Here is a 54,518-nt window from a genome sequence, read left to right as displayed (position 1 = left end):
CTTTCGCATTAAGTAAAAGCAAAAGATGAGGTAAAAAGCATTTAATTAAAATGATATCAGACACCTATTTCTGAGGAAAATTCTTCGATAGACTTCAATAGAGAGAACTGAAGAAGGCCTAAGGACAATAACAGTTGCTTTGAATAAAGAGATACCATTATAAAAATCAAATAATCAATAAATTATTAACCTGAAGTCTCATAAATATAGGCCGTTTTTTAATATATAAGTGTAAAACACTCTGATATAACTTTCAATTCTTAAATTATGGCCTTTTTAAGAATAGATGTAATTAAGCAATGTACTAAGTTTTATGTTCTGAGGGTGGCATTTTCTTGAAGAAAAAACCCTCTTTGAAATAAATGACTTTCAACTCTATATTGTTTCATTGAAAATGACCTGTGAAATATTTTCATCAAATTATACAAGAATCTTAGGTAATTTAACTTTCTTAATTACACCTATTCAATAAGGCATTTTCAAAAATAGGCTGTCATACTTTAAATTCCAAAGAATGAATATAACAGAATAGCAAATTAAAATTGTAACCTTCTTTACAATATGTCATACATTAATAATTGTTAAAGAATTGAGATCTTAACGATCTTAAGTCTATTATGATAAGTGATAATACTTTTGACTATTAAGATTTTAAAACAGTCTTTAAATGAGAGGTAAACTTATACACCAACACATTTCAATAGCAGTCATTTTTTATTTTAAACATAAAAAATTTAAAGAATGAATCAAAAATATAATGATTATGGTACGACTCGTATGGGCTTAAAGTAAGTAATAAAAAATCAAACAATGTTAAACTACTAATAATATACGTGTAACTAATAATATATTTTAAGATTCACAACAACGATAGACAACATTCAGGCACTTTACTTTAATTTCAAATAAAGAATGCAAAAGAAAACAAATTCTTAATGCGTACGACATTAAAATTTTGTTGTCGTACAGTTATACGCATATTCACGAGGTCACTAGTGATGTACGTCCCTTTTCCACTTATCGATAGTCCGTGGCTGCATACAAGGTCGTTGACCGTTGTGTCTGGTGCAAGCGGCGCTAAAATTACATCAGCCGGCCTTGCTCGACACGGAACAATGGCGGTGCTGTGCCGTAACGCCTCGCTACAAACGTAGTCGCCGGTAATAATAACATTATTAGATAAATTACAACTGAAATGTTTTTATTTAACAAAAAGTTCGCTTGAAATTCTATTTTATACAAGCAAGTACAATACCACGTTTAAATTCCTTTATATTAAAATGTTATATTTATATTCGTTAAATTTTATGTTATTTCCTAATTTTATGCTTATTAAGTATGGTCACCCTAATGGCATTGAGAACTAACTAAATTCACAGAGTCTGTTTTTTATTTATTGTTACTTTAATAACTTATTAAAAATATAGTTCTATATAAGAATAGTAGCGTTAGCTTTCTGTACATGTATGTCATGTTAATATAAAAAAACATAAATCACAGTAAAAAAAACTACAAAACAAAACATACTTCATTTTCTTGTCGAAAATCCTGATTACAAAATATTAAAAGAAATATTTTTTTTAAATATAAATTACAGAAAGACCTGCAATTACCTGTAATTAATACTTACGTATTATATAATGTTATATGGCAAAACCCTCCTTGATAGATTGCTATATAAAATTGGAATTCCCAGAAACATTTGAGTTCTCAAAATATGTCTATAGAAATAGTTGTAGTATAGACATTTTATACCAAGAACTTCTAATAAAATATTGAGAATGTTGTCACTTATAAATTAGTGTCTTATTGAACTATTTATACTTAATATTAAAGAGTACTTCAGTAGAGACCATTATTTATTTATGTTGAGTAAAAACCTCTAGAAAGGTACTGAGTTCTTGGGGGGGGGGGGGGGGGCTTTTTATGTGGGATTCACACTAAAACCACAGCGATGTCGGTTTTCGGATCCGAGAGGTCAAGTAATATATACTAATCAATCAAGAGATATAGAGATATACAATGTTACTACATTTTACTAATTTATTTATTCCAAACAAATCGTGAAATAACTTCCAAAATTGTGAACTATTTTTTTTTTAAGTTTAAACGGAAGTTGTCAGACACTTATTAAAGTCAAATTGCTCCTTTGGTCCAATCGTATCTGGGAAAAGTATTTGTACTTTTACATTTGTACAGTAATTATATTCATGGACAAAAAAATATATTATTAAAAATAAAAAATCCAAGGTCCAACTTCAACAATAATAGACGAATATGTGAATCGTTCATTCGCTGCAATTTTTCGCGGTAGCTTTGGCTCATAGCAATGTTTCCCTGATGTGAGACGGGGCCAGCATGTTAACGCATGTATCGTCCTATACTAGGGCCTATCCTCGTACCCAGGGAATCAGTGTCAGTCCATATGTCCCTTTCCATCATCATGACTAATTCGAACAGGAACCTCGGTGGTGGCAAGAGCCGTTTTTATTGTATTATTAAGATAATTTAATTACTAAAAGTAACAGAAATATGTTATAATTTATTAACAAGCTTAAACTAAACAAAAACAAAAAATTAAAGAATATGTAAATAAATTAATAATAATAAAAATAAACTAAATCAAATAAAACTATACAGAAAAAATATAAATTTAAAAAAAAAAAAACGTCGTCCCAAAGATGTTTGGCATTGTATTCAGGATACTAGCACTATTATCTCTCTGAACTGCAAGGCTGAGTCATTGAGCTAAGTAAGCGCAAGCTCGAGGGTCACCAGAAGTATGGACTAGTTTCTTAGAAAGGTATTTTAATATTTTTTTACTATCAGACTTATGTTTTAAAACTCAGCCCCGTAATTTTATACTCATTGAATAAAAGTGTATAAAGATATACGTATCGTGGCGCTTGAGTATTTGTGCAGCTTGAACGGCTTTGCCGGCTTTAGGGGATGTGCTCTGGACAAGTGTGTGAAGATCAGCGTGTCTACGCAAGTATCATCCCACAAAACGACAAGTTGCATCTGAGGTACACTTGGACAGAAGTAACTCGTGTCTAGTCTTTGATATCCTGTGTCTGAGGAAAAGGCTTCATCAGGGCATGCAACACTACGAGCTGTCTTAGCCTCCGCAAGATACTTCAAGAAGTCGATTTCAACACGCTAGTTGCAATTATCGCATTGATTTGTATTTTTGGAAATGTAATTCAAAATAACTATGCAATACATCATTTGATACTATCGAGTTGGTCTAACGAAAGAGCACCAGATGAATAGTGTACACCTGATACTCCTTCACTAGATCTCTTCAGTGGCAGTAGTAATAGTAATAGTATGCCACTTGAGTAGCTATTAACTCGTCAATTTATTTTAATTTTTTTTTTATTTCCAAGGCTAATATTAAATAATTTCATTGTATTTAATATATTACGTATATTTTGTGCTAAAAGATTATTTGATATCTTGATCTTAATTTGATTACTACGTTATTATTAACTAACTAAATTTTACTTTTTTAAATTATTCCTCGAATGTATAGTCGAAAGTCGTCTATATTTTTATTTTATATTTGTGCATATTTAATACACTATACAAGAATAGATCTCTTATATAGTTTGTTTTTATTGTAATAAAAAAGGTTTTATAGTCACTTATAAATTATATAATATAGATAGTATGAAAAATGTTTTCGTAATAAGTTATTAGCACTTGACTGAACCTTTTTAGTTATTGCAACAGAGAATGAAGATGCATACCAAGCGTAGTATGTCGTATATAAATAAACAAAATGCCACGATCCACGATGCCAAGTCGCGTGCATATCATACTCCGCGCGATATAAAGTATATTTTTTGACGAGACAAATGAGACACGCATTCCATTGAACATCTCGTATTTAAAACATGTGGAGACTTCAGCACTAACAGTAATGGAAGACACAAGAAAACAAATTGTCTAATCTTGTGTGACTAATTAAATATAAAATAGTACCCTTGCACAAGCTCAGTACTTAAAATAAAATATTCAAATGGATTTTTTTATGTAACATTGACATTTTTAATTCTTATAAAAATAAAGATGAATTCAAATCATTTACGATAAGAATTAGACTAAATTAAATAAATTTTGATTACTATAAGATATATATATTATAGGTATCATAAATCATATTATGTACCTATGTTATTAAATTTTATTTTCAATGACATGAATCGAATGTATCCTTTAAATGTGTTCATTAACAACAATTATATAAAAGTTTCATAATATGTTTTCGCAATAAAATATATAATACAATGTGCATTATTTTGATTGTTAATCAATGAAAAAATGTAATGTTTTAAGATCGGAAGAATTCACGTAAGAATGAGTAAAACGGTCAAGGTGTCGGCCAATCAGTCCACTAAGGCCGGATTCAATTAAAATATTTCTTAGACATTCTGTAGAAGTAGGAGATGTTCTTGATTACAATCATTAGCCAGTATTCTTTGTTAATTATTAGATTTCGAATCAATTTAATTATTTACTAATGAATAACACAATGCAATCAATTATTCAACTAAGTAAACAAAGTATAAGAACAAAAACAAATATGGAGAACAACATTTCAAATTCGGTTAACATTAAAGATATAGAATATATTAAAGGAATTATATTTTAGTATTTTATATTTTAGCAATAACCTAAACGTTCTAAGCAACTGTCATAATTAATTTAGGAATTATAAATTACGAGCAATAAAACGTTTATATCAAATTATTTTTCCGGAGTTAATAATAATTCATAAGCGTGCATTGTATAATATAAGTACGCGTAATCTTATATCTAAATCATAATAGAATTAAAATAAAAACTTTAAAACTTTTTTTAAAAATACAAATTAATTTATGGACCATGCTTTTTAGTAGAATCATGTTCGCCGGCTTTGAATATAGTTATTAATAAAAGTTTAATTAGAAAACCTTTAAAATAATAAGTTTATATTAAGCCATGTACTAAAATATGTTGAGTAGTTATGAAGTTCCTATGGCACGGCAACATTATGAGACCAATTCCAATCTTTGTAACATTTTGTGTTTTGATAATGAGAAGACAGAGGACAGTATTGACATGACTTGATGGAAAGTAATGGTGATATTTATGAAGTCATTAATTCATGTAAATATTTGGTTGTATTATTTAATAAGTCTTGTTTACAAGGCTTTGTGCAAGCCCGTAAACTAAAAGTATACATTCTTATTTTGTATCGTACTTTAGTGTTATAAAATAAAATAATTTAAAAATGTTTATCTACTTGAATGTATGCATTTTTTAGAACACTACTGTACAAAAACAAAATGTTTCTTTTTGTTTATAGTATAATTAGAATATATATAATAAAAATGTAGCGTTGTGGTTGCGATTGTACTATTTCCGGCATCGATTGTTATAAACAGATATTGTGATAAATTCAAACTGAGACCGATTTGACTTCAGCTGTGATAATGTTAAAAATATTTGTAGTTAAAAATAAATATAGCCTTAAATTTCAGTTTTAAAACTCATACTTATACGACCTTTTGCATATGGATAGGTCTTTCATTCAAGTTATAATGAGTAACGGCTTGAAGTTAAGGAGTTTGTAGGTAGGTAACGCTACAAACTCCCTAACTCCTCTCCGATCTCTCCGAACTCTCAAGGCGTTTTAAAAAGATTATGTGAGTAATGGAGTATTGAAAATGAGAATAAAGGAATGGAGAGTGCACCTGCGTTGCGCGGACTTGTACCTAAACTATAACATCTCCTGCGAAGTTGTTTGGGTTTGACCACAGTGACCGAATTACGAAAAAGCGGACATTATTATTACTATTAGCATGCAGATATTATATTAAGTACTATTACATTATATTCAATTTCCCTTCCTCGTATCGTGTATCACGATACTAAGTAGATATATAAGCAGGGTCGGATTTAGAGATTTGAAGGCCCTGGGGCAACAAGCAGTGAAGCCCCCTACAATTTTGTCAGTCAAGTTTATATTCATATATTGAGTATTATATTATTATATTTATATATTATATTATATATTCATATATTGAGGAATATAAATAATTCATGACAAAGAGTTGACATTACTATATCTTCACTTATTTTATCTTGTCTCGTCAACTTAACAATAATGTAACAAAATTAAGCAAGTTTCAATAAATATAATATAATAATAAGATTAAGAAAAAATAATATTTAATCATCAAATTTCGGTCATTTAAAACTTAACCTAATACTCATTTATATTTTAAAAGAGCATGAATAACACTGGTATCATATTTTTATATATATTTTATATCATAAGGTTCATAACAAAATAATGGCCTTTATTGTACGTAATGTATGTAGATAGCAATGTAAGCAAATGCACATTTAATTGGATGTTAATGTATGGTTTCTTTTCCTTTAACAACGCCCTTACGAGATTAAATCTTCTATGTTAAAACAAAGCTAAAACTAGAGCTACCCAGAATCAAAGAGCAGAAAATATCAGTTACATCCAATAGCGTTTGAATTTAAAATAAATTATTTTCGTATTTTGGATTTACATTATTATTTCATATGAGTTTCATTTTAATTGAAACTTTGTACAATTGTCGTTGGCACTCGTGTGAAGGTTTCTGGCATAGTACCATAAAAGTACAAAAGGTGGCGCGTCAGTGTCGAACAATTGCGTAGAAAAAAAATTGACATGCATTTTGGTCTTAATCTAGTATTGTATAGGAGTATAACAAAGACTTTAAATTATTATGTAAGTTATAAAATATGATATTCACAAAACAAATGAAAATAAATTTGAAAGCAGATGCGGTATACACTTTAATTGAAGAATACAACATCTTACAATATCACATATGATATTATAAGTTGCAAACCTGCATCACTCATGGGCGATCAACAGCAACCCTCGTCTTATAACTAATTTTCTTTGTACGCCACATTTAAATTATTGAAATAATACTATTCATAATATCGTTATATCTTCATTTTATAGTGAAGTAAAGCGTAACCTTACTCTTAAAAGTTATAATATACAAGTATTATTAGATTATATCTAAAGAAGCGAAGAGGCGGATGAAGTTTTATTAAATATATATATTTATAATTGGGTTAATTGGAGCTTCATTAATTATAAACAGGTATAGATCTATTCAATAACAAGGGCGCGCCCCTCCACTTTTAATTATTTATTACAGACGTCCATTAGTATAAGTGAGTGAAGCTCGTGCTTACAAGATGTCTTAGTGTGCGTGGACGACTAAGAGTAAAGATAGCCAGCCCCGTCAAGCGCCCGGGTGGAAGCAGTGTTCAGGTCCCTTTCGCCGATGATCTCAGACATTTAGATTATATTTGTTAGGCTAATTTTTTTTAATAATTAATTTAACGCGGATGGCTTCGTGAGTGAAAAAATTGGGTTTTGTATAAGTCGATATTTAATAATATATAACAACATACTAATTAAAGACAAAAAATATAAAAGCGCGTACCACTTAGTAGGTACACGTGACAGAAGTATAACGTTAAACATATTTGATTGTAAAATGTTACGTAACTGTAACGTAACGATCTGCAGCGTTCGAAACGTTGCAATTCCGATTGCTAATTGTAAAAGGGACTAGCCAACCTGGCCTGGGTGGGTGTGGGAACCTGGGGCCTATCAGCCGGAGAGATCAATTGGCTTGTCTGGCAATTATAACATTCAAAGTTGAGGCTACAATATAATTATATAACAATTAAATAAAATACATTTTGGATACAACCAAAAAAAGACAATTAAGAAATAATCATTTTTTGTTGAATTCAACTAATAATGGAATATAATATTACAAATAGTAATGTAATATTACAAATAATCATATAAATACGAATTCAACGTCAATATATCAGGATACGAAAGTAACATTTCAAATTATGCAAAAAATATTTACAGATCCCACCGGTATAATTCTTATAGATTGACAGACAGGTAAACAAAACGTAGTAAAATCAAAAGATGTCCGTGACAGCTTCGACGTGTTACCAGGCCTACTCTCCACAGATAAATCGCTAACATACTTTTTATACTTTAACCGTATTTTGAGGGTTAGTAGAGTATTCGATTATTAAGATTATGCATAAGCAAATAATTGAAAGTAAGAAAAAAATGATTTTTGATTGACAATGTTATTACCGATTAAAGGAATTAAGCATTTTTTTTAAAAATAGTATGTAGAATTGCTTTCCAAATTGGTTTGGTCTATCTTAAACTATAAGAAACTTACTGAAATTTATTTTTATTTCACAATATTTCTAGAAATCAATTAAGGTTAGTTAAGTAGAATTCTCATGCAACACTTTCAATCACACTTAGTCCCCCATCAAGCGCAGTTCGAAAAAATCGGCAACAAATTGAGTATTGAGAATAGATACTGTTTTTTTATTACGTTGCTTCAAATATTAAACTCGTTTTTTCTTATGATCTGTACATCGAGATTTGTTCTATGATGTTTATGTACGTACCTGAGCGTAACCTCATAATATATTTACAACTATAATAAGTTTATGCACAATAACACTAATCAAATTTAATAGAAACCAGGGATATGTAATTTTGGACCTGGATATAGATACGGATATATGAATAATATTTTACCAGTATCAGATACGATTACGGATAAGAAATTCTTTTAGATTATCCGTTTTGTTTCGGTTAGTTTCAGTTGCGAAGAAGTCATTAGATTATTTAGAAATTGTAAAAGAAAAAATTACAACATATAAATCTAACTATATTATTTGATACTTCATATCACCTTAGAAAAAAACAAATAGCTTTAAAATACAATTACCCAGTTTCTTTAAGTATTACACTATCCAATAACTGTAACAATGATTATACTTAAACATTTTTTATCGGTTACGGTTACGGAGATCCATAGCATTCCTGATAGAAACAGTGACTAATATTGTAATAAACACGAGGAGTAAAACATAAATCATCAAGTTTCTGTTAGATTAGAACAACAATACTTATAATCTGTAACAAAATCCTCAAGCATTTTTACATTTATCATTTTATATGTAAATTAAAAGCTTATGTTAAGATAATAAACACACTGCTTTTACTTGTAATTCACGCACAGATAGTCCAATAAAATGGTATTAAAATTTCTAAATAATTTAGTAACAGATTTAAAAAAAAAATCGAAAGTTACAAGACTACTTAACCAACAATTAACGAATTATAGCTGCGTATACTTATTTAAATAAATTATATACGATAAATTGATTTATATAATTGCTTATCTATATAATAAATATGTAATCCTAAACTTACCCAGGCCTAGGTTTTCGTGCAAATTCACACCAAAAATACTTCATTACAATAATTTAAGATATTTCTTAATGTATTTATTTATTTCATTATTTGTTTTTTCTGTTCCGCATTTGAAAGATATTTCAATACTAATTTGAGACTTATATATAACCTTATTTAACTACCTACCTATATAAATATAAATTAATATTTGTATGTTTGTAGTCTACGTAAGGGTATCCAACGGTTAGGCAATTTAAAAACAAAAATAATTTTCGTCCATATTATTTGTCGTTCAGTATAAACGTTGTACGTAGATCCTTATTCTACCCGTGCAAATCCTAGCCGGGTAGCTATCATATTATAAAATAAAGAGATAAAATATTTGACATTACAAATATATATTTGAATCGATTTATCATATAAATAAATATAAATAAAAAGCTATTCGTTTATTCAGATAATTATATAAAAACAAGAATAATTTTAACGTTTGCTTATAGCCATGGTTAATCTCAGGGAAATACCGCGTTCAGAATGAGGAAAATCAGTGTCGAAATTAAACTGCGTCTAAAATGCTAATATTTTGTTTGTCAATTTTAATGCGTCACTGATATAAACTATGCTTATGTACTGTTTTATATTTCAAACATAATCTCGATTTTGTAAATGAAAAATATTGATAGTATTTTGTCAACAGTTTCATTAGGTACATTGCTTATAAGTTACGATGGTTAGAATCTTAATACAAATAAAATCATCAAACGATTAAAAGTAGTTTTACTAAAAATACTGTTTAAATGTTTCGTAATGAATTCGAAATCTTATGATATTCGAAATGATTTAAAAAAACTCCAAAATAAAAAGAAAAGTCGACGAATACTGTCGTTTCCTTGATTATCTAAGGTTAATGTGGAAGGAAAAAGTTACAAAAAAAAGGTAAATTAATATTTGAATACAAATTATTTCATTTTTGCCTTGACATTGTTTTGGTGCCAAATAATAGCAGTTCCGTTTGTATAGAGAAAATGTATACTAGTACGATTTAATTATGAATGATAAGAAGATTATTTGCCTACTTGGTGTCGGCCGGAATTTAAGTACTTAAGATGTTACATTTTTTTATCTTAAAAACGAGTAATTTTATTCTTATACAGATATTTACCGTACTAAGGTAATCTACACATTTGTATCCTTGATTCAAGTATCTCTAAACGGCAACACCGTATAGTCCTATTATTGTGAATGAAATTTCCAAATCTGGTTAGATAAAGAGTAAGTTTTCAATAGTTATAATGACTTAAAGTTTGAGTTTGTTATGATAAAGGTAGGAATAAAATGAGCCAGCTGATGGTAAGTGGCCACCACCGCCCATAGACTATGGCGCTGTAAGAAATATTAACCATTCCTTACATCGCCAATGCGCCACCAACCTTGGAAACTAAGACAATAAGTCCATTATGCCTGTAGTTACAAAAAAACAAAAATATAATCGATAAAAATTCTTAATTTTCCGCGATATGACAAAAAGCATTGTTTTGCTTTTATTAACATTGTTTGATATTAGAATTTTTAATGCAAATTTAACGAAGGTAAACCCCGGCGCACTAGCTAGGTAGATCAGTAGTAAATAAAATTATTAAGAAAAATATTATACTTTTTATTAATATATTTTTGCATAAATTCGAAATCAGTAATCCTTTTCTTTAGTTCACTAATTATATTTCGTATTATTTGAATTTGAGTCATTTTATATAATCAATGAGAAAACATTGCGTTAAAAGTAATATTTCTTTGACCTGGGTTGGGTTAATATTATTGACCCTATATAAATATGATATTCATGTCGTGTTATAGTTAAACTTTAATGAGTTCCACTTTGTATTAATCATTATACAATTTATTGTAACTTCGCATTAAACATACAGTTATCTAAAGAATAGAGAGAATAATTTATACTTAAAAAATGAATAATATGTAATTAAAATAAATTACTTATGGGAATCTATCAAATAAATTACTAAATCTATAATTGAAGTCTTCTGGAATTCAATGTCGCCATCAATCAATGCGAAACAAAAAACGAAAAGAAACGCGAGAAGTAAAACGATGACCTTTCAACATTTGTTATAAACAAATATAACTTATACATAGCCGCTATGTTGTTTGTGAATCCCATGGTTATAGCACTGTGAGCAATAATGCCCATCGCATACTGATCACTTGCTAGTCACGAGCTCTGAGGCCTTAGTGCATGCGTGATGAGGTTGACAGATAGTGTGGGAATGTCGTCAATTATCACATAATTGCTTTCACCTTTAAATTAGATAAAATTATCTAAACATAAAAAGCAAACAGTATCTTCTATTCCTCTGTCAAACAGTATTTTTTTATATTATTTCAATATTGTTATCCCGTATTATAAGTTAAGTTTAATAAAATTGTACGACGATAAATAAATCCTAATTTCGTTTGCTCTTATTCCATTTATTTGGGGTCACGACACTTAACAAATAGCACAAAAAAAAGGATTTGACAATCTGATATTTGGGGATGCTTCTCCAATGCTTTAGTTTTAAGCCAACATAAGGATGATTTATTAATATTTTGTATAGATTTTTAAAATTTACTTAAATAAACTCCCTTGTTCTTAGAAATATTATGTCACAAATATGCGGTTTTCATTAGGTTTATGGGGAAGAACCGAAATTGGAATGCGTTATTGTGAATAAATAAAAACAAATTAATATTTAAAGACAAAACAAATTATATAAAAAATGTAACTAAAACAATTTTCTGTCTATAGGATTGCTGTATATAAAAGTAAATGAACTTATTTACATATAAATTATGAGACGCACCTTTACCGTTAGTAATATTTACCCGCTGAGAAATTTCATTAATTTGTATCGAGGAAGGCAATTTTTGTATACTTTAAAATTAAATTAACTCACTCATTTGCAAGTTAGTACATTAAATATACAAATATTTTATTAAGTAAATTTATGGTAATTTTTATTCTTTACTTCGCGTAGTATATATGTCAGTAATCGTTTTACATTAACCTTTAGACATATGATATTATATATTTACTCACCCACAAAGTCGCGCCCGTCTACGCTAAATCTTATTGTGCGTGAGGTGACTATTGTAGACAAATCAGTATACATGTATATAATTATATAAATAATTACAATAAAAAAAAATATTAGATTATATTTGTTAATGCGCGCTGAATACTTTAACGTCGTGGGTTATTTCTGGATTTACAATAACACTAAAGATCAAAAGATATATTTTTATGATACATTTCGATAACGCTTAAAAAGTCTGAGCTGAGACGCAATGTCCGTTTAGTGTCTAATGTACTGTATTTCCACGATAAAATTGTTTACATAATTTTGATACGGGTGGGTATATATGTCACTAGTATGATTGGTATTTAGTGCAGTGAGATAAGACCGCGAAAAATGCTAATAAACGATTTGAGTGTTGCTTACCACATAACTAATAGCGAATCATCCATTCAATAATAGAAAATGTAATACAAATATTTCAACTCGTTGAAATACTTAGGTAGATTAGGTACTAATCAACATTTGAATTGAAATTGTTGCCTGCAGATTCGCTCGCATTTTAGGGGTTTGTCAGATTTTAGGTATAAAAAGTACTTCACACGAAATTTCATCAAATTCCGATCAATGATTTGACCATGAAAGAGAGACAGACAGATAGACAGAGTTTTCCCATTTATAATATTAGTCAAGATTACATACAAAAGTTCAATTAATATACTTTAATATTAAAATTACTCTTACTTACTGACTTAGACATTTTCTCAATTCAAACAGGTTTTTAATATGCTTACTTAAATGTCAATTGTCATAAAATAAAAAAAAGTCTACAGGCAAAAACAATTACTAAGTATTTGTCCTTGTAAAGAACCTTTCCGGTCTAGAACTGATACCTGATACGTATAATGCTTTAAGCCAATAAAATAAACTTGTATAATACGTACATATTTAGCAGTAAGAATATGCAAATTTCATCTAAAATTATAATAATATGTATTTTTATCCCCAATTCTTAAGTCATTATACCTTTGGTCTCACTGAAAATAACATTGATCTCTTATTTATACAAATTGATGTTGGTATTTTTATTTTATTATCATAAAAGTTGAAACAAAATATTTTATGATTTTTTTTTTAATTGAAATATTTGCTTTTTTTAACAAGGACTTTGTTGTATTTTGCCGCTAGTTAGCAATGCAGTATACATCATCTTGTATACCGTTTAAGCGAACATCCTCATAATTGGTGTACATTTAAGCATTCGTATATTTAATAACATTAGTTTACAAACTAATATTATTATTAAATTTTAACAATACATCGCATTCCCGGCATTACATAGTTTAATATAAATCAGGAAGTTAGTTCTTCACTTCAGATCCGGCATTTGACGTTCTAAATATCCTAGAACACTTATGTACGTACATAAACAAATTATTAGGTTTATGTGGGCGATAATAGTCTAGCCAATTACATGTTTTTATATGAGGAACTGCGTACTACCTGCGTTTTGGAAAAACCACTACGTATTTACGTTGAAATTAATTAAGGTTTATGTTGTTATTTTTTGAATAACATAAGAAATATCTTTTTATAACAGCTGAAAGCTTAACTGCCTCATTGGTTTAATTGCTAGCCAGAAAAGTACGGCCTTTTCTCCTGATGTCAGTTCATTAGAAATATTCGGTTTTCTGTCGAGACCTTCTCAGTAGAAGTCCGAAGTCTGGATATTGATAGTGAGTACATTGCCGTGCTTTGGATATCACGTAAAGTCCTGCGTCTGAAGTATCTACGTTCATGTCGAATCCTATCGGGTTATGAGTGAGAATAGCGAACACACCTGTATTTGCCCACACGCCTGTGTACTGTAATATTTCCTGCGGAATTGTCCATTCTCCGTCGAGAATAGTTGCTGTAACCGAAATCGGTATACTTGGTGTAATATATACGGTATACTGGTATAATATAACACCTACTTCTATATACATAAATTAGAAAATTGCGTTACATTTAATTACCCACAGTTTAAATTATTTCATAGCACAACGATATTCAAACGCGTTTCATAGTGCAGCATGCTAAGTGTTGTCTTTATTAGAATAGATAATGATCTAAACTTTTGAAGAGCAAATTTAGCCAATTTTTGAACATAAACTAGGTCACTGACCGTTTATAAATAAAATAAAAAACAGTTGTAATTAGTTACTGATGATTGGTCGTTAGCATCGTTGCTTTAATAACTGTCATTTGTGCTCTACATACTTAAATAAATTAAAAGTGACACATTAGCTGTATGTTTTTTTCTGGGAGTAAAATATTGAACAAAAAACTGTTTCTTTAGATTTATTTTCAATATATTATTGAATTAGAAAAGTATAAGCTAGTAGGCGTCTCAAGAGGCCTCTTTCCTCGTTAGGAGCTTCTACAACCTTTTACATGTATAATAAGCGGAATACACATGCGGCATATTTTCATCCGACACGCGCAAGTTTCCTCACTTTTTCCTTCACCGATGAGAACGAGATGAATTATAAACACAAGTTAAGCACATGAAAATTAATTAGTGCTTACCCGGGTTTGAATTCACAATCTTCGTTAAAATTCAGATACCTATTAAAACCAGAACATAAATTTAAACATTATTTTTTAGTAAAATATTTATTAATATTCGATGATATAAGTATATATTTAAAGAGCGAAAAGCTTTATAAGTCATATAATATATTTCTAAGACTTTATTTTATTTATTTATTTATTTGATCGTATTCTTAAAAATAGAGAAACACTTTTAAATTAAAATTATGTTTTTGAAGGACGAAATGCATAACCACTTAATTGCAAATTGAAAACGACGAGGGTTCAGTGAAAAATGCAGATAAAACAAGTTTCATAATAATCATTGATCCACACATTGGCGACCGAAGTTTGTATTTCATTAATTGAATAACATACATTTTGTTGGTTTATATTTGTTTTATCCAAATATTAATGTTAGATATAGATTATGCGACTTTTTTTTCAGTAATTGCCATTTGGTAGAGTTTAAGATAAAGCTTAAGCATGGGTACACTTTTGGTACATGTGTACACTTTTTTTTTAAATAAAAGTTTTTTTGTTAAACTTGTATTTATATTCGACCAAACGACGTAACATTATAAATACGTAATACCTACGTTACATTATCAAATATTTTATAGTACGTTATTATTAAATATTGTTTAAGGAAAAACCCAACAATAATGTTAAACTCATTTTACATATTATTTTTGACATCATAAATATAATGAGGCAATTTAAATATTCAAAGATATACCGAAAACAAAATAATGATATTGAAACAGTTGAATGATGCAAATATCAATATAATTATATTTTATTAAATTATGTACCTAGTTTACTTAACGATAAATAAGTAACTAACATCTTAGATGACAGAGCTTGTGAACTACAATTCGTTTTTCATTTCAATCTGACCATGAGCATAATGTTAGCAAAATTAAAACACTCTAAGCTTTCAGAACGACATGCCACTTTTTTATTTTAATTCGGGTTTACAATTCGTGATTAAAATGAATCTAAATTTGTATCGATTACGTAAGACAGTGTGCTTATGTATTAAACGCTATCATAGCCGTCATCGAGCCTGGCCCTCTACGTATACAATACGTTGAAATCGAAACAGAAATATTTTTTATCTAGCTAACTACGGCGTGCTTTTAAACATGGTCGTCGGACGCCGGCGCCGCTCAGTACACTCGCAACCGGCGACGAAGGCACGCGTTGCCATTTACAAACAAACTTATGACGATAATAAATAAACTTAAAATAATCTTATCATTATAGTTTTAAGAAGTGTTTATAAACATTTGGGCTTTATGTCTTTAACCCTAATAAGCTAAAAGTTGCCGAAAAACGCGGTAGTGAAACCGACGCGTTTACGCATATGCTAATAAGCCGGCATTACGGAGAATTCGAAATTTGTATTAGTGAAGATTTACGAGTTTGGCGAATTTGGCACTTAATAGTGCTATCCTCTAGGAGTGCATTGCGGGTGAGTGACATCTGAAGGCATCTAGTCACAGTTTTATTTTTAAACACCGTCAAGGCACGGGATGCGCAGACGCAACTATTTTTGGTGCACGAGACGTTCACACCTATATTTTAAACTTCAATCTCGTATTTCAAAATATTTTAAACATACAAGACGTGTAAGTGACAAACACATTTTACTTAAGATTTGTCGTAATGTTACAAGTCTCTCAAATGAAACATCTAAAATCAAAAAAAAAAATTATTAATCGACTCTACTATCTTTACATTAGAAATATACGACGCTTTTATAAAGCGCTAAATTTAAAGTTTAAAGTTATAACAGAGTTACTTTAACCGAATGTACCTAAATACGTTACATTGTGCGTAGACTTTGTGATATGTATCCAAAGAAAAACATTAATTTAAATTAATTAATATTCACTCGTAAATAATTCATAAATTCTAACAGAATCACCAAAGTTAGCCATTAAATTTACAAGTTATCGTTGTAGCCAGTATGTGAGAAAAAAATTTAGATACCTACAGTAAAAATTCGAAAATATTCCGTTTATGGACATTAAAATTTTAACATAACGCAATATTGAGATAACGCTATCAGTAAGCGTTAAAAATATTGTGACTCAACGCTAGCGAAAGAGTATTCAAATTGATTTGTCTGACCTTACCCTCGGCTGATTCATTGCCCACATAAAAATTAAATCAAATTTAAAAAAAAATGTTACTAAAGCTTTGATATTTTTTTATATAAATAGTTCAATGTAGTAAAATAAACTACATTGAACTATGTTTAACAGCTTAAAATTATAAGCTACTTAAAGCAACATTTTAATTTGATCTTGGCTTGAGTTATATTCCAATGTTGGTTTACTAATCCTATAAAAATAGTCAAAATATATAAATATTAGATACAATTGCAGAAATAAAAATAAAAATACAGTGTACAATCTATCTATCTTTACGTCATCTTTCATAGATAAACTTGGAGTCGCTCTTAGAAGTATAATGATTAAAAGCACAAGTATTCAAACAAATATTGTAACACTATGAAATAATCTTTGATGTTTCAAAGTATTTTTATTTTGTATACAAATGTTTTATAATAAATGTGAATGAATGTCAATAATGATTGATACGTATCTTGATTGGTTTTATGACCATCTGTTGGACACATTAAGCCTTGAGACAAAAAACTAGTTCTTACTCCTCAGTGAACGTGAACACTAGACATATTACGTATTGTATTATACGACCTTTCTGATTTTTTTTACGTTATTATTATCAATAAAAAAGTATCAAGGTGGTTACGGAAAGAACTCGTTAAAATTCTAAATATTAGGAGTGATATTGACAATTATTGTACAGTATTGTGTAGTAGACGCTGAACTTTATCAACAGGGTAAAAACAACGAAGTACATTACTAAATACGACCAAATGTTGGCAAATATTTGATAGAGATAACTTTAATTACGACTAAATTGAACGATTGTATTAGGAGGAAATATAATCGTTATCTATTTAAATTTTAGGACTTTTAAAATTATTCTTCTTTATTTTCCTTGTCCAATATTTGAATAGTGGAAAAAAATATGAACGCTATGAAAAAAGTATGAGAATGAGACTTAATTAATAATTCCAAGACTTAGTTATATATAGGTTAAGCATGTTTATAGTGGTTCGTGAGACTTAACCGAAGATCGAGTATTAAAATCTGGATAAGTACCGCCAAGTTTCCGTGTGCTTAATTTGTTTCTATATTTCTTCACATATTGGATGATATTGTCGTTAAAATAAACTACAAAAAGTGTTGAATGAAAATCTACCACATACGTATTTACCGTACATTGACAACAGAGCAGCGTGGTGGAATATGGTCCAAACCGTCTCCATAAATATAGACATTTGCCTAATAGCAAGACATAAACTAGCAATGTTTGTTCTTTATTTATCATATAACATATTAATTAAATAATAATACATATATTTAATTCATTTTTGGATACAATTTGAGTGTTATTCATCGGGTTATTAAATTAAATAAATTGAATTACGTAGCAAAAACCATATACATACATGACCTGTAAAATCAGCTTGATTAAACTTAAAAAGTTTATTTAAACATACAATATGTACAGTATTTCTGTTATACATAATTTAAATGATTTATTTTGACAGTGTATATTATACAAAAAAAAGATTTATTTTTGAATAACAGTACACCTTAATAATTAATTTTTCAAGTTATTTGTATGTAAGTACTGCTTATGTGTACAAAAGCCATATTTAAACACATGTTAGTCGGACCTACGAATATTTCAGCTAGCACGTGTATCTCGTCTTAAGGCTAATGGTCGGAGAATTGATGTATTTAAACTATTAAGTTATCCATTAGTCACGGGATGATGGATTTTACATGCATACCTATTAAACGACTCTAGTCATAAGTTTTGGATTTTCATTATATGAAATCCAAAACAATAATTATCTTATATTTTTATTTGTATATTTAAAAATGTTGTAATAAGTTTAGTAAAACATTTAATATTATATTATTTCAAGCGTTAAAAGATGAATCATAATTTTGATGATGAAGTTTAAAACAGTAACAATCATTGATTAATACGCCTTCTTGTTTGAAAACCATAACGATCTGAAAGTTCATACCTACTTGATTATATATCACTATTGTCTTATCTTTGTTAACAATACAGAACTTTGTAACGCATTCCTTATGACATATATCTGTATTCTCTCCGTTATAATAACTTAATAAAACAGCTTAATTTGTCCAGTTAAAATCTCCGCAAATATTAATATATTGGTAAGTAAATAACCACAATTTAGAAATATACAAACTAACAACAAACAGTGATAACGCTATATAGCCTATTCCAATGGAAGTAGGAAAAAATATAAACAAAACCTAGATTTACGTATTTCATGCGATTTACTAATAATTCAGCTATATTGTGCACTACTAAGAGTTTATGATTAATTTGTCTTTATTAATAATACAGCACAATTACACTTAACTTGTTATTTATACTTTAATTTTACTTCCAAAATTCAAATAACAGTTTCGCCATGCTTCGAAACGCCATGTTTTCGCAAATCCATGGTGAATATCATAGATTAATCAAGCTCTAAACCAATGAATCGCATCAATTTGCTGTCAAATGTTGTTTATTTGGATTTTTTCCTGTTATGGTAGGTATAGAGTATAACTTAAAATAACCAAACATAAGTTAAATGCTTATGAAGTTAATGGGGACCTTGTTATCGGACCTGCATATTCACTTCTATACAGATTGTAATGCGACCTCATTCCATAAATCCCGGCATAAATAGTGTTCAAAATCTCGTCATTTTTATTGCATTTGCTTAAAAAAACAAGCAGTAATTAACGTTCAATTAATATCTGCTAATAATGAAAGTAGGTTATTCAAATATGTTCAAAGAATGCGTCTACATTTGAATACATCTTGTTCTTTATGAGTTACAATAAGTTTTTTTTAAACGACAGAAGATCCGACTGTTAAATCTAATTTCAAATGAAAAAACCTTAGTTAGACCAATGAATAACGGAATGAATTGTGTGAAATAATGCATCTATTTTGAACTAGACTGTAGTAACACATATTCCCACATATTTTAAAATAAACAACACAACAATGTTAAGAAAAAAAATTAGTTTTGCTTTTTCTCGGAAGTGACGACCCTTTGCTCAGCGTGGGATTAAAAAGTTTTCGGCGGCTTGATTCAAAAGGACAGTTGGTCCCACACTTGGCGCCAAGATTGCAAAGGTGTGAATGGACCATTCATTTCACCATCGAATAGATAACTAATGGTTCAGTTTATTGTGATTATTAGTTTTTTTGATACTTTAAGGTTACTGTATTATTAAAAAAAATCGCTACTAAAAATCGATATTCGCTAACGTTACGTATAATCCAGAGTTGTATCTATATGAATTATAAAATAAATATAATATTATTGTAGAATATTTTCAAAGTCACGTCCAGTAAGTAAGAAAACTAAATACAGATGGATAAGTAGCTAATTATCTCTACCGAGAATGCTTGCTTTTTGTTGTTAGACACTACTTCGAAAAGTTTAAGACTGAACAAGGAAAACATAAAGAATGAAATATTAATAAATACTTATTTTTATTGGCGATGTGATCGTAAATTCAAAGTTGTATTAGTATTCACTCAAAGGACTTGCTAGTTATTGTAATCAATGTTACATACATACATAGTACAACGTTGAGATTCTAGTTTAAGGCCTATAATATTCAAAGAGTCAGTCATCGTGGTTTGTCGGTTCTCATGTCTGGTTGAAAGTCAAACATAACGAAGCTATAAATATAATTAATATGTTAGGTATTTTATTTGGTATTTTTATGTATTTTAAAGAAAAAATACTTCTTTAAAAATAACATAAAAACTAATTTAAAAAAATGAAGTCAATCGGTAAATTTTTTTCAAATTAATGACAACGCATTTATAAGTATAAAAATATTTTTTCTCTAGATATTTGCAATATTTAATTACTTATATATTTTACTCAACTACAGAATATTAATTTATAGCATCTCCCAATTAATGGAAGTGTCGCAAATATAGAATAGAATAGAATAGACGAGGAAAAGAAATTAAATTATTATATATATATTATTAAATAATTAGTTAGTTATAATTATTAATTATTAAAATATTCAGCTCAAACTTTAAAATCTGTAATAACTTTATATTGAATCGATATCACCAAACAAATAAAACAACAACGTAGACATCAATTTTACATTTTTTACATAACAATTCTAAAAATAATAAGATATAGAATATATAATTATACTTATATTTGCAATAATTCAGACTCACATTTTTAAATTGGATAACAAGTACTTAATTTTAACAATTATGAAATGATATACTGATTTAATAATTGAAATAAAAACGAAAACTTCTACTGGACGACGTTTATGTCGTATCTATAAAACATTGGTGTTTACATACACAAATATAATCAAGAATACATTGAAACACGTGACTAAATGTTAAAGAGTCGGTGGAAAATTTTACAGCAACTTCAAGAAATAAGATTATACAGACTGTATTCGGGCTGTCGATCTCACTTTAGGTACCTAAATATTTAAAGCAACTTAAATGTTTATGTTTGTTTAAAGTTTCATCAATCAAGAAATTAGGTTTGGACATTACTGCTTAAAATAGCTAATATTTTTATTTAATTATTTTTAACCGGCTAAACATATATTTACAGATAATACATTAATATAATTTACGAAAAATATAAACGCATCAATAACATAACATACCGTGTAACTGATGTTCATAATTAAGTATAAAATCTTTCGTATAGAGAGCGCATGGAAAGCCACCTCGACCACATTACATGCAATTCTGAGTTATAAATAAAACAGCGGAAATCTGGTAGGCGAGACGAAGAAAAAATGATAATTGCTTTTAAAAACTTTAATAAAAAGTGTATACGCACGGTATAAGCTTAAGAATTACAAGAGTCAGTTAGATTATATGTTTTGTAAAAACATTGTTACAATTAGTATTTAATTTTACAAATATGATATAATATACATATATAACACAAAGCTTGCCAATTCTTCTTAATTTACATAAGTAGTGTTTATTAAATATTTTTATTATTTTATTATAAAGTCTGGCTTTAAGCGTCGGCTTCGCCCGCGTGGCCGTGCCCACGTGACTGACAAAAAGAATTGCTTTGCTTTCGTTCGCCAGAAAGTGATTATGAAAATCTTTAAAATAATTGTATAAACCTTATAAGTATCGTTTTTTCAATTTAAAAATTTTGTTTATACTGGTAAGTGTTTATTTTTAAACGTTAGGCGAATTGTAACTTCCTCTTATAGAAGGAAAACTGAAATCATACCGTATTTTTAACATATTAATACTAAAATACTTCATAATCGTAATGCTAATAATAATAATCTGAATACTACTGAAAACGTAACAAAGCTATGGTTTAGAAACTACAACTGCTTATTAAGAGTTATAGAAACTACGAGTATATAAGGTTAAAACTATTAATTAATTATTTACTTTTTAATTGAAAATCATTGCAGTATTAGCAGTTCATATATATAACAGCAATTATAATTATATGATCGTATAAATTAGTACGTAGATATTATAATTATAATGATTAGCATAATAATTTTATAGCGCATCTAAACATGTTCTCGCCGCAACGTACTAGTTATGTATGTACTTTACGCAATATCAGAACAAAAATAAGTACTACATCGTAGAAACAAGAAAACGTCGAAATTATTGCATTAATGGTAAAATATTTCTGATAGTCAACTGTTTTAAATACATGTTATTGTATATAAGTAAAGCTTGACACCCAAGTGGCCAACTGTTGGCTACAAATTGATACGTTATCAGTTTTGACTGTATATCAAGACATATAACGAATCAAAGCTTATGATATAATATTCTTGATAATCGTTTTTCACTAGAAATTAAAAAAGGACGTTTTTAGGTTACATATATATGTATAATATTTAAATTTTATGACTTTTAAATTAATTCTAACAATTATTTATTATTTTTACTTCACACGTGGAAAATCTGAATCAACTATCAATATTATTTGCGATAATTTTGTTGCTACATATAAAATCAACTGATTAAAGTTGTCTTAAAGCCGGTTTTACTACTCTGATATGACAAATAATTCGGACGCATTTATTGTATATTTATGTATTAAGCTCGTTCTCTTGAATGTCTGCTCCGTGCAACGTCATCTGCGTCATTATTACTCGTCCACGAAGATCCCATTTTTATATGTCTGTCTGTATCCAGATACAAATTCTACGTCAAATTTTATAACGACCGGATCAGTAAATATTTACAAAAAGAGCTTCCGATTTATCGAGACTATCTAAGAGATGTGTTTAAAAAGGTAGGTATAATTACTGTTGCGCCACAATATGTTTACAATAAAAGGTATTATGTATTTTCACAATAATATAGATCTTTTTGATACAAACAATAACAATCATTCTATAGACACGAGGAGTAAAAATTAAATTACAACACCTACTTTCCGACTTCGTAAAGTCAATACATGCTTCCTGGCGTACTGTGATAAGGCATATTATTCAATACAAAATTATATTAATGATAAAAAAGCGCGGACTTAGTGATTAGACATCCAGGCAAGGGAAACTGTATATACATTTATTATTATTTATTTTATTGTACTTGATTGACTTAAACTCTGTAATCAAAATGGTGGAAAAGAGTAACTATGAAGTTTCTATTGCCCGTTCTTCAACAATCTACTTTACAAACCGGTGATAGCTTTACATTTAATACAATGTAACATGACCATTCAAAACTGATTTTATGAGTCTACTTAAATAAAGAACATTTTGAATTGTTTAGATTTGCTTTGCTTTAACAAACGAACTTATTGTTCTGTTATTAAATTATTCATATTATTTTGATTGTTAAAATAGAAAGATTAATTGTTAATTTATTTTATTTTAGTAGTGACTCTTATAATTAGCTAAAGATAAAACAAAAGTTAGCAACAACAATGTTCATTGAAAGATTAAACAAGTAAACCAAGTTATATGAATATATTTCATAATATTATAAACCCATATTTAATTAAAATGTTGTTTATTGTTTATCTGTTTTTGCTTTTTGTTTGCAAACACGTATCAATTACACGTAATATATTATCAGTATATTTTTCTAATATAATAACATATTGACTCTAAAGAATCGCAACAAACACCTTATTAATAAAACCTGAACTTGCTACACAAGTGTTTAAATGACATAGAACTTGAAAATTAACATACCATTATAATATAAACATAATCCTTTTTGAATAATTTAACACAGTTACATTTTTGCTATCGCTCAAATAGTTTGTTTGATTGTGCATGTGAATATAAAAAAATGTATTAATAGAAATTTTTCAACCTTATAGTAACAATATGTTAATATATTTAAAGCCCAACATCATTTAATTGGATAACTGAGTTCTTATTTTAGAAACTTTTTTAATTCTGTAATGGTCTTGATGCTGATATATCTCTAAGAAAGTTCTAGAGTCCGAATTATCGATTGTTTATAAACAAATAATTTAATGGTATGTATGTTCATTTATTTATTATGTATTATTTTTATGCGACTATATATATTTAGTTTTTTATCTTTTAATATATATTTTTTCAAATAAATCTTATAGTAAGTATAAAAACTTACATAATTTATTTTGATTATAACATCAAAAGATAGTCAAACTTGCAACTTATTTCAGACAAGTTCGAATAGATAAAATCGACGATATTTATTTCCAAGTTCAAAGAGTTCAAACAGTATCTAGTAAATGGGACCAGTAAAGAGCACAACAAGGCTTTGGAAACTTTAACTGAAAATATATTATGCTTATCACGGACTATTATACTATAAATAAAATTGTAATCAAGGATAGAATCACTCATATACTATGTCACTCCCAAATATTAGACTAAAGTATGGATCGAGTACGGATCTGCATATTAAAAAATTACACGGTAGGTATACCAGAAGGTAGGTAAATATTATTATAGGAATATTGAAAACCTTTACATTGGTACAAAAATATTTCTCATATTTTTTATTATTTATTTTGAAATTCCGGTTGGACTAATGTCTAATATGATCGTTAAATCTATTAGTGTACGGCGTTCTAAATATTTTGTACGAGCATAAGTTCGTTATTCGATTTAATTACTCCATCAAAGAAAAAAAAATCAAGACTAAAAAAATTATATGGATTACTATTATTCCATAATAATAGATTGAAAAAATATAAAGCGTATTATGCAAAAGTATTCATTTACGAACATACTTTTTTTAGCTATACTTTAAAAATTTGCTAAGCTTTTATTAAAATTCGGACATGCATAAAACGCACGTAAGTACAAAAACTACTTAAGCTCTGTCATTTCATTACTTTCATTAAATTCAAGTAAATTACTTAGCTGGGGAGGTCAGTAGGGCATTAAAAACAATTATATGTAAATAATAAATTTTGAGATATCAAGACTTTTAACTTGAAACAAATGGTTCTGTTGATGAAAAAAAAAGAAATTCGCTATTTCAACCGTAAAGCTATTAAGCTATGTTCAAAATAATCAATTATATATACATTTTTTTTTCAAATATATATTAGCACATTTGCAAACAATATACATTTAATAATTGCTTATTATTATTCCTATAATACGATTTCCTTATAACATTATTAATCGAATCAAATCGTTTCGTATATCGTGTTTTATTAAACTTTGAAAAACATGTACAGATATATACTTATAATATGTATTATAATAATTATTTTGAATAATCTTCCTTATGCTTGACCTCACGATAATAAAAGCGCGGTAAACAGCCCACTCGATCAAAAACATGATTAATATTTGCAAACAACGGACCGAGGACAGAATGATTTCACTTTAGAGATTTATTTCATCGCATAGTACTTTAAAATGTTTGACGCTCGATCATAACTTTCTTCATAACAACATTATATGTAATTGTTTCTAGTGATAACTTATACCTATAAATCTCTCACTTTGCTGTAAACATAAAGATTTTCTATTTATGTACAACCTGTAAATCCTTCGTATAAGGCGTTATAGATCAAGTTGGTTGGAGTGAGACTTATATGCCGACGTCTATCGACCGTGGTTGTCCATTGGGATATTTCAAGATACTAGATGTACTTACTTGAGTCCAGTCAAGGCGAAACCAGTGTGAAGGATAGTTTTATTTATTTTTTATGGTTATATTTGCTATCATTGTTGCGTTTGTACCGATCGTGTAACTTCTGAAAGACTTGATCGATGAGGTAACATACACCGAGGACCGGATTAAGCATGTCTTTATTCTTTTCTGTCTTCCATAAATATATTTTACAATGTTTTTTGCTATAGTAAATTATATTCAACATGCTATCGCTTTATTCAAATAGGAAAAATATTTACTAATTTTTGCTTGGGGCTTTTAGTTTATGAGGGCTGCAAGGCAGTTGCCTAATGGATGATCCGGCTCTACATAAAAATAATTATTAGTTGAATTATTAATACATTCTATACATAAGGAGCATAATAATAAATTACATATATTAATTATTATGTTTGATTTAGTGCCAAAATAGAAAAATCAAAAATATATCTATAAATAAGGTAATGAAAAAAGGTTGTTGAAGGTAGAGTTGGACTACCTTCATATTTTAATTATAATCGCTTTTGTTGATAAATTTACTATACTTACATTTTCGTAGGTGTAATCGCGATGTGTTTATAGTCGCAAATAAAAATCAACGTTAATTTCACATAAAAAGGAAAGAAAAAATATGGTGTGTATTCAATTGTGCCTGAACTAAGTTTATTTATTATTAACTTTCCCCTAAAAGCAACATTATTAGATGTTCAGGTACAATATCTTCAGGAATATAACACATACGAAAAACGAAAAAAGAATTAATTTCAAGTTAAGTAGTTTCTGAAATTGCCACAAGTATATTTAAATGGTAACAATGTGCCATTTGATGGTGAGTGGTAACCACCGCCCATAGATATTGGCACTGTAAGAAATATCAAGATTTTATGCCCCCTGTGCGTGCAATTACACTGGCTCACTCGCCCTTTAAACCGGAACACAACAATACACAGCAAATTCCCTATATGGCTCGATCAGGCGGGCTTATAGAAAGCTCTACCAATAAGCACACACGTGTATAAAACTCCTTTCTATAGTTTGAGATATTGTAATTATTTATTAAAAAGTCACACTTAATCATTATTTCATAATTTATGAATATATATTTATATTTATAATCTGTTAGAAAACCCGCCATCTTTATTTTCATTGAATGTTTATATTTTTCGGAAATAATATAACCCTAAGTTGGGTCAAAATCGATTAACAAAATGCTAGTACATACAAATAATTAATTATTGATTCGAAATATAAAGTATATAATTACTAATTAACATTCTAAAATATTAATTTAAAAAATGTTAACATTTGCTTAAACACAGATAGAAGATTCGCATTTATAATATTAAATATTCACACACAGATTTCTATTCTAATATTATAAATGAACGAAAGTAACTTTGACTGTATGTCTGTCTGTTGCTCTTTCACGACCTAGTCTTTGAACCGAATTCGATGGAACTCGCTATGAAGTAAATTTCAAGCCCAAAGGAAGGACGCGCTTCTTTTTTATGTCAAACATTTGACGACCCACCTCTAAAACACGAGCAAAGTCGCGGGCTACAAATAGTTTGATACATGTATAGATTATTATAAATAAGTATTAGTGAATTAGAATTACCTACAACTAAGTCGAAATTTCAGTAAAGCAGAATATTTCTTGTATATTATATATATCATTCGTGGTTTATTTAAATTCCTTATCGATTCTATTTACTTTGCAAATACGTAAACATTAAAATTTACTATCTTAATAACTTATACGTCAATGACCTATTTGACATTCAGTTAAACGTTGTAAATAGATCTCTGTGAAGCACACCAAAAATAGTATATTGCTAATATAACGCTGATAATAACTATTTATAAGAATGAAATAAAATAGTTAATATTGGTTTTTTATTGAATTACATTGTGTACATACGAATATTTTTTTATTTACATAATTCAAAAATATCATAAACATTAAGTTTAGGTTTTCCTCACCTTAGCTTCTGTACAGATTACTCTTACTCTGTATCAAAAATAACGCGTATTTTTCTAGTTAATATGACAGATTTATTCGTTTACTTAAAATAACTAAGCATCGTATGAAAAAGTTCGGAATATTTATTTAGTTTGATACGATATCTACGTATCACATACTTATCTAACGCAATATCACAAACCTCTAGTTTTTTTAAAGTTAAAATAAAAAACGCGCTGGCAAATGGGCCACTTTGTGGTAAGTGGTCACTACCAAATAAGCACGTAATTCCTATTTAATATATATTATAATTATAATATATGAAAACAAATAAAAGTCAGTGTGAGCCACGTCTTCCAAGAAGACGATTAGCTAGAAGTCCAGCGATGTTATGCTGATGATTGATAATTAAAAAAAAAAAAACGCACTGTAAGAATTATGTACCATACCTTTCATCGTCAATGATTGGGAACTATAATGTTATGTACTTTGTGCCTGTAAATGCCATATATAATTACAATATATTAATAAAAATATTTTGTATATCCATAACGATATTGATTATTTTGATAGAAAATAAGTAATCATTCAATTATTGTATTTAATAATCATTGTAAATGATTTTTGGGAAAGAGTAACTACTGAGTTTCTTGCCGATTCTCCTCGGTAGAATCTATGTCCCGATATTTAAATTTCATTTAATCATGTAAAGTTCCAATTCATAAGTGCTCGCAAGAGTCTACTTGAATAAAATATGTTTTGATTTTGATTTCAACAATATTAAGCCTTAATGTTCGACAATATACTATATGATGAGTAGTTGGTACCCAATAGACTTGCACACAGCCCTACCACCAAGATAGATAACCACAAATAGATAGAGATTTACTTTAATAAATAAAGTTTAAAAAAACATGTTCAATAATAAAATGTAGCTTAAGTCTTCGTGTATGTGTAATTAAAACACGTATTTTAGACGTGATGGAGGCGCGATTTCGTTCACGTTTACTTAAATATGGAGATATTTTTAGAATTACTAAATAACCTGTTACAATTCTTGGAATTAAAATTATTCCATATATTGACTCAAATCACAAATTATATATTAATATATATTATTACGTTCTATGTTTTATTATTTATGTAAAATACATGTATAGTATAATGAGAAGACAATCTTATTAATACTAATAATAATAAATATCATTTATAATTTATTTTTATGCGCACATACTAAGTTAAAACGATAGTGTGCTTTATATGCGTATGAATGCCTCATGGCTCATAGCTTTAAATTAACATTCATTTATTTAAAATGATCCTCATTTCAAAGATACTTTTTAAAAAAACAAAAAATAAACAAAATTATAAAATAAATAAATTATTATATTAAATTAAAAGTAATACGGATGATTCATATCACGTGAATTTAGAATTTGTAATCGCAACACATGCTTGCCTTTTCCATTTATTCGGGATCGGCGAAGAGTGTGTTTAATATACCCCAATAAGAAAAGGTCAACTCAATTATCCTGTTTAAGATCAAAATCACTATAATATTCAATAAACTTCACCTACGATTATATTATAAAGCTTCATATTTTATGTGTAGAGATGGTATTTGTGGATTTTCAAATTTAATACGATCGATGAAAAAGGGTTATAGCATTCTGTAGATTTCTTTTAGTAGAATTTACCTTCCTAATCAGTGGAAGCTTATCACGATCATAAAACAAAGCACAAAACCAAAGTCCTTTAAAAAAATACTTAAATGTTAATTCTTTTACGTAGAATAGAATCAAGGTAAAATATGAAAATTCTTTGAATGAAAACAATACTTTTCACGATCGTTAATAACGAAAGTTACTAGGAATATCCCATTCATTGCTATAAATTAATATAATTATATAAAAATTAAAACAAGATATACTTAAACAACCTTGGCCCTTACTCTATATATTTCATTTGAATTAGTATAGAAAAATATATGATGAAGAATACACTTTTATTGTAACAGCGAGTAAAGTTTGCTCGAGGTCATCGCTGCTAACATTATCTCGTTCACATTTCACATAAAATAATATTCTGTCTTATCTGTGGTCGCATCGTGCAGGTCACGCGGCTTACAATGTATATTGACATTTGATTTATTTCTTAGGGGTGGAGAATTCCGTTTATTCCATAGCTTTACCTAAGTACATATGTGCTGCATTACAATAAATATACATATATTGTAAATAAAATTTGGAGCCGAAATGACTGAATGAATTTTTGTCTGCTTACTCTGTCCTTATAATTTAACTCTGACAGAGACAGTAAAACTGCCTGTCTTGGATGAAGTTCTACCACGTACATATATGTATGCTCAAACATCATGGTGAAATAAGTGCCAAATTTTGTTTTTTTTTTCAGTACAGTTACAGTAAATATAACTGAAAATTTTATTATTATTAAAAAAAAACCAGTAATAAATATTATCTAAAATTACTGTATTAAAATAAGTCAATATTTTGTCAAAGTCAGTATTCATGCAATTATAATCAACAATATGAATGCTTTTACAACAAAAATATATTAATGATGAACAACTACTTATACTACATATAAAAAAAATCGAAAAGGAAAAAAGTTCTAGTCCATAAAATTAATAATATTTTGATCATAAAATTTATATTGGGCTTAATAATGGATCCTTCATTGCTTAACTTTCGGCAATAAAGGTTTGTGTTATTAAACGTTAAAATGAAATCGACGCAAACAATCCGGTTTCGGGCAGTTCACTTCGCTTTTCAATTATAATGAATAATTTGTCCGTGAAAAAACGTTAACCGTTGCGTCACGATTTAACGAGTACATTTGTATACTTGGTTTTTTGTTTAGACAAGTGAATAAATTCGACGTTTTCATCAGACTACATACAATATTTCTAATTATTTTATTTTTGTAAAAGAAAATGAAATGTGTCCATTGTATATAATACGTTTAACTTATATTAAAACTCTTTTAACCGAATCTTGAATTAATTTAAAATTTTCAATGTCTTCGATGAATAATTTAACAACGTATAATTTGAACGTAATAAGTATTTATATTAATACTATACAATATTTTTACCATTAACTTTTTTTTGGCGGGTAGGCGTTGAAAATAATAACATCACCTCTGTTTTGAAATTATAGTTTTTATTTAATTAAATAGGATATAATACGTAAAAAGTAAAAAATATGTACTGATAGTTCACAATACCATCCAGCAAATATTATCCTGTGCTAATTTGCGTTGCAAAAGCCATTGAAGAGTGTCCAATCTTTTGATCACATGTGAATTAACCTCAATGGAGTCGATTAAAGATATATTGGCCTCAATGGCTGAACAATTCAATACGACGATGAAGGACTTCCAGCAAGATCTCCAAAAAACTAATTCTCCAGTCACTCCCTCTTCTCTCGCTACGGAATTTGCCGCTTTTAAAACCTTCGTCGTCACGGCTTTGAATTCTCTCCAACGTCAGGTGGAATTATTTACATGTGAGTTTGACCGACTTGAAATGCGTTCCCGTAGGAAGATGTTGCTGTTCCACGGTGTACCTGAAGAGAGGTCGGAAGACACCTCGGCGCGGGTGACCAGTCTTGTCGCTGAACATCTTGATATCGACCAGATTACTACGACCTGCATCAAAAGATCCTATCGACTGGGTCGTAAAACGGAGGAAAAACCTCGTCCTATTGTGGTTAAGTTTTCGGATGTTTCTGTGCGAAGTAAGGTCTGGTTCGCAAAAACAAAGTTCAAGGGTACCGGTGTTACGCTGTCCGAGTTCTTGACCAAAGCCCGACATGACTTATTTTTAGCGACGAGACGGCATTTTGGAGTGAACAAGTGCTGGACGCGTGATGGAGCTATACACGTTATTGCTCCGGACGGATCGCGACATAAAATCGAAAGAATGATGGATTTCGAGAAGATTGTCGCTTTATCAAACTCAAAATCTGCCGTGCAACGTGTCGCAGCCACTGGTAAGACGTCAAATAATAAGACCCCACTTTTACGAGCTAAGAGAATGGTAAAAAAGTAGTTGTTTATTTTTACTCAAGCTTGAATTTTATAGATGTTCTTATATGATTTTGCAACCGATGTGTTTATTACCTATATGATTTGTAAACTGTATATAGTCTTTTTATTTGCTTTATATTTTGTACAATTCATATATTATTCATGTAGTTATTTTACTTTTTTATGCACCTAGTTCACTATTGTTGTAATGTGGTTGTGGTTATACTATATATTATTGATGTTTTAATTCCAGCGAATGACACAGTAGATAGGCTCCCACAGAGTATTCATACATGTAGATTATAGTAAACATTCTAAAACAAATTGTCTTTGGACAGACTTTGGATAATATTTCATTGTATTCATTTATTTTTTTTTTTTTAAGTTTGTAAAGGAATTACTTCTTTTTTTTTCTTTTTTTTTAAACTTATTTTATTTTTTTTAATGTTGTTTTTAAAATGTTAATTTATCTATGTCTGGTTGTATATTTGATTCTTACTGAAAAAGTTTAAGTATTTTATTTTGCAAATGGTTTCTTGGTTTTTATTAGTACTCTAAATATTTTATTTTAAATTATTGCTCCTTTTTTTTTTTTTTTTTTGTTTTTGTTTACTGCTTTTTTTTTTTTTTTTGTTTGTTGTTGCTTGTATCATTGTGGCTTTGGTCAGCTTCTCGTAGCTGGTGGGAATGTGAATTGAGCTCAAGTTGTTTTGTTTTTATTATTATAATTATTATTTTATTAATTTACATTTTTAAATTATATAGTATTTAACATTTTTTATTATCAAACATTTACATTTACCTACATTATAAATCTATTTTTATTTATTTATTTTATATATTCTTATTTGATTTATATTATGAGTCAGAACGATGATGATTCGTCGGATACATTTTGTACTTGTAGTGAAACAGATAGTAATGACAGTTTTCTTAGTCTACCCTCACTTTGTGATGAATTAAATGCACATTTTAGCGACGCTTCAAAGCTTTTTAACTTGGTTCACATTAATGCTCAGAGTGTTCCCGCTCATTTTTCGGATATGTTGACTTCGTTTCAAAATAATAATTTGCATGCTATTTTGGTTTCTGAATCCTGGCTGAAACCATGTCACCCTTCGACATCATTCAGCTTACCGGGTTTTCGCTTGATTCGGAATGACCGTTTAGGTCGTTCTGGAGGAGGTGTTGCCATTTACTTGCGATCACACATTCCTTTTACTGTTATTGATTTATCGCAACACCAAAATAGCCCCGGAGCTGAACATCTTTTTATTGAGGTCCTATTTTCCAACACTAAGCTTCTTCTCGGCGTTTACTATAATCCTAGCCTTACCATCGATTATTTTATGTCTTTTGAACAACTTTTAGAAAAATTTGCTCCTCTGTATACACATAAAATAATAATGGGCGATTTTAATACTTGTCTTCTTAAAAATGACTTTCGAACTTCACGCTTTACTTCTATTGTACAAGCAGCTGACTTGCACATATTGCCACTGTCTGCGACCCACACATTTCCTAACTGCTTACCTTCTCTTCTCGATTTAATCCTTGTCTCTTCTGATACTCATGTCGAAAAATTCGGTCAATGTGCTGCTACTGCCTTTTCCTATCATGACCTTCTTTTCTTGTCTTACAAACTAAGACCTCCTAAAGCTAAACGTAGAATTGTTATGAGGCGTAATTTTTGTAGGGTTAACTTTGAAAGGCTTGTTGAGGATGTGTCGAATATTGACTGGTCCGGAGTGCTTAATGCTTCATCAATTGATGAGAAGTTAAATACTTTCAATATCCTCTTAACTCAACTTTATGACAAGCATGCTCCTATTCGACCAGTGCTACTGAAACATCTACCGGCACCATGGTTGACTGACGAAGTGAAATCTTTGCAAAAGAAAAGGAATATAGCCAAAGCTAATTTTAGACTTGATCCCAATGACGTAAATCGTGAGAAGTACCGGAGAGCTCGGAATCGCTGTAACAGGCTGTGTAGGGATGAACATCGACGCCATATCTATAAGTCAGTTATTGAGGAAAATGACTCAACCCGAGTTTGGAATTTCCTCAGATCACTAGGAGTTGGGAAACAACAACAAGATCTACATTCTGAAAACATAAATCTAAATTTACTAAATCAGCATTTCTCATCCTCTGTCACTATTGATAATACAACAAAATTAAATACAATTTCTCAAATTTCTTCTTCCACAACTCCTGATCTTCCCTCTTTTCGATTCAGTCAATTCACGTGTAGTGACGTTAAGAAGAATATTCTAGCCGTATCATCTAACAGTGTTGGTTCTGATTGCATTAGTCGCCAAATGGTAATTCCTATTATAGATAATTTAGTTCCTATAATAACAAATATTTTAAATTTTTCCATTGAGAGTGGCACATTTCCTTCTTGTTGGAAAGATGCTTTAATCATTCCCTTGCCAAAAAAACCCACCTCGACTTCCTTTTCCGATCTACGTCCTATATCTATTCTTCCTTTCCTCTCTAAAGTCCTTGAACGTCTAACTTATAATCAACTTAACCTTTTCCTCTGTAGATACAATCTTTTCAATCCCTTTCAATCCGGATTCCGCTCCGGCCATAGTACGACTACGGCATTAGTAAAAATCACTGATGATATTCGCATGGCTAAAGACAAGCGTCAGCTCACTGTTTTGACATTACTCGACTTCAGTAATGCTTTCAATAGTGTAGATTTTGACATCTTGCTTGCAGTATTGCGTTCTCTTAACATTTCTCCTATAACGATTGACTGGTTTCACTCTTACTTGCACGGTCGCCGGCATCGAGTGCGACTTAACGACACTTTTTCTGACTGGACTACTGTCAAAGCCGGCGTACCGCAAGGTGGCGTGATGTCTCCACTCCTATTTTCACTTTTTATTAATACTATTACTAAATATATTTTTTCTTCCTACCACCTGTATGCTGACGATCTCCAGATTTACATGCACACAAGCTTAGAAGATCTGCCTAGTACGATAGGCACCATAAATAAAGACCTCGAACGTATCAACAGATGGAGCAGAGAGTTTGGTTTGCAGGTTAATCCTTCCAAATCGCAAGCTATAATTATCGGAAGTCAACAGCTTATTTCGCGGATTAATTACTCGAATGTGCCTCAAATCATTTTTGCCGGTGTCATTATCCCTTACAGTGAAACAGTCAAGAACTTGGGTATAACATTTGATAAATTTTTGTCGTGGGATCCACAGATATGTGAAGTTAGCAGGAAAATATTTTCATCAATCGGTTCACTAAGAAGGTTGCGTAATTTTCTTCCTTTTTCAACTAAAGCTGCTCTTGCCCAGTCTCTTCTTCATCCTATCCTTGATTACGCCGATTCTTGCTATCTAGACTTAAGGGAGGATCAGCTGAATAAACTTGAGCGTCTCCAAAACCTCTGTATACGGTTCATATTTGGACTTCGCAAATATGACCACGTCTCTGAGTTTCGTGAAGGGCTCAAGTGGCTTCCCATACGTCTTCGCAGGAGTACGCACATACTATCTCTTCTATATTCTATATTATTTAGTCCTATTCTCCCTTCGTATTTAAAGGAAAACTTTGAATTTCTCTGTGACTCCCATAATAAATCGCTTCGTTCCAGTGAACGTCTCACATTGAAAATTCGCAATCACTCCACTACTTATTACAGCAAGTCTTTTTGTATTGAAGCAGCGCGCTTGTGGAATAACCTTCCGTTACACATCAGACATGCGAAATCACTTGAATCTTTTAAAAATAAAGTTAAGGAATACTATTTAAGACTTTAAGTTTGCTGTCAATTACATTATCACTAGCTATTCATGTTTGTATTCGATTGTACTCGTACATAAGTTTATGACATGCTGTCTATATATATATGTATGTATGTATGTGTATTTTTTTTTTTTTTTTTATATATGTACGTGTATATCTATATATGTATGTATGTATGTTTATTGTTATGTATGTACGTGTATATCTGTATATGTATGTATGTATGTTTTATATGTTTTGATATATATGTATTTGTGTAGTATATTTATCTTGTTTAGTGTAATAATTTGTGTATAAATATAATTTCATATAGTATTTAACTTCTGTGCTGTACACGCGCTTTCCGCTTTTTCACATTAACTCCTCCATGCTGGTTGTCTGGAAGAAATCGCTCTTAAGCGATAAGACCGCCTGTTGTACATTTCTTTATTTTTTTTAATAATGTGTTATTGAATGTAAGTTTTTCTTTTCTCTCGTGTATGTACAATAAAGAGTTATTATTATTATTATTATTATTTATAAAATAAATATTAATTACTATTCACTTTGTTTATTCTCACTCATGTATAATACATTTTTAAATATAAAATACAAAATATATAAAATATATTTAAAAATATAAAATACAGAGGCCAACCAGTGGCGGGAACAGGGTCCAAGCCACCGGTGGTCAGGGCCCCAGAGAGAGGAACTTCCTCACAATACGCGCCGTGCCGAGGAGTACTGCCTTCTGCATCAGGCCCTTGACCCAGCTGCCTAACGAGAACCTCTTAAGGTGTTGGTCGAGGCTCTTGACCATTAGGCCATTCGCTGAAACGACTATCGGCACAATAACTGCTGTATCCACATCCCACATGTCGACAACCTCGTGAGCTAAGTCAAGATATTTTATTTGCTTATCCTTCTCAGCCTTCACGAGATTCTCGTCATGAGGGATGGTGACGTCAACAATTATCGTGCGGCGCTCCGACCGATCTATCACCACTATATCAGGCTTGTTGGCGACAACAGTCCTGTCAGTGATTATAGATCGGTCCCAGTACAGTGTGATACGACCATTCTCGAGAACTGGGTCGGGCACATACCTGTAGTAGGGTACCTCTGATACCACAAGACCATATCGAAGTGCAAGTTGTTGATGGATAATCTTGGCCACTTGATTATGTCTGTGCAAATACTCTCCGTTAGCAAGACGAGAACAACCGGAAATAATATGTCTAAGGGATTCGCCCGGAGTGTGACACGCCCGACATATGTCCACCGTGCCATCCCTCATAATATACTTCCGGTAATTGTTCGTAATAATAACTTCGTCCATAATTGCACAGACAAAACCTTCGGTTTCACCGAATAAGTTGCCGAACCGTAGCCAAGATACGAACGCCATAAAGTCCACTTCGGGTCCATGAAGGGCCCGATAGAAGCGTCCGTGTAACTCCTTGCTCTTCCATACCCCCTTGCGGTTCTCAGTACTTAGTACTACAGGTTTGCGCCAGTTCTCTTTGCCTAAGGAGAGCGGAGTTAGCCCCTTGTCCATTGTAACTACATCTCGGTGCATATCTAAGTCAGTGTGGAGAAAATACTCCCTGAGTTTGTACACCTCACGGTTATGTAGGGTCTTGACATTTAAAAAGCCACGGCCACCACATCTCCATGGGATATACAATCTCATCACCGAAGACCGAGGATGATGCATCCGATATGCAGTCAGCAGGACACGTACTCTCCTATCCAAGGCGTCTAGTTCTTTTTGAGTCCACTTGAATATGCCGAAAGAGTACATCAAGACCGGCATGACCCAACCATTGAAGGCGCGAACCTTATTGCCACCCGACAAAAGACTTTTGAGTACTTTTTTCAGACGACCAAAGAAACGCTCCTGCAGTGATTGTTTCATGTCGGTCACATTGATGCCTAACGCTTCTGACACACCCAAGTATTTGTATGATTCGTTTGCGGACAGTGTTCTAAAGTTTATGGAATCTGAAAGTTGATAACAACTAAATAATTAAAAATAAAATTTTATTTATTTTTTATTATTTGTTAATTACTATTATTATTAATGATACATAATAATATTAATTAAACAGCATACGTATGTAGTTCGCTTTATTTCTTTAAACGAACCTAATGTGTATTAGATGAAATGACAACTTAAAACATTGAACTCTATTATCATTTAAACTAGGTATTCAGAGTGAAAAACAAAGAATGTCGCTTAAATAGAGTACGTGGTATCTTACTTATGTAATCACTATCCAATCTTATATACATATTCACATTTCTAGAGTACGTTAAAAATATATGTAGAGAAGATATTAATTTAGAGAAAATAATTTTCAGACGAACATTTTTTTAAGACTTTACTTTTGTAAGCATTGTAAGATATTGTTTCTTGCAGGATTTACTATGGTCCAGCGGGTAGCTACAGATGAGCGTCCATTCGAGACGCCCTCATCTGACGAAAGCGGTCTGGGTAGAAGCGACTCCCCCAGCGATGATTCGGAGCCAGAAGCGGCACTGGTATGTTCCACGTAGCAAATAATTTCATACCCATTTCTATTTAAATGTTACCCACTTATAGTATTATACAAAAAGTATTCATTATATACACAAAAAACAGGTGGTTAGCAGTTTTTAAAATATAAATTAAATACCTGGCACATATTATATTAATTACTTAAAGAAAACTCAATAAGGATACGTCATGACAAACGTCAAAACAATGAAAATTCAACACGGCCAAGTTTGAGGTACAGAGATGGGGCTTAACAATATGCCTCTCTTATTTATCTTAATTTTGATATGATAATAGATTTTAAACCTTATTTAAATATTATAGCAGTAATAATTGTTTGCTATCACATTTGTGTAGTTATTTCTAAATTTGGGAAACTCGAATCTGATACGTCAGAATCCATTAAAAAATCTGTAAGAATTCAGACCGAGAAAATTGAAAAGAAAACAAAATGCATAGAAGCCTGTACTTGCGGTGCACCTAAATAACTAACCGAAAATTTTCGAAAATGACATAAAAATACTACTTTCAAAAAGGCAAATTTCAACATAAGCAATAATTTATATATTTATATGAATATCGCTACACTCTAAGGAAACCACTAATTATGACAGTCTTAGAAAAAAAGTTGAGAAGAAAGAGACGATTACGCAAGATATCTGAAAAGTTGATTGATGCCTGCCTATTAGCTACAATTACTTTGGCATTTGCTGAAATTACTATGACTGTTTTGCTTCTGTTATTATAAATCTTCAAGATCATTAAAAGTTCATTAAAAATGGCACTACGAAGAATGTGGGGAAGAAAAAAGGAAATTTTCAAAAGAGCGATATCATTCGCCGTGGATGCTTGCCTCTGGGCCATGTTTATATTTGGAACATATTTCCTCATTACATTTTAAAACAACTTCTTATTTAACAACTTATACGAAAACAATTCAAAGTATAACAATTTTCAATTATTTAGTACACGTACGATACATGATACGCAGAAAACTGTAAAGCATCAATAACTATTAACAATGTTTTTTACTATTTTAGTATACATCCAATTATTATGTTGAAATAAATAAAAATATTTTTACATGATGTATTTCTAATATACCATTAGAAATAATAAGTTCGCCTACTACTCTACTCTTCATTATGATTGATAAGGTTTACTTATTAGCGGAGTAAAGACAACATATCGTGTATCGAAGTCTAGTCGGTCAGAAAATAATGTCACAGGAGTGATCCACAAAGGCCACGGCATGACCATTTTAATATCACAAAATAAAGTTAACAGTTTGTATGAAGTTATAGATAATTAAATGTTAACTTTTTATAATATCTGAAACCGCAACAATAATAGAGATTAGAGACTTTTATTTGTATTGAAAATAAAAACATATGTACTACTTATTATAAGCGATTCTATAATTAACCTAAATCGTTTTTCGTACTTATGTATCTCTGCATACGTTACGTTCTTACAATACACATTATGTGATGTGATGGTGTGAGTCTTTTAAAAAGAGGATAACGATAATTCCTTCCATTCCTTCCAAAAAAGGTTGACAATTTACTAGCATTTCAAAAGAAATGTTAGTATATTGTGTTTAGACCATAGACCAAAAAGTAAAACCTCTACAACAAAATGTCACATTGGCTTAATTTACAATGTCAAGTATTACAAAATGTGTGCTGGGAACACGTTAAGCAAGTTTATAATATCTTTGACATTAAATAAACAAAACAGAAAACAATCCATATGCACTCCTAAAAACATATAAATAAAGAAACGCTTTACATCAGAATGCCAGATTTCGTAATATCTTCTGAAAATAAATCGTACAGATCGGGAGACACGACATCGCTGATCGAAGAATACTGCGTGATGTATCGCTTTCTTAAGAATTTATGATTTGTTATAGTTTCTAAATTGTTTTTTTTTTATGATTTTCTGGCATCAGTAGACGGACGAGCAAATAGGCGACGATGGGATGGAAAGTGGTCTCTACTGCCTAAAGACATTAGTGCCGTATGAAATTTTAATCATTTCTTCCATACTGCCAATTCGCCACCCACGACCTGAGATGTTACGTCCCTTGTGTCTTAAGTTACACTGGCTCACTCGTGCTAAGCTTGAACAAAACAATTATAAGTATTACTGCTTGGCGGTAGTGGGTGGTACCTATACAGATGGGCTTACACAAAACCCTACCACTAAGTACAAAGCCCTAGAGAGGAGATGTACCATTAATTTGTGAAATTGGCGAGTTCATTTTACTACCTCAATACTCTAGTGACAAGCTTAAAAGGCTGCAGATCCCAAAGTCAGGGGTTCAAAACCAGGCCTTAAAAAGTCACTCTAAAAATTCTTATTAACAGCAAAAAGTACCTATAGAAATTCAAACTACATCGCTTTCATTAACTGTAATCAGATAATGATAAAAGTTATGTTGTTTTAATATTAATATTCTGTACTTAAATTTGCTGTTATCACCGTCAATTAAGATAAGTTTCCAGTTAATTTATTAAATAGATAGATAATAGGATGCAAGTGAAGCAGTAGTTGGGTTGAGTAGTGGAAGGGTGGATCACATTTAATATTAGTTATTAGCCAGTATTTATATAAAGATACCCAGTGAATACGGAGTGAGCACGCTGTGATCGAATAATATAGACACAGGCAAAACCGCAAGTGTCTGCTTGTTTATAGCTAGTATTAGTTGAATATTTGTCAAAGGACGTAATTGTGTCATTATTGAATGAACAAACAAAACTTTGCATCTCAAATTTCTGTATAACTACAGAGCACATATTATTTTCAAAAACTTTAGAATCACAATTAAACATTTGTCATTTTAAAATACATTATGAAACATATATTTTTTTCAATACTTTATTAACCAATATGCCTTAAATCACTATTATTAATTTTATTTTAGGTGGTACCACCAGATGGCGGTTGGGGCTGGGTCATAGTGGCTGCATCATTCATGTGCAACTTTCTTGTGGATGGGATTATTTTTTCTGGAGGGATGTTGCTAGAACCCATTCAGAAAGAATTTAATGTGAGTTTTTACATTTAATCATTTTTTTAAGGTATTATTTTGATGTATAATGGCATACATGGGAAATCAATTCATCATTACCAATTAATTTATAATTTCTTGTGATATAATGACAAACAAAGTCACATAGCAAAGTCACAAAGTATTGAATCTCAAATGTCATATCAGATTTAGAAATCAATTTCAAACTGACGTTGATGTAAAATAAAAAATAAAATTAACATATGTTTTTAATGTAGTTGCTTGATCTAAAATACAATTTGGATTTTGTAAAGATCTAAAGAGGGTCACCTTATGATTAATACATACACACGACCACGCCTTCACTCGATGACTCGCGTCACAACCGTGCCCCCGTCTTTAAACGACATATAACTGACAATTTATTAACAACGGTCGACGAGTCGATATGTGCCGACTTGAAACATTTACATAAATTATTGGTCGTGAAAATTATTATTGGAATATTTTAGCTTTGCTAAAAACAGACCAATGTTTAAACTACTAGCGGTATTTAAAAAAACTGATTATTTGCAAATCGTACACAGGTTTCAGAGGACGCCTGTGCACAGAGGTGCAATATTGAGAAACTGTGTTGTGTAGTTTTTCATAATATTTAATTTCAATAATATGTTTTGCACAACTATTCTAAAAATGACGATGACATATACAAACACAAGCAACAACAACAACAAGCTTAACATTAAATCCTGAATACATACAACGCTTGTGACGTATTTGTCTGTTTGACAATTTTCTTCTCAAATCAAATAAAAACCAATCGTGGCTCGTTCAAGGTTACTATGAAGTAGGTCATATTTGGAATGAAAACTTATTATCAATTGACTGTAAATTGACAAACAGTATCTTCAAAAGAGTGATTGAAATCTCGGGCATTGGTCTAAATATTAAGACTGTTCCATTTCCGCATCTAGTGCAATTTATAAAAGCATCTTAATATTGTTTTGTTTTATAATATATTTAAAAATTTAAACTAGTTTGCATTTATTTTAATTGAATAAAAAAATAATTCCAACACTTAATCAAATGCGTATGTTATATTTTTTTTTCTAAAATATTTTAATATGTTATTTAAATAAAATTATGATAAATAAAAAACTACTTTTCTGGTATGTTAACATCTCGTTTTATATGAACAGAAATAGATATATTAAATTATATTACTCAAAAATGTAACGTTTTTGAATCGAAGTAAGTAGCGTTCTGATTACCGACCGTCACAACAATGTCGAGTTACGATTACCATAATGTTAAGGCCAAGGCCTCGACGCCGGCGCTATAAGAAACTCATTCACTCACCCATTCATGTTTCTACTTTTAATTTTATTGATGTTATTGTTCTAAACTTTATAAAATAATGCGGATATTTTCAATACACTTTAATTAATTCATTAGAATTTATTATAATATTAATCGATTGGTAAGAATTAAAAGTCAAACTCAACATCTAAAATTCAGACTCGTTTTTTGATTAGAATATCTGTAAAAAATAAAACGATAACGATTTCGTGTCCGTAAATGATTTATTTTATTTTTTGGAGACATTTTAGTTGAATAATAATTTAACCTTACTAAAATATAACAAGTATAAAAAGTATGATTAGAGAGTACCTAATTTTATGGTAACACAATAACAGTGTGTATAATTATATTATATCCTAAATCGACGAATAGCCAATTGCATTTAAAATATATATTTGTCACCTAATGTTTTAGATATTATAATCAGTCGTCTAAATGCTGACGTCAAAGAAACCTGCGGGTTGTCTGCGAGTCGGCGACGGTGGCCAATTAATTATACAATTTACACAGCCTTTGTCCTTAAAGCGTGGAAATATCCCGCGGTCATTCTCATAGGGTTGACTCTTGGATTTAAAAAAACATATTTAATTTGTACATATAACTTGACATGTGTCTGTAATAAAGTTGAAATTTATTATTATCTAAAAACAAAATAAAAGTAATCATATGAAAGGATCACGAATACGCGATATTCCGTCGTACGTACAAATTGGCCCGTACGAGCAAGAGCACGATTATTGAGTTTTAATTTAAATGTCACGTTTGTTTAAGCGCAAAGCTTTCGATTGGCGAAAGTGCAGTAACCCGAGTACATTAAGCACAGAAGTAACCACGAGGGGGCAATGTACTGTGCCGGCCTCGAGACGCCATTCTTGCATTTTTGATTTGTATCGATACAAGTAGATTCGAGTGAATTTTTATATGTATGAGGTACGAGATTTAATCGGATTGCAATTTGCACTAATCCAGTAAAAATAAAAATTGCCAGGAAACTTTATTATCCAATGTAAGTAAATATTAACGTTCATCAGGAACTATTTTTATATAAAATTGTTAATCTATCGCTCAATTACAGACTTATATAATACATCACATTTTTAGCACAATTTTAATTAATAAAAAAAAATTACGCAAATTAACATTTGTGTTTTTATTCCTCATAAATCAACGACGCGACAGTAATAATTGGTACACATTGTATTTGCACACATATGTCGTAGAATCAGGTATTGACTTTTATAGCAATTGAATCGATTAAAACGTCTTTTTGTGAACTAAAAAACAAGTCCCACTGATATAAGTCGTTCAGGTATCAAAAGGTCTTATGATGTTGACTTCGGTGACCTCTATAATGATATTGACGATAATTTTATAAAAATATACACTTGTAATAGTATCCAAAAGTGAATTTATAACCTCTGGATATTTGCCAAGTTACAAAAAGTTTTGCTAGGAAATACAACGTAGGAGGATTGTGTTGCATCTTAAATAATTAACAAATAGCTAAATAAAGAAAAACCCAATAATATTTTATTGTAAGTAAACTAATCAAAGCGGAATTCAAAATATTGTATTAAAATATGAATTATCAAATTTATATACAAAATTAAATATTTTGCAAGGTTGTTTTAATTCGGTACTATTTGAAGATAAAAGAAATAAATAATACAATAAATTTTATAACAATAAAAACAAGTCAATTCAATTTATTACCCGCCGACATCTGGTATGTTAAAAAACATACATGCGTATATATATAGTGTAATACCATATGTTCATTTCGAAGCGGAAGTTTCGACAGTATCGCTACAGTTGATTAAATTTAAAAAAAAGTAATTGTATTTGCAGGCATATGTCGAAAAATTTCCGTTACATATTCATCATAAATTCATTTATGTTTAATAAGAGGTCTGCGGCCTAAAATGAATTTAATGTTTAATTTGATTGCAAAAATTAATAAGGAAAATTAGTATTAAGCTATTACTTCATTATGCCTAGAACCAAAAAGCAAAATAAATGCTACAAAAGTAAAAACAGTAGGGTATTGATAATGCAAAGACTATGCTTGTCCCGTTAAACTCACAGCTAGCGAATGACCTAACGCGAAATCACGTGCATTACATAGTAAATAACAAACTGAATAGGAAATACATTGAAAAATTATTAATGAAAATAAAAAAGTGTGTAAAACTGCATGAGAAAATTTAATTCATTATTATAGGAGTAAAATTACGTGTGATTCTGACCACAAAATCGCAAAATATTATTAAATAGTTGGACAAGGAATAGTATCGGGATATTTAAGACATTTTTTTGCATTGTGATGTATACAAAACTACAAAAATAAAACTCAACTATCAGTCAAAATCAAGCCGCATCATCTGGTGTGCTGTTGCATATAAATTTTAAATATCTTGGAGAATAATGCAAAATATAACTGAGTGGAATAACTACTGAATGGACTAACTGTAATTGAATGATGACGATGATTACGATATTGTTTTTATTTTTACAAATTTATACAAACGATTACTCGTTCAATAAAAATTCACTAAAATGTTAAATATTTCTCAAAGTAAAAATCAAGGTTAGTCACATGTATGTGTATATTTATCCACATGTTAATACGATATCATTTACTTATAACGAATCCGTCATGCAACTTTCACATGAACGGAACTTTATTATTGAATGCAACATTAGTTTGTCTAGACGTCCAGTTTATTACGGTACCACGCACCGGCACTGTCATGGTCTCCAAATGGTCGTACCCTTATTCCTTGTATTATTAACTATAATCGTTGAAGTAATAAAAACCTACATAAAAGCCTCCTTGTCTTTTTAGCTTTAAATAGTTCAGAATATTTTTAATTTATTTATGTTACTTTCTTTCTCAAAACAATATTCTTTAACTTAATTAAGTATTCGGTTTGTTGATGATAAGTATCTTCATATTAGAAAAGTTTTTAACGATTTTAACGTTTAAGTTTTGTATGGAAATCGTTTTATTTGGGTCGAGTAAATGTCGATCGATTAAGCGTTCTCGTTTCTAAATGGCGACACATTCTTCTATCGGACATTGAGTTTAATTCCTATCACTATAATTAAATGCAACATGTATAAACGAACTTGTCAGTTGTCACTGTAACTAACAAGGCTACTGGGTCAGTGAGAGAGCATCGAAAACGGAAATACACATATTCGTACTTGGAAGTTACACTACACTTCCACGTTGCACGATCTAGTTTTTTTAGATCCAAAAGATAATTATCATAATGTATATTTGATTGCTTCCTGATATTAAAAACATTGTCATACAAAAATTGTCTAGGTTGTTTTTTTTTTTGATAAATCTGTCCCGTCAAATTTACTTCATTTAGAGTATAAATATACAATGAAAATTACACATAATATAATCATCAAAGTTCCCATTGATATTAAATATATATACTATATAATTACATAACACCATAAAGATTTAAGAAAATTAATAGTTTAAGCTGAAATGACTTGATTAAAATATTTTAAATACTTGTCTATGAACTATGTGTACTTACCTTTAATTGTTATTAACTTGATGGCTTATAAGAAAAACGGTGCTTAGGTGTACTGTGTTTATTAACTTATTCAAACTAATTTTTAGATTATTGTGTTAAAAGGAAAACGGGAGTTAGTTGAATTATAAGATTACAAGGATTTTGGGTTCTTCTACGAAGAAAGTCTACACACTCGTTTTAAATACATCATAATTGTGTGATATTTTTCTCTCCTTTCCTTTACTATTTTTTGTTGTCTGTATTTTCTATTTTTATTAATTAATAATATTATTTTCCTCAGGCGAGCGGTGGACAAGTGGCACCAGTTAATTCTTTACTCGCTGGATTTTATCTGTTAGCTGGTCCGTTTGTTTCGGCGTTAGCTAACAAGTAAGTTACAATTGTTTTCCGCTTAAACGGTGTCTGTAGAGACTATTAAGGAAATACAAATAAAAGAAATAACTTATCGTGGAAAATCCCTTGAATGGATTTCAATACAGAAATTATAATACGTCATTACCAAGAATATTATGAGTTTATGAAATAAAAATAAAAAAATAAAGTAAAACAACAAGTTCAAAGTCTAAGTGAATGAATACGAACGCTTCGCATTCAAAACTTATGTAATAGTAGTCATTACCCTTAATCGTTACCGCATATAATACATAATTATACATAAAACAGATATTCTTTGTTACATAATATACAATAGAGTAACGACAAAGAAACACCTAAAATAAATATAATCACCTTACAGATACGGTTTCCGGGTGGTGACAATAATCGGAAGTGTGATATCGAGTGCCGCCTTCGCGATCTCCTATTTCGCCACCAGCGTTGAGTATCTCTATCTCGTTTATGGCATCGTGGGAGGTTAGTTATTATTTAATTAATCGCCTTAATTAAACAGACAACACTCTGTTGCTATAAAATCTACAGTTTAAAGTTTGTACTCGTTTATATTATCCTAACAATAATTTAAATAAAAATCTAACTTCAAAAATGCTGTTAACTAAATCAGAGTTTATTTAATATTATAATACATAAACATTATATATCAATTTATCATGATTTTTTTTAAATGAAAGCGAAGGACACGTACATAGTTGTCATAGCAATTCATATAATATTATTTGATCCAAGGACTCGGTTTCTGCATGATATACATGCCCGCGGTGTTGACCGTTGGGTTCTACTTCGAGAGATGGCGAGCGTTGGCCACAGGACTCGCGCTGTGCGGTTCCGGCGTCGGCACCTTCGTGTTCGCACCACTTACCGAGACACTCATCCACGGACTCGGCTGGAGGATGACCATTCTTATACATGCAGGTGGGAGAATTATTTTATTTATATTTTCATATTTACTTTAGTTTGAAAGATAATATAAATTAATCTACAAATACTTTTTATATATTACACAATGTTTAATTTGTTATTTTCCGAGAGTAGAAAAATAAGTTAAAGTAACCAGTATTATATATCAAGATATTTTAATAATATTAATCATGTTTAATAATTCCAGGTTTTGTTCTGCTGTGTCTCGTATGTGGGGCCCTGTTCAGACCGATCAACCCAGTACGAGTGACATTAGCTGATCAACAGGAAGAAGATACTTCGCGTCGTCATGAGGAAGCCGTCGAAAAGCTAAACTCGATGTTAAAACTTCACAATAAACTCGATTCTGGTATATCGATGCCAACAGAGATGAGATTTACGAATAAAGTGAGTCCGCATACTTGGATGGGCGTCGCTAACAATACACGTTATCCGACCGCTGAAGAAATATTTCGAGGAAGTAATTCCCATCTCAGCAGACGGTCATCGGCAACGGCAAGCACATTGAAGAATCATGGCAATAAACCATTCCATTTTATAGCCGTTCCAGTTGCAGAAAAGGATGAACAAGAAGACTCTAATAGCAATATCGACAACGCTGAACCTCTAATATCTGAATCAGTTAAAGTAGTAACCAGGGATGCCAGATCTCGTCGTTCTCATATTGATTTGGTTGCGAGACCTTTCTATCGTGATGACATCTTCTTCGGCGGCAGTCTAGCAAGAGTACCGCAATACACTTCTCGAACTTCTCTGGGTTATCATCTCCACGTTACACATGTTCCCACACAAGAAGACGCTCAAGAAGAACACTCTGGCAAATGCCGACTATGTCCCGAAGCTGTGAGACGTGCTTTAGCTACATTATTAGATGTCAGTCTATTTCGATCACCGACGTTTTTGATTCTCGCTGTGAGTGGATTCTTTACGATGCTGGGATTCTTCGTACCTTACATGTATGTGAAACAAAGAGCGGAACTTAATGGAGTTGGTAAAGCGAGTAGTCTTATGCTTGTATCAGCTATTGGCGTTGCTAATATCATTGGTCGTATCGCATGCGGACTCGTTTCTTCGACACCAAAAGTATCTCCTTTGTGGTTAAACAATATAGCCCTTTCTGCTGGCGGGATTGCGACCATGATCAGTGGACTCTGCTATGACGATTTCTATCAGTTCGGATATTGTGCTATCTTTGGACTTTCAATTGGTGAGCAATAATAACATTATTTCTTTTTAATAAACTATATTAATATCGTTATTTCAGCGTTGCATAAATCTTAATAAATGTTATAGTACACTGTATAATACAAAGAAATATGTAAAATGATTATAAATTAATAATTAATATAATATCTTTTTATAAACGTCCAATAAATTATATGTTTAGTTGCTTTGTAAATATGCGTATTAATTAAATGAGATTACTTATTGATTTAAAAAATTATATTCAGCGTGCTTCGCATCACTTCGTTCGATTCTCGTCGTGGAGTACATCGGACTAGAGCAGCTGACGAATTGCTTCGGGTTGTTCCTACTGTTCCAGGGTTTCGGTGCGCTTTTGGGTGCACCAATCGCTGGTTAGTGCTCATACATATTTTTTTATTTAATATGACGATTAAATCCAGTTATGACAGTCTTGTATATTATAATTATGAGATTAAAATACTATTACTAATATATATATATTAGTAATAGTATATATATTAATATTAGTATTAGTAATACATATATTAGTAATAGTATTTTATTATTTATTATCTTTACTAATTATACATATATTAAAGTGAACGACTGTACAGAATATACTGACTGTTTCTACAGCTTATTGCACAACCTTAATAAATATACAACATAGAGTCAAATGAACATCCGTTTGAAGAAAGGTTTCCAAACTACAAAGGTTAATTTTTAAATTGTAGCCAAAATCGCCAGAAAGGGTGATAGTTCCAATAACATTTTTTTTTTTAATTTTTATTAACAATTCCAATTCAGAATGCGTAGATAATCACAACAACGTATGTAAATCGAATCGTTAAAACCGGCTATCGCGTCTCGCTTAGTACCGTTCCATGTCATTTGTTATCGTTGAGGTGTTGAGAGCATCGATAATTTTAACACTTTTATAATAACATTAAATGTTATTACAGCAATGATAAGCAGATGAGAATTAAATAAAAATACAAAACTTTAGGGTACGGCCTGTTAGATAGGATTTTACAAAACTTATTATTTGAAACGTCTCTAATTCTTTGGTCTGAGGTTGCAGTTTATAATAAAATTCTCTTTTTTTTACAGGCGCCTTAATGGATATGACAAAGAGTTACGAGATATCTTTCTATGTTTCCGGCGGTTTCCTCCTCCTCTCTGCCGTGATGTGTTATCCCGTGGACTACATCAGTAGATGGGAGAAATCAAGAAACAAACTCGCTTCGACACCAAAAGTGTGAAAAACATCATTTTTGCTCCTGGCTTCTATGAACCAAGTGAATATTACTGTAAAAAAACTATGATAGAATCTGACATATGTTTTTAACAATTGATAGTCTATGGTCCGTTTTAGGACGCTTAAAATCAGTGTTTATTTAATTATGTTTACATTTTAGTGACAATTAACACTGCCCTGTACTTTCCACACTTTTAGACTTCCTATTAACGGTTAATATTTTTAAATGAGATTTAAAAAACTAGGAATGGGGTTAAATCTATTTTCTAATTTTTATGGGACGTTTACACCCTATAAACAATTTCAAAATATTTCATTTATAGGTATAATTATGAGTAAATTGTATATTGTAAAATAAATCCGTACTTATTATTGTATATTTGTTACAGAACAAAATCGTATTGCCTAATGAATGTGCTCTCTGATTATATTAAAAAATAGGAATACAATAATTGAATACATATCCTTTGTACTTACAAACATCACATACTTGCCATAAACAATTTGCATATTTATAACGATGTAAATTGATAAGTGCCTAGATATGTGTAGTTACTGTAAATATTATTAAATCAATGTTACAGGTAATTTATTTAAAACATACGTAACATTACTTTCAGTAACATTGGCCATACTGAAAAGGAATTTTGATGTTGCAATGACTCGATCGAGTTAAATAAATGCATTTAAAATAATAGTTTAGTAGTAACTTGTTAAAGTACAAAACTCGATATATTATTCTACAGTGCATCTTTTATTCGTTTTCCTTGATATTGAGTAGATCTGAAGCCAAAATACATGTACTTAGTACCTACAGATGGCACATTACATGAAAATGTTGAAATTGAATTAAAACTTAAGAATCGATCAATTAACGCTTATGTGATAACTGCGGAGACAGAGAACTTAAAATTTACTAAGAGCAATTTAGACTTTGGTCATGTTTTTATCATTTCAGTTAAATTTGAAGACAAAAAAAAGTTGCTAGTCACACTTTAATGCTCTTTTTTTAAATGTAACACGAACATATTTTGTATTTATTACAAAATAAGTTAGATTTTCAAAATGTCTTTATAAAAAGTGTAAACTTAGTTACACTTATTTGATACGCATACAATTTTCACATTAAAGTACAATATAACTCAATTGTAACGTCGTTAACTTCATTGTGTAGTGACACATTATACCATGGCCACATCCGCGTTGATCGTGACGAAATTTCATAACAATGAAATGATAAGAATAAAATAACGTTTTACAGCAATAGCCTATTCCAACCTAAAAAAGATAATGCGAAATAAACAACATTTGACAGAATTGACGTGATATCATTGGTGCTTGAATAATCTATAATATTCAATATGGGTTTGGGTTTTGTAAGCGGACGAGGCTGTGTTCCGAGCTTCGGAAGTATAATTATACTAGTTAAGTGGAATATTGTTACACTATAAAATATATATATAATAATCAAGAACAGTTAGTTGTAACAATATTATATTAATATATATAATATGTGCACTATTAGCCAATTGCATAGAATACGTAAATCAAGATTTGTATATCTTTATTCTATCTTTTATTGGAATGGGCTATACCTAAATATTAAGTACATAATAAGTTTCGGAATAAACGACACAGATGTGGTCGTAGCATTAACTTTACTATACTTAATCCAATAAAAATGTACCCTGTTATCTGTATAAGCGGTACATCATATTATAAGACTTGTTAATATTATAGGTCTTGCATGTGTGTGCAAAATGAGTGATTTTATTATATTATTCATAGGTTAGATAATTTGATTGTTATCAATGTTTGTGCCTTATTGTATGAAGTGATACTTATCGTATTTTAGATATTGACATTTAAGTTTAACTTTTATCAAGAAAATAGACTTGAAGTAAGCCGATGAAGTTCCAAAAACCCATTATATACTATTTTTAAGTTAGTTTCCTTTTCTATGTAATCCTAACTTAAAGAATAAGTAATATGTTATACGACTTTGGCTGTGGTCTATATGGATAGCAGATTGAAAATCATAGTCATAAATGTTTAGTTTTTCGTATTAAACTATTTCTTTGTCAACCTTTGCCTAGTTGAATATATACAAATTGGTTGACATATAAACAAGATTATTTTTTTCTAGAATTTATTACAGTCCTGGTCATACCTGGTCCTTTTTTGTTTGTTATTTGATGATAATTTGTATATATGGGTGTCATTATGGTGAATCTGTTGATATAGTTTATAGATTAAAAATATTTTTATTTGCATTTCGAAACAATGACTATGATTTACGACTGACGAAAATATTCTGTTAACAAATGTATGCCACAAAGCCAATAATTTAAGATTTAAAGATGCTTGCTTTATTTTCCGAATTATTTATAAAATATAATGCAAGCAGGCTTTGTCTTATCATTCGAAAGTAATAATAACGTCCGCAGCAAATTCGTATTAAATATGATACTTTTGTTGTTAATCTGCTTTTTTATTTTATCCTGTTTGACCTTGTATTTTTTTTATCTTTTGTTAATGGCATTAAAAAAAATTACTCTTTATCCTCACAGCTTGTATAGAGTAAAGATAATATCCATATCTTTACCTTAAAGTAGAAGTAATGGACAATGTTAATACATATAACTGTATTCAAATGTAATATGAAATATTACAAAAACCAACGACATGAACAAAATACTAACTCTCTAACGTCTGTAAGTTAGTGTCACAGTTTTCGAGATATTTATATTTACTTTAAACTTGCTAAAATCTTTTTAGTAATAAATGAAAATAAGAAACTTACAATAATAAAAACAGATAAATAGTGACATATTCCATATTTTAATTAGTTCCTACTAAAGCGACATTATGCCACAACAACAATATTATTCAATAATATTGTTGTGGCATACGTTGTGTTGTGTTGTGCCACGAACCTCAGTTGTAATATATAATATAACTGTTGTATATCAGTATACGTATGCATAAATACAATAATGAAAACTGTCTGTTAATCTTATCCACCTTGGGGTCTAGGGATGAGGATGGAATATACTACTTTTATACAATATAAAAAAATACAATAATTACAATAATAATCAATAATTTATTATGCCAGTTGTATGTATTTGCTCGTAGGTACTTGCTACGCATTTGCTCCGCATGTATATGACCATAATATGGATCAATTTACACTACAAATATTAATATACTGATGTTTACCAGCTCTGCCCGCAAGCTTCAAGTTGAAGAAGTAAAGAAAATAAAAAAATCCTAAAAAAAATATTATGTATTATTTTTGAGAAAAAACGTAATGAAATCCAAACTAAATCCACAATATTAAGCTTCAAACTTCATGTTCGTTCTACAAAAATACATCGTTATCCGAATAAATACTTGCTATTATAAAGTCTGTCTTTGTTTACAAAAAATAAATATTCAAATCACATTCAAATATTATTTATTTTTTTCAAAAAAACCTTTGCCAATTTTGTGCCAATATAATAATGCCAATTTGAAATTGACATTCCGCGCTAAGCGCTCACAACAAGAGGACGTATTATAGCTCGTCGTCGCGTGCCACACTCACAAATACTCATGGTTATTTTCTACGTATTGTCTTCTCCTACAGGTATAGCGCGGCTAAGATGTTTTGATCTGAAGTATACATGTATCTATTTTAACTTATATAGACTTTTCGGCTATAAAAATACATTTTCTGACAAAAATATATATTTTAACCGACTTCAAAAAAGGAGGTTCTCAAGAAAATTGTTTTTTTTTTATTATTACTAGTTCAAAACCAGGTACTACGCATTTGTTAGTTTACGAACCTTAAATAAAAAAACCTTGGTGTTTTTAATTTATTGTATTTATTTATGAATTCGTAATTTAGTTGCCATTTATAATTATTAGAGATGAAAGGGATAGCAGTTTGGCCGGATACCGGATACCGGATATTCGGCCGACCATGTGGCCGGATAGCCGAGTATCCGGCCGCCGGATATCCGGCGAAACGTAGCCGATCGCCAATGGAACCCTTATTTTTTGTGGGCAGCTAATGCCAAACAATATCCAAATTTAACAAAGTTCCTTTCCAAAATCTACCTTTCTGCATCTTGCAGGAAGGTGTATAGCGAAAGACTTTTTTCTGAAGCTGGCCTTATTTATGAAGAGAAACGCCGCCACCTGCTACCTCTCAAAGCAGAGAAATTAATATTTATTCACCATAATTTGCCCTTAGTGCAGTATGAGTACTAATTCATTCATTTTCTTTGTAT

The 54,518-nt window shown here is 30.2% G+C and overlaps 1 protein-coding gene across 1 annotated transcript; it reads left to right on the top strand.

Moving 5' to 3' along the window:
- Nucleotides 1–16,127: 16,127 nt before the first annotated feature.
- Nucleotides 16,128–50,978, top strand: LOC113402569 (monocarboxylate transporter 3). Its single transcript, XM_026642859.2, has 9 exons — nucleotides 16,128–16,441; nucleotides 38,427–38,548; nucleotides 41,476–41,601; nucleotides 46,762–46,850; nucleotides 47,218–47,333; nucleotides 47,604–47,789; nucleotides 47,983–49,002; nucleotides 49,247–49,372; nucleotides 50,091–50,978. Exons 2-9 carry the CDS (start codon nucleotides 38,435–38,437, stop codon nucleotides 50,240–50,242), a joined length of 1,929 nt encoding a protein of 642 aa, XP_026498644.2. The 5' UTR covers nucleotides 16,128–16,441; nucleotides 38,427–38,434; the 3' UTR covers nucleotides 50,243–50,978.
- Nucleotides 50,979–54,518: the final 3,540 nt, after the last annotated feature.

This window comes from Vanessa tameamea, chromosome 11 (genome assembly GCF_037043105.1).
Source record: "Vanessa tameamea isolate UH-Manoa-2023 chromosome 11, ilVanTame1 primary haplotype, whole genome shotgun sequence".
NCBI classification, from domain to species: domain Eukaryota; kingdom Metazoa; phylum Arthropoda; class Insecta; order Lepidoptera; family Nymphalidae; genus Vanessa; species Vanessa tameamea.
This window is presented reverse-complemented; position numbering and strand designations above follow the sequence as displayed.

Coding starts and splice junctions, on each gene's coding strand:
- LOC113402569 (XM_026642859.2), top strand. CDS start 38,435: ATGGTCCAGCGGGTAGCTACAGATGAGCGTCCATTCGAGACGCCCTCA. Junction 47,790..47,982: donor GACCATTCTTATACATGCAG/GTGGGAGAATTA, acceptor TAATAATTCCAG/GTTTTGTTCTGCTGTGTCTC. Junction 49,373..50,090: donor TTTGGGTGCACCAATCGCTG/GTTAGTGCTCAT, acceptor TTTTTTTTACAG/GCGCCTTAATGGATATGACA.